Below are 72,089 nucleotides of genomic sequence, written 5' to 3' on the forward strand. Positions count from 1 at the left end.
GACAGCGACGTGTGTCGGCACCATGCACCTTCTTGGAGGGATCGTTGTTCGAGGGCCTACAACATGTTCTCTCGCACTCCAAGGGAAACCCTTGTTCCATGTTCCTCGAGCGGATGGTGGTGGCGCATCGGTGTCGCGTTCCTTCTTGTAAGCATCATTCTGGAGTGGTGTTGGCTGCTACCTATTGAGCTTGCATTGGTTTTTCTCTTGAAGAGGAAAGGGTGATGCAGCACAGTAGCAGTAAGTATTTCCCTCAGTTTGAGAACCAAGGTATCAATCCAGTAGGAGTATCAAGGCAAGCCTCCAAAGTACCTGCACAAAAACAGCAAACTTGCACCCAACGCTACAAAGGGGTTGTCAATCCCTTCACGATTGATTGCAAGGTGAGATCTGAAGGCGGAAAGTGCAACAAAGTAAAAGTGTAGGGCTGAAAATATGATGTGAAGTAGACCCGGGGGCCATAGTGTTCACTAGAGGCTTCTCTCATGATAGCAAATATTACGGTGGGTGAACGAATTACTGTCGAGCAATTGATAGAACCGCGGAAAGTCATGACGATATCTAAGGCAATGATCATACATATAGGCATCACGTCCGAGACAAGTAGACCGATACTTTCTGCATCTACTACTATTACTCCACACATCGACCACTATCCAGCATGCATCTAGTATATTGAGTTCATAACAAACAGAGTAACGCCTTAAGCAAGATGACATGATGTAGAGGGATAAATTCATGCAATAGATATAAACCCCATCTTTTTGCCCTTGATGGCAACAACACAATGCGTGCCTCCCTACCCCTTCTATCACTGGGTGAGGTCACCGCACGGTATGAACCCAAAACTAAGCACTTCTCCCGTTGCAAGAATTGCAATTATAGATCAAGTTTGCCAAACAAAACCCACAACACGAAGAGAATTACAAGAATATGAAATCATGCATATAAGAGATCAGAAGAAACTCAAATAAGATTCATAGATAATCTGATCGTAAATCCACAATTCATCGGATCTCGACAAACACACCGCAAAAGAGGATTACATCAGATAGATCTCCATGAAGATCATGGAGAACTTTGTATTGAAGATCCAAGAGAGAGAGAAAGCCATCTAGCTACTAGCTATGGACCCGAAGGTCTGTGGTGAACTACTCATGCATCATCGGAGAGGCAATGGTGTTGATGAAGAAGCCCTCCGTGTCCGAATCCCCCTCTGGCAGGGCACCAGAACTTGCCCCAGATGAGATCTTGCGGAGACAGAAGCTTGCGGCGGCGGAAAAGTATTTCCGTGGCTCTCTCCCGTGGTTTCATATTTTTTGGGGATTTATAGGCGGAAGAAGTAGGGAAAAGGAGCCACGGGGGGTCCACAAGCCTGCTAGCCCCCCCCCCCCCCCCGGCCGCGGCTAGGGGGGTTGTGGCCTCCCCCGGGACCCTTTGCCTTGTTTCTCAAGCTCCTTGCGTATCTTCTGTTCCGGAAAAAATCTTTTCGGAGGTTTTATTCCGTTTGGACTCCGTTTGATATTCTCGTGTGAAAAAGGTCAAAAACACGGAAAAACAGGAACTGGCACTTGGCACTGAGTTAATAAGTTAGTCCCAAAAAGATATAAAATGCATACAAAACATCCAAAGTTTACAAGATAATAGCATGGAACCATCAAAAATTATAGATACGTTAGAGATGTATCAAGCATCCCCAAGCTTAACTCCTACTCGTCCTCAATTAGGGAAGTGATAAAGACTGAATTTTTGATGTGGAAAGCTACCTAGCATATATGTCCTTTGTAACTTCTTTCATGTGACATGAATGTTCAGATCCGTAAGATTCAAAACAATAGTTTGCTATTGACATGAAAACAATAATACTTCAAGCAAACTAGCAAGGTAATCATGAACTTTTGGAATAACAAGGCCAAAGAAAGTTATCCCTACAAAATCATATAGTATGGCTATGCTCCATCATCCCCACACAACGAATTTAAATCATGCACAACCCCGGTATTGGCCAAGTAATTGTTTTCGCACTCTTACTTTCTCAAACCTTTTCAACTCTCACGCAATACATGAGCGTGAGCCATGGATATAGCACTATAGGTGAAATAGAGTGTGGTAGAGGTTGTGAGTCAAAAAGGAGGAGATGGTCACATCGACTAGGCATATCAAAGGGCTATGGAGATGCCCATCAATAGATATCAAAGTGAATGAGTAGGGATTACCATGCAACGGATGCACTTAGAGCTATAAGTGTGTGAAAGCTCAAAAGGAGAACTAGTGGGTGTGCATCCAACTTGCTTGCTCACGAAGACCTTGGGCAATTTTGAGGAAGCCCATCATTGGAATATACAAGCCAAGTTATATAATGAAGATTCCCACTAGTATATGGTGGTGACAAAACAAGAGACTCTCAATCATGAATAACATGGTGCTATTATGAAGCACTAGTGTGGAAAAAGATAGTAGCATTGTCCCTTCTCTCTTTTTCTCTCTTTTTTGGGCTCTTTGACCTCTCTTTTTTTCATTATTTTTTTTTGGTGGGCAACTTTGGCCTCTTTTCATTTTTCCTCACATGGGACAATGCTCTAATAATGATGATCATCACACTTTTATTTACTCACAGCTCAAGGCTTAGAACAATGATGACTCTATAGGAAATGCCTCCGGCACTGTACCGGGATGTGCAACGATCTAGCTTAGCATATGACGTTGAAACATCTCGCTAGCTATCTTATGATCATGCAATGGCAATGTGAAAGTAACGGCACAAGCCATGAGACGGAACGGTGGGAGTTGCATGGCAATATATCTTGGAGTGGCTATGAAAAGGCCATGATAGGTAGGTATGGTGGTTGTTTTGAGGAAGGACTATGGTGGTTTTGTGTACCGGCGAAAGTTGCGCGGCACTAGAGAGGCTAGCAATGGTGGAAGGTGAAAGTGCATCTATACCATGGACTCACATTAGTCATGAAGAACTCACATACTTATTGCGAAAGTTTTTATTAGTAATCGAAACAAAGTGCTAAACGCGTACTCCTAGGGGAAGGGTTGGTAGGTGTTAACCATCGCGTGATCTCGACCACAACACAAAGGATGACAATCAATAAATCAATTATGCTCCGACTTCCTAACATAGCGGTTCACCATACGTGCATGTTACGGGAATCACTAACTTCAACACAAGTATTTCTAGATTCACAACACCCTACGAACATGACTCTTAATATTACTAAATCCATGTCTCAAAACTAATTGATAGGAATCAAACTTCTCTTTCTAATCAATGCACATAAATATGGAAGTTTTATTATATCCTCTTTGGATGCCTATCATCTTTAGGACTACTTTCATAGCACAAGCCAATTACCCAGCTACTCAAAGAGAGCACTCTCAAAAGGATATAAGTGAAGATCGAGAGTTCTTATTTCTCCAAAATATGACACCGTCGTGCTCTAAAAAGATCTAAGTGAAGCACTTAGAGCAAAGTTATCTAGCTCAAAAGATATAAGTGAAGCACATGTGAGCTAAATTGCCTAACTCAAAAGATATAAGCGAAGCTCAATGAGTGTTCTAGCAAATTCACGATGAGTGAATGTCTCTCTCAAAAGGTATGCAGCAAGGATGATTGTGACACAACAAAAAGAAAAGACTCCTATAATACACGACGCTCCAAGCAAAACACATATCATGTGGTGAATAAAAATATAGCTCCAAGTAATGTTACCGATGGATTGAAGACGAAAGAGGGGATGCCTTCCCGGGTCATCCCCAAGCTTAGGCTTTTTGGTGTCCTTGGATTTGGCTTGGGATGCCTTGGGCAACCCCAAGATTGAGCTCTTTCCACTCTTTATCCCATTGTCCATGAGAACATCACCCAAAACTTGAAAACTTCACAACACAAAACTTAAACAGAAACTCGTAATATCATTAGCACAAGAAAACAAACTACCACCTCTTTAGATACTGCAGAAAACTTGATTTCAATTTATATTGGTGTTATATTACTGTATACTCACTTTTCCATGGCTAGTACCCCCTGATACTATCCATAATTTCATCAAAATAAGCAATCAACACAACAAAAACACAATTTGTCAAAAACAGACCAGCCTGTAGCAATCTGTATACTTCGTATACTTCTGGTATCTCAAACATTCTGAAACATTATGACAATTTGGGAAATTGGCATATCAACCAGAAGAAAAAAGAATCAACTCAAAAGCTCTTTCTAGATAAAAATGAAAAATAATTTCGTGAGCGAAAAGTTTCTGTCTTTTTCAGCACGATCAAACAACCATCACCAAACAAGTCACAAAGGTTTTACTTGGCACAAACACAAAAAGAAACACAAAAACACAATCATAACAGAATTATGATGGTGTGGACGCAACAAAACAGAAATCAAAAAGCAAAGATAAATTCATTGGGTTGCCTCCCAACAAGCGCTATTGTTTAACGCCCTTATCTAGGCATAAGGCGATAGAATCACGTATCGTCGTCTTTGGTACTCAAACCATAAGTAGCCCTCATCATGGATTCATAAGGCAATATTATTTTATTTCTAGGAAAATGTTCCATGCCCTTCTTTAATGGAAATTGAAATCTAATATTCCCTTCCTTCATATCGATGACAGCACCAATAGTCCTTAGGAAAGGTCTACCAAGAATGATAGGACATGTTGGATTGCAATCAATATCAAGCACAATGAAATCTACGGGTACATAGTTCCTATTTGCAATAATAAGAACATCATTGATCCTTCCCATAGGTTTCTTAACAGTAGAATCCGCAAGATGCAAATTAAGAGAGCACTCATCAATCTCATTGAAGCCAAGAACATCACATAAAGACTTTGGTATCGCGGAAACACTAGCACCCAAATCGCACAAAGCATTGCATTCATAGTTTTTGATCTTGATTGTGATAGTAGGTTCCCACTCATCATGAAGTTTTCTAGGAATAGAAACTTCCAATTCAAGTTTTGGCTATAAGCGTGTGGAGAGTTTAGCATGGATTGCATCAAGGAAATGCATTCAATCAAAGAGCAACTATCATAATTGAATTCCTTGAAATCCAAAGTAGTAGTTTCATTACTACTCAAAGTTTTGATATTCTCTACTCCACTTTCAATGCTTTTAGCATCAAGATAGATAGACTCCAAATCATTGGGGCGTTTTTCAACCAAAGTGGATTCATATCCATCCTCATCATCATTAGGTTTGACACTAGAAAATAAGGATTCAATGGGAGGCACACCAAGCACTTTAAGATCTTCGTGATTCTCATCACGAGAACAACCTTTTTAAGCCATTCATGTCTAGCACGAATTTGGACGGTTCTTTCTTTACTCTCATTCATGGAAACACGCATAACTTTCAAAGTTTCATCCATATTGATCTTGGGAGGAGCACATCTCAATTTCAAAGCATCAATATCAAGAGACATTCTATCAACGCTCCTAGCCAAATCATCAATTTTGAGCAGTTTTCTTCTATGGATGCATTGAAAATCTTTTGCAAGTTGATAAACTCTTTAATATGACTCTCTAGATCAGAGGGTAATTTATTGTAATTTCCATGAGCATTGTTGTAGGAATTTCCAAATTTATTAAAGGGATTACTAGGAAAAGGCCTAGGAATATAGTTTCCTCTAAAAGCATTGTTGTTGCCAAAATTATTCCTACCAACAAAATTAACATCCAAGCTCTCATTGCTACTCTCAATCAAGGAAGACAATGGCATATCATTTGGATCTAAAGGATCACCTTTACTAACAAACAATTTCATTAACTCATCCATCTTAGCACTCAAAGGGTTAATTTCTTCTACAGCGTGCACTTTTTTACTAGTAGGTGACCTTTCAGTGTGCCACTGAGAATAGTTTGTCATGATATTGTCTAGGAGTTTTGTAGCTTCTCCTAATGTGATTTCCATGAAAGTTCCACCGGAGGCGGAGTCCAAGATATTTCTAGAAGCAAAATTCAAACCAGCATAGAAGATTTGTATAATCATCCAAAGACTCAAGCCATGAGCGGGACAATTTATAATCATCAATTTCATTCTCTCCTAAGATTGTGCAACATGTTCATGATATCATTACGGAGATAGATAATCTTAGCCGGTGGAAAATACTTGGATATATAAGCATCTTTGCACTTGTTCCAAGAATCAATACTATTTTTGGGCAAAGATGAAAACCAAGTTTTTACTCAATCTCGCAATGAGAACGGAAATAGCTTCAATTTAATCACATCACTATCCACATCTTTATTCTTTTCATATCGCATAACTCAAAGAAGGTATTAAGATGGGATGCAGCATCTTCACTAGGAAGGCCGGAAAATTGCTCTTTCATAACAAGATTCAGCAAAGCAGCATTGATTTCATATGATTCTGCACTAGTGGCGGGAGTAATCGGAGTACTAATAAAATCATTATTATTAGTACTCGAGAAGTCACAAAGTTTGGTGTTTTCAGTCATGGTGACTTCAGCAAGCAGACAAGCACACAAGCGAACAGAAAGCAAGCGAAAGAAAAGGGAGAACGAAAAAGGCAAATATTTTTGTACATTTTTGTTTTTCACAAGTGGGGGAGAGGAAAACGAGAGGCAAAAAAAGTAAATGCAAGAGATGAGTTTGCGACAGTTACTTGGATAAGCTTCACTTAGAATAATCCCCGGTGCTAGAAATTGACACGTTGGAGGAAGACTATTCTTGACTTGATGCTCCCCGGCAACAGCGCCAGAAATTCTTCTTGCTACCTCTTGAGCTTGCGTTGGTTTTTCCCTTGAAGAGGAAAGGGTGATGCAACACAGTAGCAGTAAGTATTTTCCTCAGTTTGAGAACCAAGGTATCAATCCAGTAGGAGTATCAAGGCAAGTCTCCAAAGTACGTGCGCAAAAACAGCAAACTTGCACCCAACGCTATAAAGGGGGTGTCAATCCCTTCACGATTGATTGCAAGGTGAGATCTGAAGGCGGAAAGTGCAACAAAGTAAAAGTGTAGGGCTGAAAGTATGATGTGAAGTAGACCCGGGGGCCATAGTGTTCACTAGAGGCTTCTCTCATGATAGCAAATATTACGGTGGATGAACCAATTACTGTCGAGCAATTCATAGAACCGCGCAAAGTCATGACGATATCTAAGGCAATGATCATACATATAGGCATCACGTCCGAGACAAGTAGACCGATACTTTCTCCATCTACTACTATTACTCCACACATCAACCGCTATCCAGCATGCATCTAGTGTATTGAGTTCATAACAAACAGAGTAACGCCTTAAGCAAGATGACATGATGTAGAGGGATAAATTCATGCAATAGATATAAACCCCATCTTTTTACCCTTGATGGCAACAACATGATGCGTGCCTCGCTACCCCTTCTCACACTGGGTGAGGTCACCACACGGTATGAACCCAAAACCAAGCATTTCTCCCATTGCAAGAATTATAGATCAAGTTGGCCAAATGAAACCCACAACTCAAAGAGAATTACAAGGATATGAAATCATGCATATAAGAGATCAGAAGAAACTCAAATAAGATTCATAGATAATCTGATCATAAATCCACAATTCATCAGATCTCGACAAACACACCGGAAAAGAGGATTACATCGGATAGATCTCCATGAAGATCATGGAGAACTTTGTATTGAAGATCCAAGAGAGAGAAGAAGCCATCTAGCTACTAGCTATGGACCCGAAGGTCTGTGGTGAACTACTCACGCATCATCGGAGAGGCAATGGTGTTGATGAAGAAGCCCTCCGTGTCCAAATCCCCCCTCCGGCAGGGCACCAGAACGTGCCCCAGATGGGATCTTGCGGAGACAGAAGCTTGCGGCGGCGGAAAAGTATTTTCGTGGCTCTCTCCCGTGGTTTCAGATTTTTCGGGGATTTATAGGAGGAAGAAGTAGGACAAAGGAGCCATGGGGGTCCCACAAGCCTGCTAGGCACCCCCCCCCCCGGTCGCGGCTAGGGGGCTTGTGGCCTCCCCCGGGACCCTTTGCCTTGGTTCTCAAGCTCCCTGCGTATCTTATGTTCCGGAAAAAAATCGGAGGTTTTACTCCGTTTGATATTCTCCTCTGAAAAATGTCAAAAACACGGAAAAATAGGAACTGGCACTTGGCACTGAGTTAATAAGTTAGTCCCAAAAAAGATATCAAATGCATACACAACATCCAAAGTTTGACAAGATAATAGCATGGAACCATCAAAAATTATAGATACGTTGGTGACGTATCATTGGCCTGGGTGAGTCATTGGCTCGGGTGGTGCGCGGCCTCGGGACCGACATGCAAGTAAGAGCGACGGCTCCGGATTTCGTTGTCATGGATGGCGGTCACATGGGTAGCAGTGTCATTGGCCAGCGTGGTCCGCGGCCTCAGGGTTGGTGTGTTTGGTTTCCGTACGTATGTCGGAGCGGTGGCTCCGGAGATGGTTGTCGGGTGTCGACTCAGGTTGCTCGGGCGGCAGAGCAAGCGGCTCGCCTGGTGCGCGGCCTCAAGAATGATCCCTTCGTGATGCTCCACTTTAACTTGCACACCGCAATCTTCCATGGGTTGAATGAGATCTTTCTCTTGACGCAAGCCCTTGGAAACACACCTAACCCCACATAGAACTCTCACGAAGACCATGGGTTAGTACACAAAGCGTATTGGACAATGCTTACCATATCATGGGATCGCTTGATCCCTCTCGGTACATCTTGTACGCTTTGTGTGCTGATCAACTTGATTCACTCTTTAACTAAGCCTTGATCAACCTTGTGTCTTTATGACCAATCTTTGGGTAAAACCTTGAATACCACGACCAATCTTTGGGTAAAACCTTGAATACCACCTTGCTCATCATATTAACTCCTTGAAACCAATAGATAGACTTCAAGAAGTGTCCATGCACAAATCCTTTGAATATAACTCAAGGCAACCATTAGTCCATAGGGATCGTCGTCAATTACCAAAACCACATATGGAGAAATATGCTCTAACACTTGCCCTAGCCTTGGTCTGGGACGACGACAGCGACGTGTGTCGGCACCACGCACCTTCTTGGAGGCATCGTTCTTTGAGGGCCTACAACCTGTTCTCTCACACTCCAAGGGAAACCCTTGTTCCATGTTCCTGGAGCGGATGATGGTGGCACATCGGTGTCGCGTTCCTTCCTGGAAGCATCGTTCTGGAATGGTGTTGGCCTCGGTGAGTCATCCGCTCGGGTGGTGCGCAGCCTCGGGGCCGACATGCAAGTCAGAGCGACGACACTGGTCACATGGGTGGTGGTGTCATTGGCTAGCCTGGTGCACGGCCTCGGGGTTGGTGTGTTTGGTTTCCGTATGTATGTCGGAGCGGTGGCTCCGGAGATGGTTGTCGGGTGTCGACTCAGGTTGCTCGGGCGGCAGAGCAAGCGGCTCGCCTGGTGCATAGCTTTGGGTCGGCGTAGATGTGGGAGCGTCGGGTCAGTGTGTGTTGATGGTCCCCTTTTGGGGACGTGTTGTAACGGCTTTCGCCCGTGTTTCCGTTAGTTAATGGGTGCAACTCTCTTCTACCTTTTTGAATTGGGTCCTAAGGGACCGCGTTTAAAAAAATACAAGTTACGTAAGGATCGACATGACAAAACTGAAAAGAGAGCAGAACGTCTTTGAGTTTGGCACCAAAGTCCGTCACCTTCCTCTCGCATCATCACAAGAGTCATCGAAAAAAAGAATGTCCGGGCTAGACCGGGGCAACACCCGATACACGCCATCTAACTCCACATTTGGCCCCCATCACGACTAAGACACCAAATAAGGAAATCATACCTTTCATCTAGAAACCACCAACCCATACACGTTCCGTCTTTGATTTGACCCAATGAATCCAAACCACCCAAAAGTATATACACCCTATGTTCATAAATATATGACTTTCTCACAGTTTAAAGATAGTATATGATAATTTTATTAATTTTAGAATTTTCTATTGTTGGTCACGTGCTAGCTATCCCAATTATTATCTTTCTTTTATCAAAATCATTTTTCACTGTAAATATCCATTTCATTTTACACATTGCATTGTTGCGTGCGCCGAACTCTAGTCGCCTTCTATGCCCACGTGTACACATTTCACATGGTATATACTCCTTTAGGTTGTATATGCCTATATATGTTTTATGTATGCATATTATGTAAAATTGTGTGTAACAACACATATACAATCGCAAGTAATTACGAATGTCACATGGCTAATATAGATCCTCTGGGTTTAACCATCTGCCATGCGTGGGGATGTGTCCAAATCTGATCATATACGGGTGTTTAAAATTAACTGATGCATCATAGACCATTGAATATGGTCTAAACAACATAATTAACCCAACAAAATGCACCATTGGATAGTTGAATTGAGGTAGAGATGCTCAACTTTTTTATAGGAGGTTTCATGGCACCCATGGTCCATGGAACACTCCTATATGTGTTTGTAATTGTCGGTGGTGAAGATAGTGACTCATCAAGTAAATTCATGGTGTCTATGGACGAGGAGTGGTGATTGTGGCATGATTGACAAAATACAAATATAGATCTAGCAACCATTCATGGTGTCTATGGACGAGGAGTTTTGTTATATAGCCACAAAGTAGTTGACAACATCCTATTCTACCAAACAATTATTGTTTTAGAAACTTCACCATTTTAGTCTGATTTCTTGTTGTATTGTGTTGTGTTGAATTGCTCCTATATTTTATTGCTTAAAAGTGTGGATATGAAAAAATGATTAGCCAGATGACAAAAAAAGACAAACGGAATCATCATGTCCATTGCAATATAAAATTCAACTAGCATCTTAGAAGACGCTTTGGTGCTAAGAGCATCTCCAGTCGTTAGGTGCCCACAAGTAGGGGTGGGCATTATAAAACCGAAAACCGAAAAATCAAACCGAACCGAACCGTATTAACCGATTTGTCGGTTTATTTGGTGGTTTGATTTTTGGTTCGGTGGAAAATTTTAAGGTCGTTCGGTGTTTTGTTTTTGTTTGATTTTTGATGCCCAGAAACCGAATAGACCGAACAAACCGATATGTGGGATACCCCGTGTAATATCTTGTTTCCGAAAGTGCAGCAGTATGGAGGCATCAAACATTTCTCTGTACATAATACATTTCACGTTTCATGTGCTTTTTCTACTTAATTATGGTTACTAGTTTGTTTGACCGAATAAACCATAGAATAATATTAAGGTTGCTAGAACTTGTGGTTATCTTTTTACATATTATACAATCTAAATCAATGCTCTTGAGTCATTACACTTATACTGACAAGTGCATGAATTTGGAATTTTCGGTTAACCAAACAAACCGAACCAATATATTATGGTTAATAAGGTCCGGTTTCTAAATTTTGAACGATTATTTCGATTTCTATTCCTCCAAAACCGAAATTATATAGAATCAAATAAACCGAACCGTATTAACCATATAAACCGAACGCCCAACCCTACCCACAAAGGCTGAAATAGCGTCGCCTCGAGGCTAATCGGAAAAAAAATGACTTGGGAGGGTTCGGGTTTCCAGCCGCGTCCCCACACCAGCCGACCAGTGAGGAGAGAGATAGAGAGAGGGGATATATTCTTTTTTGCATGCATGTGGCGGGTCTAGCAAAAAAAAAGGAGGAGAGAGAGGCTGACCGATGGGATTTATGCATACAAAAATAGCGTCGGACGTCCCCAACCGCTCCTCGAAAGGGTTGGGTTCGGCCTGAAACCGTCGAGGCTAGTTTGGTCAAATCCGACGCAAGACGACGTCTTGGGGATGCGACTAGGCGATTTTTTTTCAATGCCAGTGATTAAAAAGGTTCGTGGGGAGCACGGCTGGAGATGCCCCGTATTTCTCATATGACTCTTCACTTGCATTAGTTCTCGACTTATAGAAGCAATTTTCCTATTGTTTTGTACCTCAACTTTTATTCATGGAATTTGATGAGTCTAGGCTAGAAATGAATACTCTTTTGCCACACTTCTTTTATTCAACAGTGTTTATCAAGGGAATCCCCTAACCTTTTTTTAATGTTAATGTTGCCGCTTTATTTAACTAGCTAACAAAGGTAAGAATATCATCTGAAATTACATCCAACACAAAATCCAAGGGAACCCCCAACCAAACCTTACAAAGTTCATCACCTACTCCTGCTTTCGCAAATTTATGCGTGGGCAACATTAGCTGATCGACGAACCCAATCCACTTTGAAATCTGATAAAGAACTCATCAAAAACTTTATCTCTTGAATCCAGGGTTGGTGCTAATGTTCAAGGATCAACAGAATTCCCCTAACGCTTTGATCCAAGAGATGTTGGTGCTAATGTTCAAGGATCAACAGAATTCCCCTAACGTTTTGAGATCAAAACGTTATGGGGATTCTGTTGATCCTATGCAAGGCCATTTTGCTTGCATCTCCTGTGGACTGGTCACACCGCCAGCATTGACAAACCAACACGGGTAAAACACTTTGGTTGACACGGACACCGTTTCTCTACAGACAAGGGAACCAGAGAGGAACATGACACGCAGCAAAAGCAAGGCTACGGTCCAGTCGTATATGGCAACTGATGGTGTCAAATACGCATATCAAATACAAATACAAGATCAAAAGGTAAAATACGTCAGGGACAGCATGCACAAAATTTTCTTTTAACTATTGCAATCTTTATTTCGATCACACCGCAGTTAAATCAGACAAATAGAGAGCAAACCCCAACATTGGCAGCCTTGCAGGTCTCAATATGCGTGGCCTTTCGTTTCAGTTGTGCATTATTCAGTTTGCTTCAATTTACTGGTTCCTTTTTAATTCATTTGCCAACAACTAGCTAATTGATTGATGGGCATTTATACATTTGCAGAAAAGAACATCCCCTTGGAGAAAAGATGAGGACCCGTATAAATTCTCAGGAGAAAAGAACCATGGCATTTGATTCATCTCAGCTCTTCGCATTTACGCAGCACAAGCCGTAGCTTCAGGCCTCGCTGTTTCCTCGCGTCTGCTGAGCACAAAAGCTGTGGTTAGTAACTGATCAAATAAACAAACAAAATGCGATGAAGAAATGAGGATGAGTTGTGTCAAAATAGACTCAAGTGCCAGAACTAGTAAGACACAAGTTTGTATTCCCATTTCCATAAAAAAACGACACCTGAAGAAAATTGAATCTAGTTTTGTGATGGATGGAAGATAGACCATCAGTTAATGTATTCTGTATACTGTTAATGACACTGAGGTCAGTATGCATAACAAAAGAGATTAATGGAGCAAAAACACTGCAGAACCCAACAACAAAGCCTATAAATAAACTAGCTGTTAGAGATGTCAGTTGACACACATTGTACCTCTCAATTCCTTCTCCAACTTCCAGTCTGATAAAATTGCCAATTGTTACTTTAGAACCAACCTCCTTTGACAAATCACTCAGCAGAGTCTGAAAAGAATGATACCAACAAGCAAAGCTATTAGAGATCACAATTCACAGCCATAAATCATCGAAGGAAAAGGTTTGCCAACTTACCTTAATGTTTGTGCTATCATTAACAACGTATTTTTGCTCCAAAAGCACAACATCTTCAAAATACTTCTTCAATCGGCCTTCCACCATTTTCTCTATGGCCATTTGGGGTTTACCTGAACTCTCGGCCTAACATGTCACAAAACAGTATGTCATGTCATTTCTGAAGTAACTTGGCATGCACAGCTCACCCTCATATTAAGGATCCATGTCATAAAACATATTTATTCAACTCATGGAAATAAACAGTGTAAATGCTGCCCACTTCTAAAATCAAACCAAACAGCTGTCCTGAAATTACTCAAAAATCACCATATTATGATATGACAAGGCTGCTTCCATTTGTGTGATCTTTCTCATCTCTGCAACCCATGTTTCTTCTTTCTTTTAATCCAAAAAAATCTTATGGCGATGCATGCATCGGCTTATCCTTAGCCATTCCCTTCTTTGCAAAATTGTTTTGTTTGTTCTATCAAGATGAAAACCTAAGAACCGGCTGATCAGTATATTCATCACACAAGTGCATGTCCATTTCTTGTATAATAGTGAATGGATGCCAACTACTCAGCCAAGTGAGTATATGACTGTAAATCATTCTAGGCACTGTCAGAATAAGGTCACCTGAGTTCGGAACACGTCACGTTCATTTTCCACAGCTGCAGCAGAAACCAGTTCTTTTGATAAGAATAATGGTTTTGCTGCAACAATATGCATTGCGATAGACGACCCAACTCTCTTGAGAGCATCAAGGGAAGCACTGCTATCTTCTGCTTCTAATGTAATCAATCCAGCAATGCGGCCCAAACCTGGAGAAAGAAAATGCATCAACTAAGTGAACGGGCAAATGTGCCATTTATCCAAAGCGAGGTTAAAATGAAAAAAATGAGCGATGACAGGAACAATTGCATAACACTGAGTTTGGCCATCTTAGGAAAGAGATTATTAGTAGGATTAATCTAACGTGTTAATTTATATTAGGAGTACAGAAACAAGGCTTCCCTGTTTTAGGTCAAGTGTCAATTGTGTCATTTTAACACCGTCTATGTTGTCTCAATATAGCCGGTCCCAAGCCCGGGTGAAGGAGGAGGGTTGTGATAGGCTTGGCGAGCTAATGCCAAAACTCAGCTACCCTTATGGAGATGAAACCCGGTAGAAAATCATTGGGGCGTGACCCTCTTAAAAACGCGCCCTATCAGAATCTGGGTGTGATGTTAAATGGGCAAGGGCTGGGACGTCACCCCCTTGGTGGCGCACCGTATCTTGATCTGGATACGGTTATATGTGAGCAAGGATCGGGTCATCGCATCCTTAGTGGCGTGCTACATGGACGCTCAGGTGTAGTGAAAAATGGAAGGGTCTTCGTATTTGACTCGACGAATCTGGGTGTGATGTTAAATGGGCAAGGGCTGGGACGTCACCCCCTTGGTGGCGCACCGTATCTTGATCTGGATACGGTTATATGTGAGCAAGGATCGGGTCATCGCATCCTTAGTGGCGTGCTACATGGACGCTCAGGTGTAGTGAAAAATGAAAGGGTCTTCGTATTTGACTCGACAAGTGTGAAGAGTAAGGAAGCTAGTCGAGCCTAGTAGGACCCGCTTAGGTAGCTGGAATGTAGGGTCCCTGACACATAAGTTGTGGGTGCTAGTTGATACAACGGTGAGGAGAGGTGTTGATATCCTATGCGTCCAAGAAACTAAGGGACAAAAGGTGAAGGAGGTGAAGGATATCGACTTCAAGTTGTGGTGCACGGGGGCAACTACAAACAGAAATGGAGTAGGCATCCATATCAACAAAAGCACATCTAACACATGTTTTGAAGGGATGCATGGGGCTTTGGCTATGGCAGCAGGAATCAAGGAGAGGTGTCTTAAGCTTCGCGAGCCTACAACATGATCGTCGCTAACACCCTCTTTAAAAAGAGAGAATCTCACCTATTGACTTTTAGTAGTGGTCAACACGAGCCTGATTGATTTCATCCTCTCAAGAAGAGAAGACAGGTATGCTTGCCTAGATTGTAAGGTGATACCTAGAGAGAGTGTTTGTCCCTCAACATAAGCTTGTGGTGGCTGACTTCCGCTTCAGATTCGTGTCCAGCGGCATAAGCGTGCCAAAGTTGCTAGAACGAAGTGGTGGAAGCTCAATGGGGAGGCAGCTCCGTCTTTCAAGGGGAGGGTTATTAAGAAGGGCGACTTGCGTTCGTAAGGTGGCTTTAGCAGAGTTTGGAGTGAACAGTGGAAGTAAAAGCGAAGCTAAAGATACCTGGTGGTGAAACGATGAGGTCCATAAGGCTATTAAGAAGAAAGACTATTTCAGACGCTTACACCTAGATAGGGAGTGCGGACAACGTAGAGAAGTACAAGGTGGCAAAGAAGACCACAAAGTGAGCTGTGAGTGAAGCAATGGGTCCGGCATATGAGGACCTCTACCAACGTTTAAATACGAAGGAAGGCGAAAGGGACATATATAAGATGGCCAAGGTCCAAGTGAAGAAGACAAGGGATGTCAACCAAGTCAAATGCATCAAGGACGGAGCAGATAGACTTCTGGTGAAGGATGACAAGATCAAGCATAGATGGCGAGAATACTTCGACAAGCTCTTCAATAGAGAGGATGAGAGCTCTACCATTGAGCTAGATGACTCATTTAATGATACCAACAGGCGTTTTCTATGACAAATCCATGAGTCTTTGAGGTCAAAGAGGAGGCTTTAAAAAGAATGAAAGGGACCTGATTGTATCCCCATTGAGATGTGGAAAGGCCTCAAAGACAAAACAATAGCTAAGCTTTTCAGTCTCATTTTTCGGGCAAACAAGATACCCAAACAATGGAGGCGGAGTATATTAGTACCAATCCTCAAGAAGGAGGATGTTCAAAGTTGTACTAATTACCATGAAATTAAGTTGATGAGCCATACAAAAAAAATCGAAGTGGAGGCAAAAGATTTGCCTCATCGATTAATTAAGCAGGAGAGAATTGACTAGTTAACTAACGGAAAACCAGACGAAAACCAATACAAACCGACCACATGTGACTATTCACAAGGTATGCAACTCCATAAGCGCAAGATCACCTTACGAACGACCACCAACACCCACACTGCTACATCGCAAAGAACCCCCAACGAGAGTACCTCGACCTAAACCACGGGCACCACCAAATCCATGAAGACAAGCCACATAAGGACAACACAAGACACTTATGACCAGCCATCAAGCAACTGCAAACTCCTTTCCCATGGCGTCATTCTTCTGTCTTTTGCTCCTAAGAGCCTCCTCTACAATCCTCTTGCCGGATCCAGGGCTAGCCGCCTCCAAACACGCGAGCAACCTGCAAAGCTCAATTTGGAAGAGAATCCCATCGACCTTGTAAGACTCCACCTGCCCAATGGTCATGTGCGAGTAGGTCACCGTAACGTCGAAACCTCCACGGTCCACAAAAGCGGGAAACTTGAGCTCCAAAGGATCAGGCGCCAATATATCGACCGCCTCAACATCACCAGACACAATGGGATCAGGCGCCACCAGTTGCTCACATGAGACATGACAAAGGTGAATCATGTCCATTACACGAGATCGCCGGTGAGTCGACCTCCATATGCTCCATAGACAGAGGCAAAGCAAGTCTCACACGTAGTTGTTGAACCTGATCCACAAAAGTGAGCGGCTGGCTGGACTCCACCGGCAGTGATGAGCGTGTCGAGGGCATCACCAAGGCCCCTAGCGAGGCCATCTTCTTAGGAAGCATCATCGAAAGAGGCGAAGAGGGCTCCCCACATAACTCTTGCAACTCGGGCATAATTTGCAACACTGGAGCCACGACCTCGGCAATGACTACACTCCCAGATGTGGTCAACACCACAGGCAGCGACAACGGGCAGGATGTAGCACGAGGAGATAAATCTCCATAGAGGCAAGCATCCCGTGCATCGACAGAACCAATCTGGAGCTTAGGATGCAAAGACACAACCGACACAATCTCGAGGTTGGTGAGAGCGGTCTCCGCTCTCGCCAAAACACTCCCAACTCACGCAAGGCAGTTGTGAAGCTCAGTTCGAAGCCACCGGTCTGCTCCCCGAGGGCGGGTTGTAGTAGCGCGACACCTGGTGTAGGCTATGGAGCAGCACGTCGTAGTCTGATCAATGTGATGCCGAGCAGATCAAAAATAGACTAGCTAAAATGAAGGCAACCCGAGCACCGGATTGGGTCCCTACAGTCGCAAGCACGATGACCCTGGGAGAGGCATGGAAGCAGGACAACAGACGGCCGTGAAGGGCCGCGAGCGGCGCCCCATAACAAGGTGCAAACCACCCAGAGGAACCGCAGAAGCCGCAAACGACGCCCCTTGGAAGCATCCATGCCAATCACCCCAACCTGGACGCGCGAGAGGCATGTCGTCCCCCGCAATGATGGCACGCGTGAGACCTACAGAGAAGGTCAACCGTTGCCGAAGGAGGTTGTTCGTGAGGCTGGCATTGGGGGGCAGGTGGTTGCGACAGCAGGGGCGACGCATCGGGCACTAGAACCAGAAGTTGCAATGACCTCCATCACTACATCTGCAAGCACGAAACAACGACCCGCCGGAGGCAGCGATAGAGGGAGAGGAAGCCGGGACGCTGTAGCTGCCACGCCATTGGGAGTCACTGTTGGGGACAAGCCGAATGCGGCGCCGAGAGGCAGAGTGGGACCGGTTGAGGTCGGAGTTATCGTCGTCACAACCTTGAAGTTCACCATCCAGCCACAAACGACTGGGCCAGACCTGCGATAGGCGAGCACTGCAGCAGGAGACAAGGCAGCGAGCAACGGTGGCGGAGTGGCCTCCATTGCGAGAGCTTGGAGCTTGTGGGATCCTATCTTGAGCATCACATGGATGCGGCACAACAGGGGAGATGTGAGGCCGCACGACATAGATGCTTGATTTGGAGTCGCCGGACACGGAGCTGGCAGCAACGAGATCAAGGTGGCAACTGCCACGCCAAGAACAGGTGCGGTCGTAAGAGCCATGGTCACAGGTCGTTCTGCCGAAGTGTGGCAATTTGATGAGCCACAATGAAGCTATGGGAGAGAGCCATTTAGCACCACTTAAGAAGAATGACAAGTGTGACCAAAAATCAATTTGTTCATGCCTGGGAGGTCGATGAAAACCATCTTCTTGGCACGACAACTTATGGAGAGATATAAGGAGCAAAAGAAGGACTACATATGGTGTTCATTGACTTGGAGAAGGCCTACTATACGATACCACAAAATGTCATGTGATGGCCTTGGGAGAAACAAAAAGTACATTACCCTCATCAAGGACATGTACGATAATGTTGGGACAAGTGATACCGACACTGATAACTTCCCGGTTAAAATAGGAGTACACCAAGGGTCAGGTTTTAGCCCTTAATTTTTTTTGCTTTGGCGATGGGTGAGGTCACAAGGGATATACAAGGAGATATCCCATGGTGTTTGCTCTTTGCACATGATGTGGTGCTAGTCTAACAGGGGTTAATCGAAAGTTAAGAGCAGTGGAGACAGGCCTTGGAATCGAAAGGTTTGACTTAGTATAACTAAACCTGAGTACATGAGGTGTTGTTTCAGTACTACTAGGCACAAGGAGGACACGTGGTATTACAATATTTGGGGTCAATGGTGTAGGAGGATGATGATATCGAAGAAGATGTGAGTCATCGAATCAAAGCTGAATGGATTAAGTAGCGCCAAGTTTCTAGCGTCCTCTGTGACAAGAGAGTACCACAAAAGCTAAAAGGTGGGTTTTATAGGACGGTGATTCAACATGTGATGTTGTATGGCGATGAATGTTGGCCAACTAAAAGGCGAGATGTCCAACAGTTAGGTGTGGTAGAGATGCGCATGTTGAGATGGATATGTGGCCACACAAGAAAGGACCGGGTTCGAAATGAGGATACAAGTGAGAGAGTTGGGGTAGCACCGACCGAAGAGAAGCTTGCCCAACATCGTCTGAGATGGTTTGGACACATACGACACATGCCTCCAGAAGCACCAATGCACAGCGGACGGTTAAAGCTCACCAATAATACCAAGAGAGGTCAGGGTAGACCAAACTTAGCATGGGAGGAGTCTGTGAAGAGAGATCTGAAGGGGTGTGGCAGAGTTACCTATCCACGTGCCAGAACCATGAGTTGTTTTCAAGATCTTATGGGTTTCAACTCTAGCCTACCCCAACTTGTTTGGGACTAAAAGGCTTTTTTGTAGTTGTTGTTGTTGTTGTCAATTGTGTCGCTTTCTTAATGGTGTACTGCTAGTACAAAATTCAATAGTAGTTGTTGAAATTAAAATTTATTCGTAGTATGGCTAAACAGCTATGTTTCTGCCAACAGTTTTGCAAAAGTAAACTAAGACTCGTCTCCTGCTACCAATACAATAGATTATAATAAAACTGAGAAGGTGGAGCAAGAGCACACTGTATGATATCCGGTTGCCTACAAAGGATGAAACGGTGATAAAAATAAACGGAACAAGCATGCTCTGGTTGAAAACTATTGTTCGTAGTGTTTAACAATCAAACTTAGCTAATGAAAATGAAGGAACAGAAATCTGAAGAATGACGGGCATATGGTCTTGATATAACTTGAGAAACTGAAATAACATCGTCTGTGCACCTGGCTGAGGACAGGTATGCAGATAAGATGAAACGACGCCATGTGCAGTCGTGGACAACATGAAACCTCTTCTGAGTTTTACATTCTCCCCAACCATGGCAGCAACTTCTGTAACAGCATTTCGAACAGTTGTTTCACCACTGAGTTTAGGATGGTCTAGATTAATAGTCATGTCCTGCAAAGATTGGGAGCAATGTAGTTGTTTCTCACGCATGAAAAAGACATAACAAAAAGAGGATTAACATATAATAAGCTCAGCTGTATTGCAGACACTTCAATTTATATAGATCATCAGACATTATTAGGCTAAAAAAATTAGCAAGACAAAATTTCCTGTCCACCTTGCTAAGCACCGCAAGGCACTACAACTGAGAAACAGATACTTAATTATTCCAAAAGTAATGTAACAGAAGCAAAATAGGAAATCCAGCCAAAAAATCCTGAAGTAATTTCATTCCGTTTCAGATGCTTGATGCTTGTCACCAATCATCGCCTTTATAATTGAATATTATGACCCTCAAAAGCATTACCACCCATTCATCCATGCCATTCCTCACCAATCACAGACCAAATATATGACAAACTAGTCTCAAACATACATTCACGAAGTCAACGGCACATAACATAAATATTCTTACTTGCAGTGCTAAGGCTGCATCACCTTCATTACAGTAACTTATTTTCGTGTTGCAAACCCCTTTATTTTTACTATGATCTTTTTTTCACTCATGTTGAATCAGGGGTGCGTGGAAGCTAGCTATCCATGTGCCGGAACCATGAGTTGGTCGCGAGATCTTATGGATTTCAGCTCTAGCCAAACCCAACTTGTTTGGGACTAAAGGCTTTGTTGTTAGGTCGCAGCATAACACTATAACGCAATCTCCATTTCTTGATCAAGGTTATTTTGGTACTTTCTAGCAATTCACCAAACCGACTCCATATGTGATGAAAAGCTGATGCCCATAAGGCTTAGATCGTATTAGGTCGCGACATAATACAATACACAAATTTGATCACAAAGCCAGTTCAAATGGAATACTAAATCAATATGGAACTCCCGTCTAATTAAAATCCAATAATTTGGAGTTCGTAATGACGAGTCTACAGATATCATTGGTAGATATAAGCAATGATGCAATATGTCATGTACTGGAACTGCTCAGCGGGGAAGATGATAAAAGCAATAGTTGTTCAATAAATTAACCAACAGGTAATTACACACCTCCAAATATGCAGGAGCAAAAGGGAAAACCAATTTGCCAGGAGCCTGTGCTGACAAAGCCATCTTCGCCAAGGATGAAGCCTGCATGGCAAATGAAATTTGAAAAGAAAAGTTATCAACATTGAACTCATATGAGAGCACAGATAATCAATAGGCACATTTAATTAAGTACACTCTGATGCTGTGTTCAATATGATATCAGAAGTTATTAATATCGTAGTATCCTAGAATGTAAAAATGACGTGAACAGAGTACTTCAAGGATACAAGTATAACAGAGTTTGAAGTTGGAGTTTATCAGATAAAAATAAGAAAGCTGATTATCCATGGTTAGAAAATTCTTATTCATGTTTGATATAACATAAGGTCGAACACAACATAGTTGGTGGTGGTGGTACATCGTCCATACTCCCCCCTCCCCCCCCCCCCCCCCCCCCCCGCCCATGTACAAGACATGTGGGCCTGATTTTCTAATAATCAGCTGCCAATCCATACAATATCGGCTTGATATTCTACCATCCAAAAGACAATGGGCTGCCGATTTAAAAATCAATCACCTACAATCTTAAAATCGACCGTCTTGCCATTTTTTCCAAAATTAAAATGATACTGTTCGAGTCATGAAGAAATGATTTCCACTTATGACAACTAGCAATAAAATCATTTTCTAATTTCCATATACTTATGTTAAGGATATGGACCTAAAAGGATGCCTCTGCCACACTAAGACGGTTCAGCATAATTATAAGATAAAATAAATTACAAAACATGTCGCCGAGGGTGATACCGACCAGATACTGGAACACGTCATTTCTTGCAACAAAGTCGGTCTCGCAGTTTAGCTCAACCACAACAGCCCTTGTCTCATCTTGTGCCATAGCTAGCAAACCTTCGGCGGCAGTCCTTGAAGACTTTTTGGCAGCAGATATCACCCCTCTTTTCCTTAGATCCTTCTGTGCATCCTCTGAAAGAAATCAACAAACTGGGATAAGAATAGAGGGAATATACACATTTTCAACAAAGCTGCGCTAAAGCAAGAAAAAAGAAGAGCTAACCAATATCCCAGTTGCAAGTAACTAGCGAAGCCTTGACATCTTTGATCGGAGCACAAGTTCTTTCTCGTAGTTGTCTAATAAGATTCATTTGCTCCGAAGCAGGCACCTCGGAGCTAAATCTCCTACGGATCATGCCATTTTGTGCAAAATGATTGCTCGACAGATGAGTTTCGAACGTCGCAGAAGTATACCCTCGAGCAGCTTGTCGTTGAGCACGAGACAGAAGCCCTAGTATGGGCCTTCTAGCAGCCTGACCCCAAGCCATTCTCAGATCGCTCTGCACCAAGAGCGGACAGACGCAATTCTTCAGAAAACTACACAGGCAACGCACATCACAGCAGCCAAATTCAGTTGCGCATAAAAGGCGATTAGGCGCCGCCGCTGCCAGATGTAGAGAGCAGCGAGGGCGTCAACCGCAGGTATAAAGAGAGGAATGGAGCCCCACCTGCAGATCCGACAGTGCCAGCCGCCGTTCAACCGCCGCCGCCGAACGCCAGAGGGTGGGAGACTGGGAGCCGGGAGGAGGGTGCGCGCAGTAGGGTTTCGTAAGGGGTTGAGCCAGGAGCAGAAAAAGAAAAACGAAAAATAACTTTTTCTTTACTGGATGGAGGATGGATGGAAAAATGGAAAACCTTGGCGAGCACCGATGAGGCTGGATGCTCTCGTTGCTGTGTCACCGAGACAAAATAACTCGTAAATGTTTTGATCCGTAAAATAATTATTAAAATATGAATTCACGTAAAAAAAATCCAATCATACACTACATACTGTAAACGCGTCGAATCTGTAAAAATATTTGAGGAACACGTTAAAATCCCACCTTCAATCCGCGAAAACACAACTTTTTTCTCAATCTGACGATGCCCTCTATCCGAGAAAAACGGTTGGCGGGAGGGACAGTTCAACCTGCACACGTTCTCCACCCCTTTCCGCAGCCGCCTGCCATTGGTTTCGCCCGTTCGACGCCGACGATTCCGGCCATATATGTGGACGGAATCACCCCGCCGGGGCGCCCCTCAGCCGGTTTCACCTAGCCGCTTCACCGCTGAACCGAGCCGCCCCGGGATCGACCGCCACACAGCAACGCCCCGAGCCATTAGTGAGTACTTGTGCTTGTGCTTTCGGATGTAATATGCATAGTTAGTTCATGCGGCGTTCGTGTTTGTAATTTTAGATGGAATTGAGACCTCGCGAGAGGTTTTGCTCGATGATTCGTCCGAGTCGGACGACTCATATGTTGAGACGCTGCTTGAGAACCATCGGCAACAGATGTTGGTGATGGGCCTCGCTGTGAATAATTATTTAGTTTTCTTTGGTGATTTCAATAATTATTGTAATTTGGATGATTGATGTATTGTAATATTGAAATTTTATCTTATATTGAATTAATAATTCTGAATATATGGCATATGTGTCAAAGTCATATAAAAAACCATCTGATTTGCGGGTTGACGCGGATTGCGGCCAAGCATACCCCACATAGCGGAACTATAAAATGGAATATCTGTGAATATTCCATTCTTACAATTCCGCTACACGAGGTGTGCTCGATCGTCGCCCGCGCCGGCCCGTAAAACTGTTTTTCCATAAACTGTAAACGAGTTTTACCTGTCGGCGACATAGGGGGCCTGTTAGAGATGCTCTAAGTAATCACATGTCATCATATAATGGTAAAGGCATCTCCAACGCCGGTTCTTTAACCGCCCGCAACATATCACTCGACCATCCTGATCTATATCGATATGACGAGCGGTTCGGACATGTTTTCTTCCCAAACAAAAGACAATCGTTGAGACTTTGTGGGCAATCGGATCGTTGCCACACTCGCATCTGACCGTCCTGGCCCACTCAACAACTCCATTCGCTTTTTCCGCGCTTTTCGTTACTGGATGGAGGATGGATGGAAAAATGGAAAACCTTGGCGAGCACCTATGAGGCTGGATGCTCTGGTGGTGTGTCACCGAGACAAAATAACTCATATAATATTTCAATCCGTAAAATAATTGATAAAATATAGGTTCATGTAAAAAAAGTTCAATCACATACTATACATTGTAAATGTGTCAGACCTGTAAAAAAAATTAAAAGACACGTTAAAATCCCACTTTCAACCCGTGAAAACACAGGTTTTTTCCTTGACCCGACGATGTCCTTTATCTTAAAAAACGGTTGGCGGGAGAGACATTTTAGTCTTAGCGCGTTCCCCACCCCCTTCCACAGCCGTCTGCCATCGGTTCCGCTCGCCCGCCGTCGACGATTCCGGCCATATATGCGGACGGAATCACCCCGCCGGGGTGCCCCTCACCCAATTCCACCTAGACGCTTCACCGGCTCCCCGGACCCGTCGAACCGAGCTTCCCGAAGTCGTTGTCGGCGGCCCAGGATCAACCGCCACAGAGCAACCGCCTCGAGCCGCCGATGAGTACTTGTGCTTTCCCATGGGATATGCATAGTTGGTTCATGCGTTCGTGTTTGTGATTTTAGATGGAATTGAGACCTCGCGAGAGGCTTTTGCTCGATGATTCGTCCAATTCGAACGACTCAGATGTTGAGACGATACTTGAGAACCATCGACGGCAGATGTTGGTGATGGCCCTTGCTGTGAATAATTATTTAGTTTGCTTTGATGATTTCAATAACTAGATGATGTCTCGCGCGTTGCTGCGAAAACCGTGACAAAATATATGCATAAATAGATGCTAAAAATATTAAAATGGTACATATATATATATATGCTCTAAGGGTCCAATGTACAAATATATGTAGGGTCATGATATAAAAATGCGTAGCATCATAGTCTATGTCTACACAAAAAAATACTAAAACGAATTGACATGCATGATTAATGAGGTTGCATGGTTGCATGGATAGATTAGTGCATAAAATATAACTTATGACCACATGGATGACTTAATGATGTGGTATGCTTGCATGAAAAGGAAAAATACATAGTGTTACAACTATTTAAAAATAGAAGATTATTATAATTTCAATGATTGATGTATTGTAAAAATGACATTTAATTTTATATTGAATTAATAATTCTGAATATGTGGCATATGTGTCAAATTCAGATAAAAACACATCTGATTTGCGGGTTGGCGCGGGTCCCGGCCGAGCAGACCCCACATAGCGACACTATAAAACGAAATATCCGCAAATATTCCATTTTTACAATTTCGCTATGTGGGGTGTGCTCGGCCGCCGTCCACGTCGGCCCGCAAAATTGTTTTCCCGTGAACTGTAAACGAGTTTTGTGGGTCGGTGATATATGCACTACTCGAAAACAGTATTTTGCCATCTGCCAAATCTTTGCCGTCTGCTAGCTGATGGCAAAGAGTGTCTTTGCCGTCAGCTGCCAGAAAGCAGACGGCAAAGAACTGGCTGATGGCATAGAGTGTCTTTGCCATCAGTCACATCGTTGCCGTCCGCTAGCAGACGGCAAAGAGTCGCACAACAGACGGCAAACATGTAGATGGGCCCACCTGACCGCGGGGACGTTTGGTCAAACTGGAGTCCCTTCTTTGTCGTCTGCTAGCGGACGGCAAAGAGTCCGGAGGCAGACGGCAAAGCGCTAACTCCGTGTGTAACGGCTCCACCCCGCCCCTCTCTCTCTCACCCACTGTAACGGCTCGCTCCACACCCCGCCCCTCTCTCTCTCTCACCCACTGTAACGGCTCGCTCTACACCCCGCCCCTCTCTCTCTCTCCCACTCCTCTCCCCGAAGCCCACCGCCGCCACCATCGTCGTGTCGCCGCCCCTGTCGCCCCCGGCGCCGCCCTGGTGCCTCACAGCCCCGCCGTCGCCGCCCCACCGCCCTCGTTGCTGCCCTGGTGCCCCACATACCCCTGGCGCCGCTGCCCTACCTCTCCCCGACGCCCACCTGAGCCACCACCATCGCGCCGCCGCCCCTGGCGCCCCCGGCGCCACCCCGCCACCCCCGGCCCCGCCACCGCCCCTCCCGATGAGTCCCCACCCCCCCCCCCCCCCCCCCCGCACCCGCATGATTTTTTGGAATTAGATTATAACTACCGACATGATTTTTTATTGTTGTTGTAGTTGTTGATCTTGTTATTGTAGTTGTTGTAGTTGTTGATCTTGTTATTGTAGTTGTTGTAGTTGTTGTTGTTATTGTAGTTGTTGTGGCATATATAGTTTAGTTGGTAGGTTTGATAATTAGTAGTTTTAGTGGTAGATTTAGTTAGTTGGTAGATTTAGTAGGTAGTTTAGTGGTAGATTTTGTTTTGTTAATTAGTGGTAGCTAGATTCTTTTTTAGTTACTTAGTGATAGATTCTGTTTTTGTTATTTTTTTGTTGTTTAGTGCTATATAGGTTTAGCGATAGGTTTAGTTAGCTTGGTTAGTTAGGTTAGTTAGTTAGTTAGCTTAATAGAAAGAATGGGAAGAAGAAGAAGAGGAGGAGGAGGAGAAGAGGAGGAGGAGGAGAAGAAGAAGAAGAAGAAGAAGAGAAGACAAAAATAAGAAGGAGAAGAAGAAAAGAAGAAGAAAAGAAGAAGAGAAGAAGAATACCTTCTCCTCCTTCTCCTCCTTCTCCTCCTTCTTCTCCTCCTCCTCCTTCTCCTTCTTCTTGATTTCTTCTTCTTCTCCTCCTCCTCCAATTTCTTCTCCTCTATCTTATTCTCCTTACCTTATTTTCCCCAACAATGAAATAATTAGCCCATTTAGCTACAAAATGGCATAAAAACCTTGGTTAGCTCATGAATATTATATTCTTAACTTGTTTTCCTCGAAAATGACATAATTAGAATATTTGTGTTGATCGGGTGGATTTACATGTGATAGTTGTCTCGTCACTGTGAGGTCTGCTGTGCGAAGACCTCCCGTGCGTTCTACGAGCTCCGCCCCTGCATTCGTGGGTCGATACAAATTTCATCTCCTCCTCGCCCCTTCATTTACTGTGGCTCGGTTTCCGAATGAAACTTTCTAGATTTAGGTAATTAAATTAATTTATCAGTATGCGTGACCAGTATGCGTCTCTCGTTCGAAAGGGTGACATCTATAAATATGCATGTCTTTGCATATTTATAACCGCCATCCTTTCGAATTGTCCAACATTATCCATGGACAGCCCGACTATGTGTAGATTGGGTTCGTTTTCCCGTATGTTGTGCTCTGGATCCGATGCGGAATTTCGTCAGTGCCTCCCTGTTGTTCTCCGGATGCACATCCTCTCTGTTTATTACGGAGATGTGTATCAAGAGAACAACGGGGAGGTGCTGCCGAAATTTTGCGTTGGATCCGGAGCAGAGCATGGGAAAACGAACCCAATCTACACATACTCGGGTGGGATTAGGACCTATCTTTACCTATTAGCGTGTAGGTTGCCTGGACGTAATAAAAATGACGAACCTGATTAACCGATGAATATAAATGCTAAATTATATATAAATATATTTCTTCTGTCTTTAGTAGCTAGGCAAGATGAGTGATCGTGCGTGGATGTATATCGATCACCCTAGTCAGAAAGAGATGACGAAAGAATGGTTTGTAAAAACAAAGGAATTTGTGAAAGCCGCATTCGCAAATGGCCAGGAAAGAAACTATTGCCCCTGTCCTGGATGCGACAACTATAAAAAGACGACAGAGGCTGTAATGATTAAACACATGCAGAGGAGGGGTTTTAAGCCTAATTATACGATGTGGACATTTCATGGTGAGTCTATACAACGCACAAGAACTGAGGTGGTCCGTCGTCGCACCGACGAGCATGGTACCGGGATCAAAGACATGGTGCAAGACTTTGATGATGCTCGGGATTCGAAAGATGAGATGGAGGAATCTGCAAAGGCCTTTTATGAAATGTTGGAGTCTTCAAAACGTCCTCTCCATGAGCACACTAAGCTTTGTCAGTTGGATGCAATTGCACAAGTAATGGCTCTGAAGGCTCAGTTCAACTTGGGAATAGAATGCTACGACGCGATGATGACACTATTTGGACGCTTCCTACCCAAAGGCCATGTCATGCCTGCAAAGCTGTACCAGTCGGACAAAATACTTCATGTACTTAAGATGCCATATGAGAAGATAGATGCATGTGAGAAAGGATGTGTCTTATTTAGGAAGGAGTATGCACACTTGGACTATTGTCCCAATTGCGAGTCTTGGAGGTATCTTGTGGTAGACAACGGTATGGGTGAGAAGAGGCAGACCAAAATCGCAGTTAGTGTTCTTCGGTATATGCCAATCGTACCAAGACTTCAACGTCTTTTCATGGTCGAAGAGACAGCCAGACAGATGACATGGCACAAATTGGGCAACAGAACCGAACTAGATGCGGATGGGAATAAGATGGTGGTACACACATCGGATGGGGAAGCGTGGAAACATTTCGATGGATTGCATGAGGATAAAGCAGCAGATCCAAGGAATCCTCGAGTCTACATGGCCACGGATGGTTTTAATCCCTTCGGCATGATGGCAAACAAATATAGTTGTTGGCCCGTATTTGTCATTCCACTCAATCTCCCCCCCCCGGACAGATTATGCAAAGAAAGAACATATTTCTGACGTTGATAATTCCAGGGCCCAATTATCCGGGGAAGAATATGAATGTGTACCTGCAACCGCTTAAGGATGAATTGGAAGACGCTTGGGATAATGGGGTCAAGACATACGATGCCGCTAGAAAACAAAACTTCAAAATGCATGTGTGGTACATGTACTCTATGCATGACTTGCCGGCGTATGCACTATTCTCTGGATGGTGTGTGCATGGAAGGTTCTCGTGCCCCCAATGCAAGGCAGCTCTTTAGTTTCATTGGTTGCAGGAGGGTCGGAAGTATTCTTGCTTTGACTTGCATAGACAGTTCCTGGATCCTGACCATCAGTTCAGAAAAGACAAGAAGAACTTTACCAAAGTTAAAGTTGTCAAAAACTTGGCACCACCTGCGTTGACAGGCCAACAGATCCTGGATCAGTTAAATGCCCTCGAGCCTGATCCAGAGCGTCTAGGGTATTTCAAGGGGTATAATTCAAAACACACCTGGACTCACAAGCCATGCTTCTGAGATCTGCCTTACTTCAAAGACCTCCTTCTTCCACACAATATCGACATGATGCACACTGAAAAGAATATCGGAGAGGCTATTTTTGGTACATTGTTCGACGTAGATGGGAAGACAAAGGATAATACTAAGGCTAGAGTCGATCAAGAGACACTATGTCATAGACCGTTACAAAACATGCGAGAAGGCAAAGAAAGCAGAAGTGGTCGAAGCCAAAGGCTTGGTTCAATCTTGGAAGGCCAGCTATGAGAGAAATTATCTTGTGGGTCAAAATGCACTTGATGTTCCCAGATGGGTATGCAGCGAATCTAAAGAGGGGAGCGAGTCTTGAAAAATTAAATATCTTTGGTCTCAAGAGTCATGATTGGCACATATGGCTAGAGCGGGTAATGTCGGTGATGTTACGTGGCTTTATTCCTGAGGATGAATGGCTAGTACTAGCAGAGCTGAGCTATTTCTTCCGTATTCTTTGTGCGAAAGAATTGTCGCCTGGCGTGGTAGAAGACATGGAGGAGTTTGCACCGGAGTTGTTGTGCAAGTTAGGGAAGATCTTTCCACCCGGCTTCTTTAACTAATGCAGCATTTTATTTTACATCTACCAACCGAGGCAAGATTGGGTGGGCCCGTGCAAGATCGTTGGTGCTATGCAACTGAGAGGATGCAGAAGACCCTTTGAGCTAAATGTAAAAATAAGCGTAGAATTGAAGCATCGATGGCTGTGGCATTCATTACTGAGGAGGTGGCAAACTTTGTGACAGCACACTACGAAGCCAAAAATCATCATTTGCATAATCTGAAGCCTCGGCACAATGATGCAGACCCTAAAAAAGGTGGGTCCAACCTCAGCCTATTCAAAGGGAAGCTCGCACCAGCCGATGCTTCGAAACCAATAACGTTGGATGTCGAAGAATGGCGGAACATTTCGTTGTATATCTTCAACAACCTAACAGAAGTGCGGCCGTACATCGAGTGAGTTCTCGGCACATTTTCCCGTAACTTCTAATTCCTTTGAACTGCTCTTATTCCCGGATATTTCAAACAGCCGTTACGTTGCCAAATTCTCGGATGGAGCGGTGATCGAAAATGATTTTGTCAAAGAGTATGAGCTTCTGTCAAAGACAGGAGGCGGCTATCCCGGTTTCATCTCTTGGTTCAAACAAATGGTAATTATCAATAATGGACCATTTCATTTCTTGGTCTAACTTGCGGCTAATGCAACAATCGTTTCGTATTAAACTTGTAGGCTAATTCAGAGTCTATGGACGCCGAATTGAGACAAGTCGCTAATGGTTTTGACTATAAGGTCCGTTCATTTGAGAAATACAACATCAACGGGTATCTCTTTCGTACCTTTGGCAAAGAGCTATCTATGCCCGACCGAAAATCTACAAATTGTGGTGTCTATGCTATCGGCGAAGGTGTTATCGAGTATTATGGAAGAGTTGAAGCAATTTATGAACTTCAATTCTATGGTGAAAACCCACCGAACGTCGTAGTCTTTAAATGTTATTGGTTCCAGCCGAAGGAGACTAGGACTCATGAACATATAGGACTAGTAAAAATCAATCCAAACACCCATTTAGATGTTCCCGATGTCTATATTACGGCTCAACAGGCGACCCAAGTTTTCTATCTACCGTGGACATGCCAAACGGATAAGAATCTGGAAGGTTGGTATGTTGTTTATGAAGTGCCGCCGCATGTCAGACCACCTCTCCCAAATGAACAGGATTATGAACCTCACATTAACCCAAACACATATGATGGAGAATTCTTCCAAGAAACACGTCTTTCCAAGAAACATTTCAAGAACCGCCGTACTTCACCCAAGAACATGGAAGTAGACAGTGACAATGAATCCGACTCCACCCCTGAGCCGGAACCAGAAGACCTGGAACTCGTAGAGGTTACTGATGCGGATGACCTGTCAATGCTTCAGCGATTAAAGAAAGGCCTTTCACAACTTCACGCCGTTGAACCCGACGAGCATGTCATTCATGAAGACATGCGTGATAGTGATGATGATGATGCATTTATTGATGATGATTATTAGTTTGTAAGATTCACAACTTAAATTATATATTTTAATCTTTATTGTTCATGTACATATTATTATTCATGTCAGTTATTCAAATTTTTTATGTTGTACTAATTTATTTTAATCTTTATCATGGCAGGTCACCAGGTGTTGAAAGATGGTGGGCACTGGTCCCGAGCGCTCGACGGGTTCTTCCCAGCCGCCCCGCACGAGGGGTGTTACTTGTTGGGTAATGTAGCATAAATTCAAAAAAAATCCTACGCATATTCAGATCTTCCTATGGAGAGACCAACAACGAGAGAGGGGTGAGTGCATCTTCATACCTTTGAAGATCGCTAAGCGGAAGCGTTGCTAGAACGCGGTTGATGGAGTCGTACTCGCGACGATTCAGATCGCGGTGTGATTCCGATCTAGTGCCGAACTACGGCACCTCCGCGTTCAACACACGTGCAGCCCAGTGACGTCTCCCGCACCTTGATCCAGCAAGGAGGAGGGAGAGGTTGGGGAAGATCTCCGGCAGCACGACGGCGTGGTGTCGATGGAGAGACGAGGTCTCCCGGCAGGGCTTCGCCAAGCACGGGCAGATAGGAGGAGAAAGAAGAGCAGGGCTGCGCCGAGGGAGAGGGAAAACTATGTCTCCAAAAGCCCCAAAGTGCCCACTATATATAGGAGGAGGGGAGGGGGTGCCACCCCTAGGGTTCCCACCCTAGGTGGTGTGGCAGCCCCCCCAGATGGGAGGTGCGGCGGCCAGGGCAGGGGGGAGGGGTGGCGAACCCCTAGGTGGGCTTTAGGCCCACCAGCGCCTAGGGTTTCCCCCCTCTCCACCTCTTGCGCATTGGGCTGAGTGTGGGGAGTGCACCAGCCCACCTAGGGGCTAGTTCCCTCCCGCACTTGGCCCATCTAGCCTCCCGGGGTCGTTGCCCCCTTCCGGTGGACCCCCGGTGGTCTCGGTACGTTACCGGTGACGCCCGAAACACTTCCGGTGTCCGAAACCATCCGTCCTATATATCAATCTTTACCTCCGGACCATTCCGGAGCTCCTCGTGACGTCCGGGATCTCATCTGGGACTCCGAACAACTTTCGATATCCTCGTATAACAATTCCCTATAACCCTAGCGGCATCGAACCTTAAGTGTGTAGACCCTACGGGTTCGGGAGACAGGTAGACATGACCGAGACACCTCTCCGGCCAATAACCATCAGCGGGGTCTGGATACCCATGGTGGCTCCCACTTGCTCCACGATGCTCTCATCGGATGAACCACAATGTCAAGGATTCAATCAATCCCGTATACAATTCCCTTTGTCTGTCGGTATAGAACTTGCCCGAGATTCGATCGTCGGTATACCTATACCTTGTTCAATCTCGTTACCAGTAAGTCTCTTTACTCGTTCCGTAGCACGTCATCGTGTGACTAACTCCTTAGTCACATTGAGCTCATGATGATGTTCTATCGAGTGGGCCCGGAGATACCTCTCCGTCACGCGGAGTGACAAATCCCGATCTCGATTCGTACCAACCCAACAGACACTTTCAGAAGTACCCGTAGTGCACCTTTCACTACAAGGAATACGGTCTATAGCAACAAAATTTATTTCTACAACAATCTTTCGTGGCAATAAAATGCTATATTACCACAAACTTTCAGTTCGTGGTAATATGCCCTACATATTGCCACTTTTCACTTTTGTTGCTCTAAGTACTCCGTTTTGTTGCAATAGAAATCGTGTATTGCCACAAACTGGATCACCGTTGTAATATGGCAGTGATATTACAACAAATAAGTTTCGTTGCGGGAATTAGTCGTTTTGTTGCAATAGAGGCTTAGGTAATGCAACAAAGTAAATCTTTGTGGTAATATTCTGGCGCATATTGCAACAATTTCGAAGTGAGGCACTAGACATAGACATTGTTGCAAACAAATGGCGTTGTATTGCGACAAAACATGTATTGGTTGTAATAGGACGATGTTTTGCCTCACCTTCATTGTGTTGCAATAACTATTATATATTGCGACAAATTGTGCAATCATGGTAATATCTACAACATGTTGCAACAATCCCTAGTGATGCAAAAAAGGAGCAATAGAACATCTCTGCATTTTCGTCTTAATAATAGACATATAATTAATATTCGGATTTATAGATATTAAGTGAAGTTTTTTGCAAGTTTTAAGTAGGAATTAAAGTATTTATTAATTGCATAAATTTTAATTAAACAAACAATGAACAAAGTTTACAAATGGATATAACACAATTTCTGCTAAAAGTATCAATTTTATTTTTCTGATAGGAATGCATATCTATCTATTATATTATTATTAAAACGATAGAAAAGTAACGATGGAGATTAACCAGTCAGCTCAAGAGTATATGTGTACAAGGAGATGGAATTTATTTTTTTCTACACGGACAGTTTAGTTTTTTTTCCTAATCGCTGTCTAGGCGCGATATAGCGCAATGCCCACACTCTCTCCGCACTCCACTTCACTTCCCATTACCCATTCCCCTCCCTCACTCTCTCCGCCAAATCCCTAGCAGCAGAGTCCATCGCCGACGGAAGAGCCCACCACCGACAGGAGAGCCCACCGCCGATGGGAGGGAGCGGGATTGGGGGTGCGCAACAAGTGCATCGGCGTGGGAGACCCCGCGCCGCGCTCGACCGGGGGGGGGGGGGGCGAGGAAGGTTGCTCTGCACGCGGGGGCTGTGGGCCGACGGAGATCCAAGTCGTCTCCGTCGCATCCACGGAAACCACATGTCAGCTTTTCTCCGGCGACCTAACGCTAGCCATTCCCCCCTCCCTCCTACATGTTTCTCTGGCATACGAGCACGACGGGGAGGTGGATTCGGTTTGGGAGCAAATTGGAACAAAATCGAGGGAAAATCGAGAGTGGGGAGGTGAAATCGCAGTCATAGTTGCTACCAATGGGTTCATGGAGGGGAGTGGGAGGGGGGAGAAGGACCTACGGCTCGATTCGATTTTTCTGTAGGCAACTGAATTTTCGTCTTGTATGTTTTGTAGGCAAATCAGTTAGGTAACCGAAATATAAACGCAGGCCACTTAATTGTTCCCATGGATTCTGTAGGCAAAAATGTCCCCCATGGATTTCGTAGGCATCCTACACAGAGATAAGTGGACATTTCCCTTGTAAGTCAGGTTGTAAGTGGGACGGGATGCAGCCGTTCCGCATCCCGCAATCTTGAACGCGAGGCGCCACATGGGATGGGCGATTTCCTGTACACCGGATACGCGGGTAGCCGCGACGCCGCAAGCCAGCAAGGACGCAAGCAGAAAGTGTCCATCTAGTGTGACCACCTTTGCTAACTACCTCTATCTCGTTGGTTGAAGGTGTGGAGTTTAGTCCTGTTCTGCTGCAAGGAAAGCATGACCTCCACATAGGTGATGCAAGCGGAAACAAGCTAGACTCACAGCGTCTGTTTTCACGCATCTTCTCCAACAAATATTACCCTCCTAAGGTTGTTAGTATTATATCAGTATACTTCTTCGGCCTTTCCATGTGCTGGTCCGAATATTTAAACAAGGAAGCATCCTAAGTTGCTCATCCACCTACTATTGCTGCCAAGAAGTAGCCAGAAGCCCATAGAAGACATCTGCATTGGTCAACGAAAAATGAAGTATTGAATTTCTGGGACGTTGTTAGCATTGTCATCCTAATCTGGTTCCCACATATTCAAGATGTTGGTTATAATTTAACTGCAAATAGGTTTTTCTGTCAAAAAATGGCACGGATTTCTGATTACATTGTGGTGATATTTTTTCTTGTAGGGAGATAAGGAGTGTCATTTTCATCGTTGGCATGCTTATTATCAGTGTTGTCTATATTTTTGCCGATTTTCAAGTTTGTATCAGACCATCAGCTACTTAATGTTGTCTTTTGGTTGACAAATTTTGTACTTGAAGGAAGTGTAGCCACACCCTTTGAAGGTAAATATGATGCATATTTGAAACTACTATCTTCTATGTACTATCCTATGCCAGACAATATCTTACTGTATAACTTGATATTTAACAGTCTTTTTGCACTTGTTTTTCCCCGTGAAGGTGGATATTACTATGGGATGCTTAAATTTCCTTCTGATTACCCTTTTAAGCCTCCAAGTATTAGGTACTGAAACATTAGAGCATTGGTTGTGCTTTTTTAATGACAATTCCTTGTTATTTGGATGTTTAAAGGGAAAGCAATTAGATAAAATGTTGTATCGAATTAATAAATTAAATTTTCTTAGATTTGTACTTACAATTTGTCTTTGTTCAGCATGACAACCCCCAGCGGCAGGTTTGCCCCTCACAAAGGATATGCCTATCAATGAGTGATTGTAAGCATCATACTGTAATAAGATAATATTTTACTTTTTTCTGCTCGCGATTGAAATGATTCTCATATTGCTTTGCTTTTGCAGTTCATCCTGAATCTTGGAATCCCATGTGGTGTGTAGCAAGGTACGCACATAATGATATCTCTACCTTAGGCCTGGGGAATATTTTTTTCATTGACATTAAAAATTTTTGTGGGTAACTATACCAATCATACTTTCAGCTCTATGTTTGAACATAGGTGTGTCCCCATAAGATGTTTCCCCTTTAAATTTCAGCTACTTGAGTTTATGGTCTTCAGTTACTTGCGCTCAAATTAAATGCTCAACCGCAATTTTCTTATTCTAACATTGTCAATCTGTGAATACATTTTGCTGTATGGTATTCTTGTATTTTTCTCTTCACTGGTCTCACATACGCTTTTGTGCTGCAGCACTCTAACAGGGCTCCTCTCATTTATGGTAAGTTGTTACTTTCTCATCATCTACGAGTTAGCAAAAATACTTCAATTCCATTCTTAATTGTTGACACATAGTATATGGAGATGAACTATTATTGAAGTCTAGCAATTTGTATTATAGATACTTGTTAAGCACTACTGAGAGCAATTCTTTTGAGTGTTTTTACACAACCAATGTTGGTATTTCACTTGCAAGGACAGAGTACTGTTGGTCAAATGTTTCAGTTCTTCTGATAATCTTAATTTTCATGCTAGCCAACTAAATCTCGTATTCCGGTGCTTAAAGTGCAAAAGATATGCTTGTACAGCTTGTTTTTTTTATACCCTTACAACCATCTTGTTCACCAAAGAACATAATTATTTTCAGCTTCTTGCCTTCTGATGTAAACTGTACAATTGTTCTTGTATTTGTAGATGGATGATGCTCTTACAACTGGAAGCATCAGAAGTACAGATGGAGAGAAGAACCGTCTGGCAAAGGCTTCGCTTGCTTATAACTGTGAGAGGTAAATGCATTTCACTGTAAGATAATTTTAGCTCTTTCCGGTGTGACCGAGAAAAATGTTGATCCTTCAGGAGACGAAATTGGCAGAAGCTTTCACTTACAGTTCAGTAAACACGCTTCCATAATTGATATCTTAGTTTTTGTTTTTAGGGGATCCTATATCTCATTCAGTAAGCCCTGTGTCCCAAATGCAACGAGCTCATTTTCTGTTAAATCGTTCAGTAAGATATGCAGCCGCCGGAGCACGAGGAGGAAGGCGTTCGTGGCGGCCGGCGCCGGAGCAGCACCCGATACGTCTTCGCCTGCTCCGTCTTCGCCTCCCTCAACTCAGTGCTCCTCGGATACGGTACGTCCTTCTCCCAATCTCCGGCCGCCGTCGTCCCCGATGCAGATTTAATTTCGCTTCAGCCATAAAAATTTCTTGGCGGTCGTAACAGGGCATGGCAACTTGATTGCTTCTTGTTGAATCAATCGCGTACTATAAGTCCCTACCACAAGACCTACTGTAAGATATGTGAGAAATTTAGATAGCTTTTGATATGACATGACATGGCAAATCAGATAAGAGTAAAGTGCTACTAATCTGAAGTAGATGTGGAGATTTTGGTGCCGGAAATATTAAGGACCGGGATCTTCAGAAATGCGCGTCGAATTCTGACCCATGATGCTTATTTCTGCGAGTTGGGGGCCATTATAGATTTATTTCTGCCAGTTGATCTAACATTGTCTATAGAAGCTGACTAGCTAAACTTATTTATATGTTTGGTACATAGATTTATTTCTATGTTTGTTTCATAAGTGTTTTGCATTCCCTATAGAAGCTGACTGGCTAAACTTATGTTTCGTACACCATCATAGTTTCTTGAGTACCACTCGTAGGTAACCATAAAAAAAGTTCAAGAATTCATATTCATGGCTTAAACATGTGAAAAGCACCTTACCAAGAGATTTAAGTCTACACAAAGAACCCCTCGTCATCATCCAATTCTTCTTCTCCCAAAGGAGCAATGTGGCCATCATTTACATAAGCCTCATCATCATCTGTATCATCATCAGATTCGAATTGAACATCTTCAAACTCAACAAGTTTTATATTTGTTATGACTGAAACATCAACGCTTGATCCTTCGTCATCATTTCTACTCCAACTAGTGATCTCTTCAGGTAGTGTAATCTTGCACTGTAATTTCTGCATCTATGACATCCATTACATCCGCCTCACCACCTTCATCGTCTTCAACAGCTTCATCAAGGCCTACACCATTTAAAACAGAAGGAGCAAACAAATTGCGTGGATTCATTTTAATAACAGCTGCCCAATCAGGGTTCTTCACATCTCTCACATAGAAAACCTGTTGAGCTTGGAGGCCTAGAATGTAAGGGTCCCCCTTGAATCTGTCTAGAGTAGTGTCGAGTTCAATAATTCCATATTTGGTGTCCTTCTTATACCCCTTACTCTCAGTTCTATTGGAAGGAGGCACATCAAACCAATCACACTGGAATAGAACAACCTCCTTATCAGGAGGAAAGTCAAGAGATATGATTTTCTTGATCACCCCGTAATAATCAATATTGCCCGTGGTTGCATCGCCCTTAACTATGATGCCACTATTTTGGGTACTCAAATCCTTCTCTATATAGGAATTCCGAAAAAAATATCCATTCAAAATTGTACGGTTGTATACACGAGCTAGGTGATCAGGTCCTTTAGCTAGTGCATAAATAAGACTGCTGACCTTGCCATCATTGTGGAGTTCTATGATCTGTTTCATCGAATAGAATATGTGTGAGTGTAATGTACAGAGTTGATCCATTATTATGAGGAACACTAGTAAAAATACGAAAGAAACTTACCCGTCTCTCAAACCATCCAACAAACTCTTCCTTGTGTTGTTTCTGAGGATTAGGAGAATTGTTACTTGTGAGCTCCTCAAGATGTTCACTTGAAAGAGAAATGATTTTTAGTTCAAAAGCAAATTATTAATGCATATCACGATGTGAAATAAATACACAAGTATGCTTACTCCATCCATGGCGCAGTTTCCTCACAATTTGTTATTATGAAATGCCTCATTCTATTAATCTCAGTCAAAGAGAATGATTCACAAACAAAACCTTTCTTGGAGTAATCAACTGTACTCATTATGCTAATCCCTGTTGGTGGTTGATTTGTACCTCTTCATGACGTTCGGACTGACTTAGCTTGGTAGGCATTCCATCAAGGAATCGACTGCAAAAAGTCATGCACTCTTCAAGTATGTACCCCTCTGCAATAGAACCTTCTGGTTGAGCCTTGTTACACACATATCCTTTCAGCGTACGCAAGTATCGCTCAATTGGATACATCCATCTATACAAGACGGGCCCTCCCAACCGGGCCTCTTCAGCAAGATGAATTGGAAGATGCATCATAATATCAAAGAATGCTGGTGGAAAGATCATCTCGAGCTGACATAGAGTTTCTGGAATTTTTTGGCTTAACTTCTCCAAATCTTCATCCCTTAACTCTTTCGAGCATAAATCAGAAAATAATTTACTCAGCTGAAGCAATGGGTTAACAACATTCTCTGGCAAAAGCTTGCGCAACGCAATAGGAAGAAGTTTCTGAAATATAACATGGCAGTCATGAGTTTTGAGTCCACTAATTTTGCACTTATCGAGGACCACACATCGCTTAATGTGTGAAGCATAGCCATCAGGCATCTTAATGCTCTGCAGAAACTTGAGGAGCATTATCTTCTCTTCCTTATTTAAAGTGTAGCAACCTTTCTTTATTTCATACTTATGCTTACCGGGCTTTGGGTGTTGGTCCTTCCTAATTTTCAAGTCCTCCAAATCAAGACGAGCCTTCACACCATCCTTTGATTTCTTATCCATCTCAAGCAAAGTCCCCAGAATGCTTTCACAAATGTTCTTCTCGATGTGCATAACATCCAAATTGTGCCTAACGAGCAAGTGCTTCCAATATGGGAGCTGGAAAAATACACTTTTCTTCCGCCAGTTATGCTAGCTATTAGTTTCCGGTCGTTTTCTCTTATTTGACCGTCCAAACGGTGCATGCTGAATGCTATCAAGCTCCCGCACAACTTGTTCACCAGTAAGTGCCACTAGAGCTTCTCTATTATCTGTCTTGTTGTTGAACAAGCACTTGTTTCGATGCCATTTGTGGGTCCTCAGCAGAAAACGTCGGTGTCCCATGTAGCAATGCTTTCGACCATACTTTAGCCATAAAAAATATGTATGTTTGTGGCAATACGGGCATGCTAGCTTCCCTTTTGTGCTCCAACCACTCAGCATTGCATAAGCTGGGTAGTCATTGATGGTCCATAACAAGCATGCATACATCTGGAAATTTCTTTTAGTTGCAGCATCATATGTGTAAGCACCATTCTTCCATAGAATATTCAGTTCATCAATCAAGGGCTGCAAGTATACATCTATGTTATTTCCTGCTGACTTTGGTCCTGGAATAATCATTGTCATAATCCAATTTTGTTGCTTCATGCACATCCAAGGTGGCAAGTTATATGGGATAAGAATGACATGCCATGTAGTGTGTGATAAACTCATGAGCCCAAAAGGGTTGAATCCATCTGAAGCAAGGCCAAGTCGAACACTGCGAGCATCTTTTGAGAATTTCTTAGACTATTTCTTATCAAAATGCTTCCAGGCCTTTGAATCTGCAGGATGCCTCACTACGCCATCATCCACCCGGCCCTCCTTATGCCATTTCATATGTGATGACATAACTTCTGTCATGTACAACCTTTGCAGTCTTGGAATGAGTGGGAAATACCTTATAACTTTATGTGGCACCGGCTTCCTTGATTTACGACTTGATGCATTGTCTTCATCACTGGTAGGAGTAGATTTCCATCGAGACGCGTGACAGACAGGGCATTCTTCGGCATCAGCATGATCATTACGGAATAACACACAATCATTAACGCACGCGTGTATCTTCTTGTAATCCAACCCAAGATCTCGGATCACCTTCCTTACTTTTGCGAGATTAGTAGGAATGCACTGACCCTTTGGCAGCACCTGCGCGAACATCTGCAAAACTAAATCACATGCTCTGTTGGTCATCCCAGACACGCACTTGATTTGGTAAAGCTTCACAATGAAAGATAGCTTTGTGACATCCTCGCAACCTGGGTACAACTCTTTTTTTGCCTCTTTCAATAGTTCGAAGAACACCTTGGCTGTTGCATTTGGCTCCTGGTTTCTTCCATCACCGCTGGAATCATCCACATGAATGTCTCTTGTACCTTCATCATGATGTGCATTACTTTCCATGACCGTGCCCCTTATGAGAGTATGGAGCATGTCACACATTCCAGCACCATCATCTACATCATCTTCATTATCAGAATCTTGAGACATGATGCCCTCATCAAGTTGTTCACCATTGTATATCCAGTGAGTGTAGCTTTGATCCATCCCATAGTACAACAAGTGAGTATGAACCTCCTTTTTATTTCTCTGAGCATTATTCAGACATTTCCTACATGGACATGGTACAGCTGATTTTGGATGAGGACCATCGAAAGCAAAATTCAAGAAATTCTTCATGCCAGTTTGCCACTCAACAGAATCTCTTTCCTTATCCATCCAGCTCTTATCTCGTGTCATTTTGCCTTGTCTCCGTAAAGCCTGTCCTGTTAAAAAAACATAGCAGTTGCATTAGTACCTGCACTACAATCAATAGAATCACTAGCTGCATCACAAGACAAGACAACAAGGATACATACGGGATACCACACACAACCTTAATTGTTTTCTGTTATCTTCAATGACTCACACAAGACAATAACATTATAGCCTGCTTAAAATCACAAGTGTTGAAGCCTGAATCACAAGTGTAGAAGCCTGAATCACAAGTGTTGAAGCCTGAATCTAAATTTGCTGCACTTTGCTTACTCTGAATTTGCTGCACTTTGCTGCTCTCACGAGAGGGACGGCTGACTAGGGGAGAGCTTCTGCAGGGCGTTCCACTCATGCGCATGAGAGTCCCGGGCAGCCGACCAGGATGGCGGAAGAGCCGGAGCAGAGCCGGTTGGCGTCGGACTTCATACGTCAGGCGATCCAACCATGCGCACACTGGCAGGATCGAGCAGGAGAGATCCAGGGAAGAGAAGGCCGAAGGGCAGAAGGCGCCGAGCGAAGGGTGCCGGATCAAGGTTAGAGGGAGAGGGGAGCTTCAGGGAGGTACCAGCCCGAGCTGCTTCGTCGCGCCGCCATGGTGTGGCTGCTGGATGCGGCAAGCGCTCGGATCGGGTCGTACGGCGGCGAAGCAGGGGATTTGGGGTAGTACTTTTGAGGATCTGGGATAGTATTCTTTTGTGTGTATTTCCTTTTGAGGATCCGTGGTTTGTCCCAGCCCATTTGTTAATCCGTGTAGGGCCACGGTGCAAACTGGACCCATCCAGTTTGCAACATATGGAAGTGGAGTCCTGCATGCGTGTATTTTTTGAATTCAGATTAAAGGCAGTAGTAATATATGCTTTCCTTCCTTGTTGCATGTACGTGTTATGGGAGGTTACCATGTAAAAATAGTGGCTAATAAAGCTGGCTAGATTAATCGTATGGGATGTGGAGTCCGCATGTGTGTATTTCTTTCTAACAAATCTTGTTCGTTCTTTTCCTCTCTCTATTTACTACTTAATCCAAGCCGTTCGTTTTCTATCGTTTTAATAATATAATAGATAGATTGAAGGCGCCAATGAAGCATCCATGTTGGCTGAGTATAATAATGTGCCTCGCTCGATCCCACAGGCACGCCTGTTCGTCATTTTCCCGACAATTCAATAAAATCATTTTTCTCATTTCCCTTCTAAAATCCAAAAAGGAAAGAAGTAGAGGGAGTCTTCTCCTCCCGATCTAGTAGCAATTTTTCGACTATGAAGAATGATATCCCCGCGTCGTGGAGATTGGGCACCATGCGAGTGATGGTCACTGATGTTTACTTTGTCTCTAGTATATTTCAAGGTTAAATATTATAAAATCGATGGATCATGCATGATTGCTAATCCATTTTAAAATGTTAAGGGCGTGGACTAGAAATTTGAACAAAAAAGGATGAAAAACCAAGGAACACTATCTAGTGAGAGAGGGATAAGTGTATTTATAGCCAAATTGCCGCTTTTCAATATTTGAAGGCAAATTGCCACGTTTCACCTTCCATACTCTAGATTTTTCTATTAGTTATTACTAAGGTACACATCCGTACATTAAGATATTTATTTATGAATACATACATTAGACCAATATATTATAGATTTAAATAGACACAAGCATATGATTATGGTACGCCTAAGTAGTGCAAAATATTCCTAAATGAGTGTGGAATTAATATCTTTGATGTTCCCTATAATTAAATGAATTTTGGTTCAATCACATGTAGAAAATTCGGCGAGTATGGGGGTGGCCAGCGGTGGTGCCCGCGCCGCCTGCGACTAGGGCCGCGATGCCGGGGCCGCTGCGCACCTTGGCGACCACCACACCACCGTTGCCCACCCCCATGGAGGCCCCGGACCGCCCCGAGACCTCCTCCACTCCGGTGCGGGTGATCCTCGCCCGCTCCGTCGAGATGGAGGAAACGGAAGGCGTCCTACGCCGAGCCATGGTGGCAACCATCACCGGGACGCGGCCCGCCGTCTCCACGGAAGAAGTGTCCGAGCTGCTGTGCGCATCCCTCGACATGCACCCCGGCGACGTGATCCTCTTCTGCCACCCCTCGCACAGCGACATCGAGGCGATAAAGAGCATGCTGCAACTTTTCGGCCGCGCCTCGGAACTCCAGGTCAACTTCCTGAAGAGCACGGCCACGCTGATCCGCTGCGACCCCGCCACAGCCACGCCTGTCGTCGACCTACTGGGGGTGCCCCATCGTGGATCTTCCCATCACCTACTTGGGCATCCCGCTGACGCTGCGGCGCCCAACTACTGCCCAGCTACAGCCCGTCGTCGACAGAACCACCGACATGCTCCCGTGCTGGAAGGCACACCTCATGAACAAGGTCGGTCGCGTCGCATTCGTCAAAGCCATCCTGAGTGCGATCCCCATCCACCAGCTCCTCGTGCTGGCTCCACTGAAGAAGACAATCCAAGCGCTGGTAAAGCTCTAGCGAGGATTCCTGTGGGCGGGGCGCGCCAATGCCCAGGGAGGTAACTGCCAATGCGCTAAACACAGAAATGGATGCGTGTTTGACAATGAACAACCCTCGACCACGAGCTTGATTGCGAAGATCAAGGAGGAAGCGGCGCTTTGGGCTAGGGCAGGCGCGCTCGGCCTCAAAGCCGCGATCCCACAGACTTGGGATGTTCACTAATTTTCTTTTCCTGACCCTGTAACCACCTCCTAGGAGGATTGTAACATAAACCCTATCTTTTCAATACAATGAAACGCAAAAGTCTTTTGCGTTTTCTCAAAAAAGAAAATACAAATGATGAAGAGTCCTCAAATCTTCATTGTGTATCCAAGTCTCTAGTGTCCTCCAAAGTCACCTATTGATCAAGTCACAATAGGCTTGGCAGCGGAGGAACCCTGCACGTAGTGTCCGATAAGATGAAACATGTTGAGATCACCCCATCTCAACATCAAAATGCGTGATCGACCCATCCCATCTGTACTTATGTTTCAAGGCAAGAGTATAACCTAGTAGTTGTAAAGTGAGAGTCGCATGAGTTTTGTGCGAGCGATAATTCAAAACTGATCAAATTTATGCTCTTTTGACGAACAATGCAACAAAACACAAATATTTGACATATACTAAGTTAAAAAATGGTACCTAGGGAGTAAACAAATATACATAATTATAGATCCATGATGAAAAAATGGTACCTAGGGAGTAAACAAATAGAGGGTCGCATGGACTATTTTTTTGGCGCCAAAACAATTTAGCCTCCCGCTAAAAGTTCCTGAATTAGTGCTTTCGTTCCCTAAAAAAAAGTATATTTAACCCCGATTATTATTCTAAACCGTGTCTTTTCAGGCGATTGGATCTGAGCTCTCCTCCCGACGGCGTCATGACGGCGTCAACAACACAGGGAACGACATCGGCGTCAACACACTGAACCGCGTCTGAGGTTGTTCTTTCCCCCGATCTCCTCCTCCGCCTGCGCCACCGCACACACCTCTGTCTCCGCCTGCGCCACCGCACGCACCTATCCTCCTCCGCCTGCGCCACCGCATGTACCTCTGTCTCCGCCTCCGCCACCGCGTGAGAGAGAGATCAGAAATCCCCCAAATTCCCCATCTCCTCCTCCCCACGGGCACGGAGTAGCAACAGTCTATGAATGGATAGCTATGGCCGATAGTACAGAAATCCATCAATCCATCAATCCTCCTCCCCGCTATTTCCTCCGCAGCAAAGAAATCCATCAATCCAATTGCCGGCAATTGCATTGGATTGGAGGAGTAGCTATGGCCGGCAATATGTTTGCTCCCTTAAAAATCCACCCCGCAGCTCCGGCCAGAGAGGCCTCGCGTCCTTGGCCATGTCTGGATTCCTCCACCGGCCACTGGTTGTGTGTGTTGTGGTGTGCGCCACCGCACGCAGTGGGCTCCCTCGCCTTGGCACTCCAGGGTCATCGCCCTCCCTCTCCTCCGCGCCCGCCGACGCGAACTGTGTCTCCGTGTCCTTATCCATGCTGCCGGCGGCAGCGATGCGGTCTGGCGTCGGTGCCGGCGTAGTTTTGGTGTTCTCCCCTGCATCGCGAGCGCACTACCGGCCTGCCCACGTCAAGGTTGCTCGCTGCATCCCTGAACCTCCGAGTTTGGTCTCACACTGCAGCATTGTAGAACAGAGAAGAAGCAGAGCAAGGTTCATCGGTTCTGAACCTCCATAGCCAGCCATGTACATTAGTCTTATTCTTTTTGGTATTCCCTATTCCCTACATTAGTCTTCTCCAGAGCAAGATGGTTTGTGTGGTATTTTTTTGCTAAAAAAATCTGTATTTGTCAATGCATCGGTTTACATGACACTATTTTAAATTTGACATCGCAGACTTCAATTGGTAGGTTCAGTGAGATGTTATCCCTGAATCATTGGATTTATCTTTGCCACCACTGAATGGATACTTATGTTCTCTTGTCATACTCATACCTTTGCTCCAGTCTACTGTTTTTTTCCCGTGAGACTTTTTCTCGTGTGTGTTAATGTGTTCAAGTCATGCACGTCCTCACACTGTAGTCACCGTAGGTGGTGATGCTTTGTGAAAAGTTTAGCAACCACACAGGATCAAAAGAAGACCATCATAGATATTTTTTCCGGTCATTTTTTATGCCTACTTTAAGTATTGTGTTTCTTTTGATATTTTTTTAAATTATGATATTACCTACATAATGGCACAATGATGAATTCAACACAAGATCCTGCTGGTAGGAGACCGAGTACAATACAACGACAACTTGGTAATAACATTTATGTTCACTTCAATTTATGCCATATAAGAGTAGGTAATTAACATGCAGTTAGGGATGCGTCCGGTAATGTTCACCATTCAGAGGAAAGAGATGATGCACATGACTCCTTCCTACAAGGTACACGACGTCCTTAATTCTTAATCACTTATATGAATGTGCACATTGATAATGCTAAGTCCCTTAATTTTTTTTGTGTCTAGTAAAGAAAGGATCTGTTCTGGTAACAAGGATGGAAAGCATAACAACTTACAAAAACCAACATCGACAACCGAGATCTGGTAAAAACTTTATGACATTTAGGCCCTGTTTGGTAGCTCAACATTTTTAACGTATTCTGAGAATACTGCAGTTTTTCAGATTATCATAGTTTTGATTACAAGGAGGTGTTTGGTTGTATTAGCTAAACTGTAGTTTTTTCTTTGCATAGTATACTGAAGCTAGCTAGCCATCTAGCTTCACTTGTTATGCATTCAGATGATAACAGATAGCCTGCTAACCAACTATAAAATGCAACAAAAATGTATTCAAACTGCCAGCCAACTGCGTGTGCTAGCAAGTGCACGTGGGCTACGCAAACCATTGTATCTCATACCAATAGAAAAAATACTGCAGTTTTTGAGACTTTGGTTTGTATAATAGTTTGCTATCAAACACAATCTTAATCTATCTCTAACATTTCCTATAATGCAGAAAAATCTGAATTGCTTAATCTTGAAAACTATTAAACATTATACAGGAACTCAAGACCAATCTAACACTCCGGTATCTGCTAATGACATGTGTGCACTGGATGAATGGCCATCCCATGCTCGCCGCAACCGCGCACAACTACAGGATGGTACTTTCTTTTGTTTATATTTGTGTCATCATTTCTTACAATCTAATACCTAGTAATACAATAGTTCTTGTATGATGTGGGCTGTAGAAGCTGGTGGACAGAAGAAGAAAGGGCGAGGTGTTCTAAAAGGTTTCAAAGCATCTAAGAAGCGTTTTGCCAATGGATCTGCAAAGCTAAATATTGCATTCTCTGAAACATTGGGTGGTACAGTTGGAATGAACTATCGTTCATTCAAGGATGACGTGGTAGTCATAATGAAAAGAAAGTTACCACTCATTGGAGTAAGGAGGTGGTGGGCATTCACCCTACCATCCATCGACTCATTGTTGCAGATATTATAGTGCGTACAATCTTTTCTACATGTGTTATCTTACTTTACTATCGATAATGCAGTGCATATGTATGTTCATTTGCTCTATGCTTTACAGGATAGACGGGACCTGGAGGATACACCAGACACAGAAGAAAAGGTACTCAAAATCGCGAAAGAGCGATACAGAGGCTGGCGATCAACTCTAAGCTCCACTTACAAGGCATACAAAACAGATACAGCTAGATTGGCTAATCTACCGGAAGATTTACAACCAAAAGAGTGGGAATGGATGATTGAGTACTTTGGCAATGATTCAAAATTCCAGGTCATCTCTAAGACCACGGTTTGTCTACTATGTGTTGAGATGAAATGCCTTGTTTGATTGGTTATATTTGGTTTTTAATGAATTGATAGGAACATAGCCAAAAGAACACCGATAACCGTAAGAAACAGAAGACAAAACACAGAATTGGATCAAAATCTTACTCACAAGTTAGTTTTGAGAAGGTATGAGTCTAACTAATTATTTATGCCTCGCTGCTAAACATGGTTTCATGTTTCAATCTTCTCATTGTTATATCACTTGCAGAGAAACCCGGAAACTGGAGAAGAGCCAGATTGTATTACTTTGTGGGAACTCACCCACACGAAGAATGGAATATGGTCTAACCAGAGAGTCACAGGATGTTTATGTGAGTACACTGACTTTTGATATTCTATAGTTATTCAATGATGTGCATTCGACATGCTTCATCATCAGCTGGGGTTATTCATGCGTTGGATCGTGTTATTCTTGTTTCATCTTTTATAGTGTCAAAATAATGCCATATTTATAATTGTTCTTTCCATTTTCAGGACAAAGCATGTGAAGAGGTTAAAAACAAAGAGACTGAAACTCAAGGTCCACTTTCAGATGAGCAAAGACACAATATTTTCCAGACCACATACAAAGGCACTCTGCAATGCAACTCATCGCAGCCTCGTGGGTACGGATACATGGCCAAACCGTCAACTGGTTCTGAAAGGATTCATATCCAGATTGAAGAGCAAGCTCGTGCTACAGCAGCCTTCCAGCAGCGAAACTCTGAGCTCAGCCACCAGGTCAATGATTTACAAGATCAACTACAAGCTGAGCGTGCAAACACACAAGAGATTATTAACTTGGAGCGCGCTGAGAGAGAACAACTTGAGGGGAAGTTAAAACAAGAGCATGCTGAAAGGGAAAGATTGTTGGAAGCGGAGCGAACATCAAGATTGAAATTTGAAAAAAACATGATGGCAAAGTTTGCAGAATTCAGCAAACAGATGGGAACCCAACAGGTGATTACATGCATATGCTTCAAACATCTTAAGATTTATGTTGGTTACTTGCATTGTTAAAAGTGCACTTCTATTTACAGGTGTTTACGAACAGGATTGACAAAGAAAATAGTAATCCAAACTTCCAAAAAACTCTTTTACAGAGACCTAGTCCTAATAAGGCTACAGGTGCAAGGCCAACTGTTATTTATTCAAATGCGCTCATACATGCTTCAACAAGAAATTCTCGAATGTTTAAAGCAATTGTAAGTCACAACTTTGCTTTCTCTTCATTTTCACCTACAACGTTATCTATCTATTATATTATTAAGACAATAGAAAAGGAACGGTGAAGATTGAACAATGAAAGCCATAGATATTTTAACGATGGATATTAATTAGGATACCTACTTTAAAAATTACCTTTTAAAGCCCGCATGATGGTCCTGATATGTATGGGTGCATGCATATATTCTTTTGGACATGCACGTCTGTCACGTTTGTTTGTACAATGAAAATTTGCAATCAGGTTTGTGTATAGGAGAAGGACACGTGTAAACTATAAACTAGGGATGCTCAGTTTTCTTTTTTAGGGGAACAAGGGACGTTGTAGTTTTTTTTAAAAGGGTTTGTTTTCCGAAGGGATTGACGTGCAGCTGGTTCTGATTGGAATTCCAATACTAGGAAAGAAAATAATAACATAGCTGGCCATGTTAGCTGGGACAACAAGCCCAAAAATATTTGTGTGAAGACTATTATCCCAGCTTTTTCCCATCAAGAATATCAGTCCATCAGATTGCATAAGAAAAAATTAATTACCATCAGATTCAAAAGCATGTGGAGATTCAAAGCTATAATGGTTTGCTTTCCTTTATTAACATGTCTTAGCAAGTATTCTGCGTAAATGTGAAATGTGAGCATTCACAATATCCCCATGCGGCATATCAGTGATCACTTTCTATCTAGGTTGTTCTAAAAAAAGTTAATGTAAAATCATGGTATGCCATTCGGTAAAGATAAGAATTATACATACACCTTTGCATAATCACTAATTTCTACCCGACATCCCACCTATCCATAAACTCATGTGGCATGTAGGTGGCAATTGTCAAAGTAAGCAAACGTGCATGGGTGAATTTTAGGTGTCCTTTCCTATTGGGACTAGGTCTCTGTAAAAGAGTTTTTTAGATTATTGCAGTACCATCGATATGATTTTTTAGGTATGTTATACTAGGCTCATTAACTGGATTTTTTTTTGATTTCTTGATTGCAGGATCCAAATAACTAGCTCGACTGGACTCGAGATGATGGAGGATCCGAAAAACTACCTGGACTAGACTCGAGACCACACACAATTTAGTCTATGACTGGGTCAGTTTCATTTGATGGTTTGCTATGAGAATTATGAGTTTTATGAATCTATTATATGTACGGTTTTGAATAGTGTAATTGAATGCCATATTTTTTTATGGTTGCAATAGGCTATTACCACGACCCCCTTTTGGTTGCCACATGTTTGCACAACGAAAATTATAGTGTTGCAATAGAGCACTTTATATTGTCGCAATAGCTTTGGCACCACAATTTTTCCCCATGATGCAATAACTGTGTGGCGTGACAAAAGCAAGTTTTGTTGAAATAGAGTATCACCACGAAAAGTTTACATTGTCGCGGTAGCTTCTCGCTACAGACATGTTGACGTTGCGATAACTATTTGGTGCCACCAAACTAAGTTTTGTTGAAATACAGTATCACCACGAAATGTGTAAATTGTCGCAATAGTTTCTCGTTGCAAACATTTCATCCGCTGCGATACCTTTTTATCACCACCAACATGATTTTGTTGCAATTTCTTGCTACGACGAATGGAATATTTGTTGGGATACGTTAATGCCACAAGTGTAGTGGTTCGTGGCAAAATTCCTAATGCCACGAAAATAAGGATTGTTGCCATAGTTTGTTGCCACAATTTACTATTGCCACGAAAGAGTATGCGCCACGAAATGATCGTCGTTGTTATAGGTTCTTGCCACAAATGTCTATCACCACGAACTATCAGGCGCGACGATTTGTGGCACGTTCCATTAAAGATATCTCCACAAATCAAATTGTGGCATTAGGTGAGTATTGCGATGGGGGAACATGTGGCAACTTCCCGCAATGGATGTTGCAATAGATCACTTTATTGCCACGATTGATTTTTTGTGGCAATAACCTATTACCATGCGTCCAGTCGCAACGGCTACCAACGAATGTTGTTTTATGGCAATAGGTACTTATCGCCACAAATCGTCATGTATTGCGACGAACGATTTCGTTGCAATAGACCGAAATCCTTGTAGTGTTTATAGTCACCCAGTTACGTTGTGACGTTTGATACACCCAAAGCACTCCTACGGTATCCGGGAGTTGCACAATCTCACGGTTGAAGGAAAAGACACTTGACATTAGAAAAGCTTTAGCATACGAACAATACGATCTAGTGCTACGCTTAGGATTGGGTCTTGTCCATCACATCATTCTCCCAATGATGTGATCCCGTTATCAATGACATCTAATGCCCATGACCAGGAAACCATGATCATCTATTGACTAACGAGTTAGCCAACTAGAGGCTTGCTAGGGACACATTGTGATCTATTTATTCACACATGTATTACTTTTTCCTGTTAATACAATTGTAGCATGAACAATAGACGATTATCATGAACAAGGAAATATGATAATAACCATTTTATTATTGCCTCTAGGGCATATTTCCAACAGTACTTCCCTTCCACCCCTATCTCTCCGTAGAGCCTTGGCAGACAGTCTGTCGACACCACCCGTGGGTTCTTCTTCGTCGGCGGCATTTCCCACTGGGAGAGGTGCTGGTTGGTTAGGGAAGAAGGGGAAGGGTACAGGGAGAGGTGGTGGCCGCGGAAGATCCAGGAGGACTGTTGAGCCGTCCTCGCCACCACCACCAGCTCATTAACCCAAGCATAGGACTACTATGGTCGACCCGTTTGCGGAGGAGGCTACGGGGACTCCAGTCCAGGAGCGTGGTGTTGACGGGCATTCGTCCCATGAGACTCCGGTCCAGGATCAGCCTCGGGTCGAGGTGCATTCGGCCCACGAGACTATGGTTCCGGAGGCTTCACCCGACGTGGAGAGGCCCGGATGGGATACCTGGCCGGGTCGGACCGAGTTGCCGGATTGGACCGAGGGTCCGGGTGGCTCAGGTGGCGGGTATGAGTTTACGGATAGCGAGGGCGACGTGCAGGTGGACGGGGCCATCGTGTACAAGCGTGGTAGTACACGTCTCCCGGTCGTGCTGGCTACCCGCGAGCAGAAGCCGGTGATTAAACCTGAAGGAGATAGGTAAGTACATTTACTCTTTTTTTAGCTTTTCCCTTCAAGTTTGTTCAAATATCTAATGTGTTGACCTTATCATACTGCAGGGGATGGGCACACCCTCGTGGAGTCCGCAGGCCGAACTCCATCCTTGGTGTGCTTTGCCGGACAAATTTCCCGGGGTTTGTCACGTTGCATGGTGAGGGTCAGGTTCCTACACTAGGATTTTCCTGGGAGCACTACCAGGCTGCACAGGCCCCGCCGGAGGAGATTATAGATGGTGTCTTGTGCCACACGAGGGCTGATATGGTGATCAAGAGCTTTTGGGTAAATTATCCTTTTACACAATCTAAAATTAACAATATAGCTAATTATTGTACTAATCGGTGTTTTCACGTTTGATTGCAGACCTTCTATAGGTGTGAGGATGGATATGAGGAGGAGGCGGACAAGGTTCTCGAGGGCGGGTGTAGGCGGTTACTACAAAACTTACGCCACGAGGCTCGGCCGCAGGCTATTCGAGACTACTACGCCACGCGTGGTATTAAGAAGCAAAAGAAGGATTGCCGCGGAAAGTTTCTGAAGAAGGAGCAATACATGAAGGTAATTACCTATTCTTAAGTCCTTCTACATAGTTTTCTTGATTTCATTCATAGGCGTAGCGCTCAAAATTCTTTCTAATAACTTACAGGTGCCCCCGAGATGGTGTGCAGATAAGATGGATTGTTGGGAGGCGTTGGTTGATGAGTGGTGCACAGGCAGCTGGCGAGCCGTCCACGAGAATGCGAAGGATCGGTGTAGCCAAATGGTTGGTGTGCCACACCATCAAGGCAGCGCCAACTTACTTCAGTTCGGACGAAACTGGGTATGTGATTTGCTTCATGATTCATGCAATTCATTCTTCATGCTAATATTTTGTTCCTCTCTTTTAGGCGCATCACAATAAGACGGAGATGCCACACTTGTACGACCTTTATGGCATGGCCCATACTGCCTCATACAAGAAGGCGAAGGCATTCTCTGAGTCTGACGTGGATGATCCAAATAACTTCACCAACATATCATCCCACCACAAGCTCGTGACATACAGGGACACGGGGAAGGCTACGAAAGGGGATGACTTTAACCCTAGCCAGGAACCTTTGGATCTAGAGCTGGTGATGATATCTGGTGGCGGGAGGCCCCATGGCTCGATAGCCATTGGAGATGGGATAATACGTTGTCCACTCACTCTCCCGGAGATCAAGGTGCGCCAGTCGAGCAGCTGTCCTGAGATAACGGGTCGTCCACGGCTAGTCGATCTTGCCATCGAGGTTAGTTGTACGGACTAAGAAAACTTTCATTACTGTGGTAACGAGGAATGGTGTTTCAGGCTGCTCTTTAGAAAGAAAGAGCGGCAAACCAGGCTGCTCTTGAGAAAGAGAGCTTGGCAAGCCAGGCTGCTCTTCAGGCTGCTCTTGATGAGAGGGACCAGACCACAACACGATTGATTGAGGAGGAGAGGGCGCGGAATGAGGCGGGTCAACGGGCCCTGTACGAGTTTTTTGTGGTAAGTTTTTTTTCACATTAGCCAAATCATGTGTGTAATGTTTGTTACATTACTAACTAATACGACCCACACTTCACGGTCTGTGCAAGAAGAGCGGTCAAGTCCCTCCGTCGATGCCCGTCTTCTCTTCGATTGACACGGTGAGTTTCATTATAAACTAGTATTAATAATTGAGTGTCATCATGCTAACTGAGACATTGCAGAGACCGCAAAACATAAATGCAGAGCACCTTCAAAGACCAAGGGATGACTGAACATTGTAATTCATGGCAAAGAAGATCCAGTCACAATCATACTCATTAACAATTAAAAGCAAAGCATAAAAATGATGGAGGTGCTCTCTAATTAGTGCCTTTATAAGGAGAGGATGACTCAACAGAAACATAAATAGATAGGCCCTTCGCAGAGGGAAGCATTGATTTGCAAAGGTGCCAGAGCTCAAGCTTTGAAAAGAGAGATAAATAATTTTGGGTGGCATGCTTTCATTGTCAACGCGATGACCAAGAGTTTTCACCAACTTCCATGCTATACATATTATAGGCGGTTCCCAAACAGAAAAGTAAAGTTTTGACTGCCCCACCACCGATCAATCACACTCCACGACTAGCCGAATACTCGGGTGCCGTCCATGCCAACAACAATCCAGGGGGAGTTTTGTTTGCAATTATATTTTCGATTTGAGCATGGAACTGGGCATTCCAATTACCGGCCCCTTTCACGTGAATGATAGTGAATAAACCCGTATCGAGGATAACACGCCTAGCATGGAAGATACCGACCGCCCCTTGTCACCACATGAGCGGTTCGGGCATACAAAATAGATTATTTCTTGAAGATTTAGAGAGTGGCACATGCAAATTTACTTGGAACGGTAGGTAGATACCGCATATAGGTAGGTATGGTGGACTCATATGGAACAACTTTGGGTTTATGGAAGTGGATGCACAAGCTGTATTCCCGCTTAGTACAAGTGAAGGCTAGCAAAAGACTGGGAAGCGACCAACTAGAGAGAGACAACAGTCATCGATATGCATTGAAATTAACCAACATTGAGTGTAAGCATGAGTAGGATATAAATCACCATAAACATGAATATCATAGAGGCTATGTTGATTTTGTTTCAACTACATGCGTAAACATGCGCCAAGTCAAGCCACTTGAATCATTCAAAGGAGGATACCATCCTATCATACTACATCAGAATCATCTTGAAATTCATGTTGGCATCCAAGACAAACCATTATAAGCTCCTAGCTAATTAAGCATGGCATCAGAAACTATGATCTCTAAGTTGTCATTGCAAACATGTTTCTCTCATAACAATGCTAAATTAGGAACGATGAGCTAGTCATATTTACAAAAACAAAATAGATCGAGTTCATATCAGCTTTTCCAGGCTCAGTCACTTCATCATATATCGTCATTATTGCCTTTCACTTGCACGATTGAATGATGTGAATAATAATGAGAGTGTTCGTGCATTGGACTAAGCTGGAATCTGCAAGGAAACACATAGGAGAAGACAAAGTAATATGGCTCTTTGACGGATAAACAGATATGCATGTGAGAGCCACTAAACATTTTAACCATGGTCTTCTACCTTGACCCAAAGAAAAAGAAAACTATTTACACAGGAAAGCTCCCAACAAGCAAAAGAGGAACGGGAAATCTTTTTGGGTTTTCTCAATCTAAACAAACACACGAGAAGAAAGTGAGAAAAAGAAATAAACTAGCATGGATGATACAGTGGAAAGGTGTGAACACCGACTAACAAAGTGAAAGTGTGAACATGAATATAAATTCGGTGAGAAACACGTACTCCCCCAAGCTTAGGCTTTTGGCCTAAGTTGGTCTACTCCCATGGCTAGTCCGGGCGATATCCAAAATCATAATGGGGGTTGTACGGGAGCGCGGTAGCCACTGCCTGAATAGCTGCCTCACGGAGGTGAGGAGCCTTTGTCTCCCTCTCATACTCCTCTACCTCTTCTCTGGTTATATAAAATCTCCGTTTTACCTGAAAGTCAAAGAAGGCAGGAGCAGGAAGGGTAATATGGAAAACATGTTGTCGGTTAAATATTAACCGGTATAGGAGGGATTCATTATCCCTCCCAAGGAACTGATAACGTGTCATAGCGGCGCGATCAAGGAAAGCTGTATGGAGCGGGGGATCTCCTTCGCGGATGGGTGGTCCAAGAAAATTTGCTATGCTAGTAGCATAGATCCCACCAAAGAAATCCCGTTCATTAGCATTATTACTTAGCCTCCTCGCGATTATAACTCCTATGTTGAAACTTCTATCACACGTTACTACGCTCTTAAGAATACTAAGGTCAGGTGCGCAGAGGTGACAATGCTCAGTCTTGCCGTTAATGCATCTACCTATGAAGAGGGCAAAATAATGCAAGGCAGGAAAATGAATGCTCCCCATGGTAGCCTGCGTAATATCTCTAGTTTCTCCGATAGTTATACTAGAGATAAAATCTCTAACTGAAGACTTAGGAGGATCATTGAGATTACCCCAATCAGGTATCTTGCAAATTCTATTGAAGTCCTCTAAATCCATGGCATACGATTTGTCATAGAGATCGAACAGTATGGATGTGTCACGGCCAACTGAAAATTTAAATCTACGAACAAAATAGGCAGTGAGAGTAGTATACTGTTCACATTTATCGGAGATGAATTCCTCGAGCCCGGCGTTGTGAACAAATGTATCAAACTCGTCTTTGAAACCTGCATCAATCATGAATTCATCAGAAGGCCATTCACATGGTTGTACCTGTGCGTTCCTCGGTTGGTAAGGATCGGGCTCCCGGATCGCGAGACGGGGACCCCTCTTGCTTGAAGAACCACCATGATAGTTTTTCCTGAACATCTTCTTTTTCTGAAATTTTTAGTGACTCAAAAGAAAAGTGAACAAGGCTCAACGAAACTCATAGCAACTAATCCTCCAAGTGCCTAGAGGCCATATCATGCATCAAAACTACTTGGGACCAACTAAAATTAACATGCAAAGCTCAAGAACATGGTCACCAAGACAACAAAAATACACAACAAATAAGGCACTAGAGCAAAAACTAATTGGACCAATGGAGGAGTCACATACCAAGGAACAATCCCCCCAAAACAGTTTGGTGAATGGGGCTTTGCACAAGGAGATCGAAAAACGCAGCAAGAAGAGCAAGAACATGGGTTTGAGGTGTGGAATGATTTTTTCTAGAGGTAGGAGAAGGAGATGAGAGCTGGAATAAGTGGAGGGGGCCACGTGGGCCCCACAATCCTGGTAGGCGCGGCCAGGGGGGTGCCCACACCTCCTGGGCTTGTGACCCACTGGTGCATCCCCCTGACTAGCTCTTTGTCTCAGAATTTTCCAAAAATTCCAGAAAAATCATACTTGATTTTCAGGGCAGTTGAATACTTTTATTTTCGTGACACTTTTCTAAGGGACGCAAAAAGCAGAAAACAGGAAACACTAAAGCTAAATTTACCATTTTTCTTCTAAATAACGGAAAGTAAATGTTGGGGGCAGAAGGTTGTGACTTTCAGATTCATCCATCCCATGGTCATCAAAAGAAATCCTTCAATGAGGTTGATCAAGTCTCCTTGACAAACTTTTTCCGACTCGCATAAAACCGGAGAATTTTCGAATAGCCACTAGGTTACCTCAATGGGGATGTGCATATCCCCAACAAGCAAATCATACTTCATCTTAACAGTAGGTATAGGGCATTCAAAGCTCCCAATAAGAATCAATGTAGTTTTTTCAATAGCATTGATGCAATGTACTCAATATTGTTTGTTTGGAAAGTGCACCGTATGCTCATTACCATTGATATGGAAAGTGACATTGCCTTTGTTGCAATCAATAACAACCCCTGCAGTGTTTAAAAAGGGTCTTCCAAGGATGACCGCCATGGCATCATCCTCAGGAATATCCAGGATAACAAAGTCCGTTAAGATAGTAACATTAGCAACCACAACAGGCACATCCTCGTAAATTCCGATAGGAAAAGCAGTTGATTTGTCGGCCATTTGCAAAGACATTTCAATGGGTGTCAACTTTTCCAATTCAAGTCTACGATAAAGAGAGAGAGGCATAACACTAACACCGATTCCAAGATCACATAAAGCAGTTCTAACGTGGTTTCCTTTAACGGAGCAAGGTATAGTGGGCACTCCGGGATCACCTAGTTTCTTAGGAGTTCCACCCTTCAAGGTGTAATTAGCGAGCATGGTGGAAAACTCAACCTCAGGTATCCTCCTTTTATTGGTCACCATATCTTTCATGTACTTAGCATAAGGAGACATTTTGAGCATATCTGTCAAACGCATTTGCAGAAAGACAGGTCTAATCATTTCAAGAAAGCACTCAAAATCCTCATCATCCTTTTTCTTGGATGGTTTGGGACGAAAGGGCATGGGTTTCTGAACCCATGGTTCCCTTTCTTTACCATGCTTCCTAGCGATAAATTCGTTCTTATCATATCTCCTATTCTTAGGCTGTGGGTTATCAAGATCAACACTAGGTTCAATCTCCACATCCTTATCATTGCTAGGTTGAGCATCATCATGAACACCACTATCGATATCATCACTAGGCTCATGCTCATCACCAGATTGTGTTTCGACATCAGAAACAGAGATATCGTTTGGATTCTCGGGTGTAAGAGCAACATGGTTGCTAGCATGCAAGTTCCTATCATCTTTCTTTCTCTTCCTAGGATGATTAGGTGCCTTGGTGCTAACTCCTTGAGAATCTTGTTCAATTCTCTTAGGATGACCCTCAGGATACAAAGGTTCCTGGGTCATTCTACCGCCTCTAGTGACGACTCTGACAGAATTGTCATTCAACTCATTGAGCAAGTCATTTTGAGCCTTAAGTACTTGTTCTACTTGAGTAGTGACCATAGAGGCAAGTTTACTCAAAAGCTTAAGATCATTGACGTTTCTATCCACACAAGCACTTAAATGACTAAGCATACGAGCATTCTGTTCCAATTGTCTGCTAACATAATCATTGAAACTTTGTTGTTTGGCAACAAAGTTATCAAATTCATCTAAGCATAAGCTAGCAGGTTTATCAAAAGTAATATCACTCTCATTCAATCTACGAAGAGAATTTACCTCTACTACCTGTGTTGGGTTATGAAGACCATGTATTTCTTCGATAGGTGGTAGATTCTTGACATCTTCAGATTTAATGCCCTTCACTTTCATAGATTTCTTGGCTTCTTGCATATCTTCAGGACCGAGGAATAGGATACCTCTTTTCTTTGGAGTTGGCTTCGGAGGTGGTTCAGGAATAGTCCAAGCATTCTCATTGCACAAGATATTATTCAATAGAATCTCAGCTTGTTCCACAGTTCGTTCCCTGAAAACACAACCAGCACAACTATCTAGGTGGTCCCTAGAAGCATCGGTTAGTCCATTATAGAAGATATCAAGTATTCCATTTTTCTCAAGAGGGTGATCAGGCAAAGCATTAAGTAGCTGGACGAGCCTCCCCCAAGCTTGTGGGAGACTCTCTTCTTCAATTTGCACAAAGTTATATATATCCTGCAAGGCAGCTTGTTTCTTATGGGCAGGAAAATATTTCTCAGAGAAGTAATAAATCATATCCTGGGGACTATGCACACAACCAGGAGCAAGAGAAGTGAACCAAGTCTTAGCATCACTCTTTAACGAGAAAGGAAACAACTTAAGGATGTAGTAGTGGCGGATCTTTTCCTCACTCGTGAATAAGGTGGCTATATCGTGCAGTTTGGTAAGATGTGCTACAACTGTTTCAGACTCATAACCATGAAAAGGATCAGATTCGACCAAAGTGATTAACTGAGGGTCGACAAACAATTCATAATCCTTATCGGTCACAAGGATAGGCGAAGTAGCAAACTTAGGATCGTATTTCATTATAGCTTTTAGAGATTTTTCATTCCACTTGCACAATAAGTTCTCAATATCATAGCTATCCTTACAAGCAAGAAAGTCCTCAGCTACCTCTCCCTCCATAACATAACCCTCAGGTATATCAGGCAATTCATACCTAGGAGAGCTAGTTCTAACAGGTGAAGCAGCAGGTTCTACTTCAATAATTTCAGCAGTTTCAGAAGTATCATCACATTCAGCAGCAACTCTAGCAATTTGTGCATCAAGGAATGCACCTAGTGGAAAAGAGGTATCAAGCAAAGCATCATCATAAGCATCATGGATAGCACAAGTAGCATCATCAAGCACAGGCGACATATCAGAATTTCTAGCAGGAGGTGGTGTCGCAAACTTACTCATAACTGAAGGTGAATCAAGTGCAGAGCTAGATGGCAGTTCCTTACCTGTCCTCCTAGTTGAGGGCAAGACTTTAGTTTTTGGATCTCTCAGATTCCTCATAGTGATCAACAAACATAAATCCCAAGTGACTCAGAGAATAGAGCTATGCCTCCCCGGCAACGGCGCCAGAAAATAGTCTTGATAACCCACAAGTATAGGGGGGCGCATCAGTTTTTGAGGGTAGAGTATTCAACCCAAATTTGTTGATTCGACACAAGGGGAAGCCAAAGAATATTCTCGAGTATTAGCAGTTGAGTTATCAATTCAACCACACCTGAAAGACTTAGTATCTGCAGCAAAGTTTCAGTAGCAAAGTAGTGTGATAGCAACAGTAGCAACGGTAACAGTAGCAACAGTGACAGCAGTAGCGGCAAAGCAACATAGCAAGGACCAATAGGAAAAGCTCATAGGCATTGGATCGGTGATGGATACTTATGCCGGATGACATTCATCATGTGACAGTTATAACATGGGGTGATTTGTAACTAGCTCCAGTTCGTCAATGTAATGTAGGCATGCATTCCGTATTTAGTCATACATGCTTAAGGAAAAGAACTTGCATGACATCTATTTTCCATCCCTCCCGTGGCAGCGGGGTCCTAATGGAAACTAAGGGATATTAAGGTTCTCCTTTTAATAGAGAATCGGAACAAAGCATTAGCACTTAGTGAATACATGAACTCCTCATACTATGGTCATCTCCGGGAGTGGTTCCGGCTATTGTCACTCCGGGGTTGCCGGGTCATAACACATAGTAGGTGACTACAACTTGCAAGATAGGATCAAGAACACACATATATTGATGAGCACATAATAGGTTCAGATCTGAAATCATGGCACTCGGGCCCTAGTGACAAGCATTAAGCATAGCAAAGTAGTAGCAACATCAATCTCAGAACATAGTGGATACTAGGGATCAAACCCCATCAAAACTAACTCGATTACATGATAGATCTCATCCAACCCATCACCGTCCAACAAGCCTACGATGAGATTACTCACGAACGATGAAGAGCATCATGGAATTGGCGATGAAGGATGGTTGGTGATGACGAAGGCGTCGATTCCCCCTCTCCGGAGCCCAGAACGGACTCCAGATCTGCCCTCCAGAGGGAGAACAGGAGGTGGCGGCGGCTCTGTATCGTAAAACGCGATGAACTCTTCTCTCTCATTTTTTTTGGGCGAGAGAAACTAAATAGAGCTGGAGTTGGAGGCGGCGGAGCCACGAGGGCTCCACAAGCCTGCTAGGCGCGACTAGGGGGGCCCGGGCCTCCTAGGCTTGTGGGCTCCTCGCTCCGTCCCTCCAGGTAATTCTTGCGCCAGTATTTTTTATATATTCCACAAAAAATCCTCGTAAATTTCTAGGTCATTCCGAGAACTTTTATTTCTGCGCAAAAACAACACCATGGCAATTCTGCTAAAAACGGCGTTTGTCCGGGTTAGTTCCATTCAAATCATGCAAATTAGAGTCCAATACAAGGGCAAAAGAGTTTGGAAAAGTAGATACGATGGAGACGTATCATACGGTAATCCTGTGTCAGAGGTCATGTTGTTGGACAATAATGAACCTACGATCTATGAAGAAGCGATGGTGGGCCTGGATTCCAACAAATGGGTGGGGGCCATGGAATCCGAGATAGGATCCATGTATGAAGACAAATTATGGACTTTGGAAGAACTAATTGATGGTCATAAGGCTATTAAGTATAAATGGATCTTTAAAAGGAAGACATACAATGATGGTGAATGTCACCATGTAGAAAGCTCGACTTGTCGCAACGAGGTTTCCGACAATTCAAAGAGTTGACTATGATGAGACTTTCTCACTCGTAGTGATGCTAAAAGTCTATTGGAATTATGTTAGCAGTTGCTGCATTTTTTATTATGAAATCTTGCTGATGGATATAAAAACATTGTTTCCTCGACAGTTTCCTTGTGGAAAGGTTGTATGTGATACAACCAGAAGGTTTTATCGATCCTAAGGATGCTAACAAATATGTAATCTCTAGCGATCCTTCTATGCACTGGAGCAAGCATCTCGGAGTTGGAATATGCGCTTTGATGAGATGATCAAAGCTTTTGGGTTTATACAAAGTTTATGAGGAACTTGTATTTTCCAAGAAAGTGAGTGGGAGCACTATAGAATTTCTGATAACTATATGTAGTTGACATATTATTAATCGGAAATGATGTAGAATTTCTGGAAAACATATAGGGTTGTTTGAAAGGTGTTTTTCAAAGGAAAACCAGGTGTAAGCTACTTGAACATTGAGCATCAATATCTATGGAGATAGATCAAGATGCTTGATAAAACTTTCAATAAAGACATGCATTGACAACTTTTTTGAAGGAGTTCAAAATGGATTAGTCAAAGAAGGAGTTCTTGACTATATTGTAAGGTGTGGATTTGAGTAAAGACTCAAAGATTGACCACGACAGAAGAAAGAGAAAGGACAATGGTTGTCCCCTATGCCTTAGTCGTAGGCTCTATAGTATGCTATGTTGTGTACTGCACGTGATGTGTGCCTTTCCATGAATTTGTCAAGGGGTACAAGACTGATCCAGGAATGGACTAATGGACAATGGTCAAAATTATCCTTAGTAACTTGAGGACTAAGGAAATATTTCTCGATTATGTAGGTGATAAAAGAGTTTTTCGTAAAGGTTACGTCGATGCAAGCTTTGACACCAATTCGGATGTTTGTGAGTAGCAAACCGGATTCATATAGTGGAGCAGTCATTTGGAATAGTTCCAAGTGGAGCATGGTAAAAGCATCTACAATATGACATAGAGATTTTTAAAGCACACACGGATCTCAAAGTTTCAGACTCGTTGACTAAAACCTCTCTCACAAGCAAAACATGATAAACCCCATAACTCATTGGGTGTGAATCACATAGTGATGTGAACTAGATTATTGACTCTAGTGTAGGTGGGAGACTGTTGGAAATATGCCCTAGAGGCAATAATAAATAAGTTATTATTATATTTCCTTGTTCATGATAACCGTTTATTATCCATGCTATAATTGTATTGATTGGAAATTAAAATACTTGTGTGAGTACATAAACAACACACCGTCCCTAGTGAGCCTCTAAGGACTAGCTCGTTGATCAAAGATGGTCAAGGTTTGCTGGCCATATACATGAGTTGTCATTTGATAACGAGATCACATCATTAGGAGAATGATGTGATGGACAAGACCCAAACTATGAACGTAGCATGTGACCGTGTCAGTTTATTGCTACCGTTTTCTGCATGTCAAGTATCTGTTTCTATGACCATGAGATCATGCAACTCCCGGGCACCGAAGGAGTGCTTTGTGTGTATCAAACGTCACCACGTGACTGGGTGACTATAAAGGTACTCTATAGGTATCTCCAAAGGTGTCTGTTGGGTTGGCATGAATCGATACTGGGATTTGTCACTCCGTATGACGGAGAGGTATCTCTAGGGCCCACTCGGTAATACAATATCACAATGAGCTTGCAAGCAATGTGACTAAGGAGTTAGTCATTGGATCTTGTATTACGGAACGAATAAAGAAACTTGCCGGTAATGCGATTGAACTAGGTATAGAGATACCGGCGATCGAATCTCAGGCAAGTAACATATCAATGGACAAAGGGAACAATATACGAGATTGATTGAATCCTTGACATCGTGGTTCGACCGGTAAAGATCTTCATAGAATATGTAGGAGCCAATATGGGCATCCACGTCCCGCAATTGGTTATTGGCCCGAGAGTGTCTCGGTCATGTCTGCATGGTTCTCGAACCCGCATGGTCTGCACACTTAATGTTCGGTGATGATTTGGTATTAATGAGTTATGTGTGATGGTAACCAAAAGTTGTTCAGAGTCCCGGATGAGATCCCGGACGTCAGGAGAAGCTGCGGAGGTAAATATCTATATATGGGAAGTCATATTTTGGCTACCTGAAAAGTTTCGGGTTTTCCGGTATTGTGTCGGGAAGCTTCTACAAGGTTCCAAAAACTTCTAGAGGAGTCCAAAAGTCCACCAAGAGTTCTACCACGTCCAAGGGTTTGCATGGGCTGAGGGGAGACATCATCGCCTTATTGGGCCAAGTGCACAAGTCCCTCAAGGCCCATGTAGTTGGGAAAGGTGGAAAATCCACCTTTGTATGGAAGGGAAGGAAGGGGACTAGGATTTCACCTCGTCCCCCCTTGGTTGCGCCCCAGGGCTTGGAGGGGTTGTTCCCCATGCCCCTCCACCTATATATATATATAGAGGGGAGGGGCGCACCAAGAGGACACACGAAGCCTCTGGCTCCCCACTCTCTCCCTAGATCGTTTTCTCCTTCGTTCGCGGTTTCGGTACCGCTAGGCGTAGCCCTGCCGGGACCGCAACACCATCAACACCGTCACGCTGTCGCACTGCCGAATAACTCATCAACCTCCCCGTCCTCGCTTGCTGGATCAAGGAGGCGGGGAACATCATCGAGCTGTACGTGTGCTGAATGTGGAGGTGATGTCCGTTCGGCACTAGATCGGGGCGAATTGTGATGGGATCGCGGGATGGATTTTGATTTGGATCGCGAAGACGTTTGACTACATCAACCGTGTTATATAGGATTCCACTTAGCGATCTATAAGGGTATGTAGATACAATCTCTCCTCTCGTAGATGGTCATCACCATGGATAGATATTGTGTGTGCATAGGAAAAGTTTTGTTTCCCATGCGACGTTCCCCAACAGTGTTGAGGCATGGCCTTGTAACCCTGTTTATTAGTTGGAGGGATCGATAAAATGACTTTAAACTAATGTCTCGTATATGTAAATAAAATTGCATCTTAGTTGTCTCTTGTCTCTTTCATGTTCTTTGGCCCTGCAGGTGCCCGGGATCACGAAGTTCGTGTTAGAAATATGCCCTAAAGGCAATAATAAAGATTGTATTATAATATTTCCTTGTTTGTGATAAATGTCTATTATCCATGCTAGAATTGTATTGATCAAAAACTAAATACATGTGTGGATACATAAACGAATATCGTGTTCCCAGTGAGCCTCTACTATATTAGCACATTGATCAAAGATGGTTAAGGTTTCTTAACCATATACATGAGTTGTCATTTGATAAGGGATCACATCATTTGGAGAATGATGTGATGGACAGACCAACCGTAAGCTTAGCACATGATAGTGTTACTTAGTTCAATTCCTACAACTTTCTTCATGTCAAGTCTGTATTCCTTAGACCATGATGTCGTGCAACTCCCCGACACCAGAATAATACTTTGTGTGTATATAAACGTCACTTCATAACTGGGTGATCATAAAGGTGCTCTACAGGTATCACAGGCAGATATCTTTGGGTCCTCTCGGTAACACGATATTCAAAGTAGCTTGCAATTGTGTGACTAATGAGTTTAGTCATCGGTATATTCTATTACCAAACAATTAAAGAGACTTGCCGGTAACAAGATTGAACTAGGTATGGTGATACTGACGATTGAATCTGGGGCAAGTAACATATCGTCGCACAAAAGGAATTGTATACGGGATTAACTTAACCCTCAACATAGTGCTTGAAATCGATAAAGTTCTTTGTTGAATATGTAGGGATCAATATGGACATCCCGGTTCCGCTATTGGTCATTCATCGGAGGGGAGTCTTGGTCATGTCTACATGTTCTTGAACCCGTAGGGTCACACACTTAATGTTTGGTAACACTGGGGTAGTATTGAGATATTGATATTGACATGAACCAAATATTGTTTAGAGTCTCAAATGAGACCCTGGACGTCACGAGGAGTTCCGTAATGGTATGGAGGTAAAGAATTATATATGGAAATTCATTTTTGGGATTAGAGAAAAAGTTCAGTTTTTTCCAGTATTGTACCAGGAAGCTTCGAGAAGGTTACGGAGGCTTCAAGAAGTCCACAAAGGGTTACACCACATCCCAATGACTAGAATGGGATGGGGGGGGGGCTGGCCTTAATGGGCTAGGTGCACCAACACCACAAGGCCCATGTCCCTAAAGGGGTGGGAAACCCTAAGGGGAGGGGCGTCACTTGCCTTGGAGGGCAGGTTCCCTCCCCCTGACCGCCTCCCCTCCTTGGAGGATAGGTTAGGGTCGACACCCCCTCCCCCTCACCCCTATATAATATGGAGGCGTGAGAGGGCAGACCCATCCTTTCACCATGGCGGCTGCCCCCTCCCTCTCCCTCCACCACCTTGTTACGTCGGCGCATGGCGAAGCCTTGCCGACATTTTGTTGCCACCATCTCCACCATGCCGCCATGTTGGTACCGATCTCATCTACCTCTCCTCTCTCGCTTGCTGGATTGAGAAGGAGGGGATGTCACCGAGTTGTACGCGTGCTAAACTCGGAGGTGCCTCTCATGATGTGCTTGGATCGGATTGGATCACGACATGGGTAGGACCATGCCAACCACAATCTATAGATCATTAATGATTTAGGCCTACAAGGGTATGTAGACACCTATCCCTCTCATTGCTTGCATCTCCATATAATATATCATCGTGTTTTGTAGGGAAAAAAATGTTTTCCATGCAACATTACCCAACAATGGTATCGTGAGCTAGGTTTATGTGTAGATATTATTTGCACGAGTATAACAGAAATTGGTGGTGGGTGTTGATGTTCAGGTTGCTTACCTCCTTTGTCTTATTTGGATTTTGCAGTATTGTGGGATGAAGCGCCGGTACAACCTTACTTGTCCTTCCACAAGGGACCGGGTCCCCAATTAACATGCAAGTTGTATTGCATATGTGGGTGGCGGGTGTCTGTTTCTCCCATTGTAGTTGAATCTGATTTTACAACGGCTATCCTTGTAGAAGGTTAAAAGGCAACTTGTATATCACTATTGTGGCTTTGCGTACGTAAGAACGGATCTAATTTTTCAGGTTTTAGGAGTTACACAAAAATGGTATAAGTGCTAATCACTACAGATTGTTCTGTTTTAGACAGATTATGTTTTTACTTATTTTGATGATGCTATAGATTCTATCGGGATTGTATAAGTCATGCAGAAGTTAGAATACAATACCTTGTGCAATAATAAAATATTAATTAATTTATAACAGTACCTAAAGTTTATGGTCCACCTATTGTACTAACAGATGTCACGAATTTTTTGCCCAGTTTTGGGTGTGATCATGATGGATGGAGGAATAAGGAGCGGCAAAGAGCCTAAGCTTGGGGATTCCCAAGGCACCCAAGGTAAATTCTAGAAAGACTCTAGCATCTAAGCTTGGGGATGCCCCGGAAGGCATCCCCTCTTTCCTCTCAATCCATCGGTATATCACTTGGAGCTACATTTTTATTCATCACATGATATATGTTTTTCTTGGAGCATCGTGTATTATAGTCCTTTTTGTTTTAGTTTTACACACTCATTGTTTGATGGACACGCCCACTTGAGAGAGACACATGTTCACCATAATTTGTTAGAATACTCTATGTGCTTCACTTATATCTTTTGAGCTAAACAGTTGCTCTATTGCTTCACTTATATCTTGGAGAGCATGATGGCGTATAGATTTTATTGAAATAATTGCACTCTCGTTATTCACTTAATTTGTTTGAGAGTTTAATAAGTAGTGACGCTAGTTTGCATGGGTTATAATACTAGTCCAAAAATAATTGGTATTCAAGGAGTGCATAATCAAAACCTTCATGTAGCACATAAGAAAGAAATTGTCTGATGTGGTATTATGAAAGGGCATGAGTGCATGGTTGTTGGTTAGTAGAAATATCGATAGTTAAAGGGTGTTAACTTACTGTTCATCTAAATATTGGTTATGGCATGGTGATTATGTGTGATCATTCTTATTCCTTGTTAAATTCTAGTGTTGTTTAGGTCGGGGGCGCGCGAGGGTTAACTCCTACCAACCTCCTCCCTAGGGGCATGCGAGTAGTACTTTGCGTCAAGAGAGCTAATAAAGATTTGTAATAAGTATGTGAGTTCTTTATGACTAATGAGTATCCATGGATGTACGCGCCCTCACCTCCTCGTATTTGCTAGGCTCTTCGATACCATGCATTGCCCATTCCCACCTCGAGGATCGGTGCAAATTTTGTCGGTGCATACAAACCCCGCGACATGATACGCTCTGTTGCACATAACCCACCTTATATCTGATACGTCTGAAACGTATCTATAATTTCTTATGGTTTCACGCTGTTATCTTGTCAACTTTGGATGTTTTGTTTACCTTTTATATCTTTTTTGGGACTAACTTATTAACTCAGTGCCAAGTGTCAGTTCCTTTTTTTCTGTGTTTTTGACTCTTTTCAGATTTGATTTTGGAACGGAGTCCAAACGGAATAAAATCCCTGAAATAATTTTTCCAGAACGGAAGAAGATCGGGAGGCTTGAGGGCCAAGCAAGTGGGCCCACAGGGGGCCCACAAGCCATGTTGCCGCGGTCAGGGGGAGGCCGCGGCAACCAAGCTTGTGGCCCCCCTGGCGCTCCCCTGCCCTAGGTCTTTGGCCTATAAATTCCCTAAAAATCTAGAAAAAATCAGGGCATCCAGGAAAACACTTTTCCGCCGCCGCAAGCTTCCGTTTTTGCGAGATCTCATCTGGAGACCCTTCCCGGTACCCTGCCGGAGGGGACTTTGGAGTTGGAGGGCTTCTTCATCAACATCATCGCCCCTTCAATGACTCGTGAATAGTTCACTTCAGACCTACGGGTCCGCAGTTAGTAGCTAGATGGCTTCTTCTCTCTCTTGGATCTTCAATACAAAGTTCTCCATGATCTTCATGGAGATCTATCCGATGTAATCCTCTTTGGCGGTGTGTTTGTCGAGATCCGATGAATTGTGGATTTGTTATCAGATTATCTATGATTTATATTTGAGTCTTTGCTGATTTCTTATATGCATGATTTGATATCCTTGTAAGTCTCTCCGAGTCTTGGGTTTTGTTTGGCCAACTAGACCTATGATTCTTGCAATGGGAGAAGTGCTTAGTTTTGTGTTCATACCGTGTGGTGACCTTTCCCAGTGACAGAAGGGGCAGCAAGGCACGCTCATGTTGTTGCCATCAAGGGTAACAAGATGGGCTTTTATCGTAGATATGAGATTGTCCATCTACATCATGTCATCTTGCTTAAGGCGTTACTCTGTTCCTTTGGACTTAATACACTAGATGCATGCTGGATAGCGGTCGACGTGTGGAGTAATAGTAGTAGATGCAGAAAGTATCGGTCTACTTGTTTTGGACGTGATGCCTATAGATATAATCATTGCCATAGATAACGTCACGACTTTGGGCGGTTCTATCAATTGCTCGACAGTAATTTGTTCACCCACCGTCTACTTGCTTTCATGAGAGAAGCCACTATTGAACACTACGGCCCACGGGTCTATTCACACCTATCGTTTCCACTTTTGCTTTTACTTTGCTTTGTTTCTTTGTTGCTTTCAGTTCTCACTTGGCAAACAATCTATAAGGGATTGACAACCCCTTCATAGCATTGGGTGCAAGCTCTTTGTGTTTGTGCACGTACTTGTGATATTCCTTCACTGGATCGATACCTTGGTTCTCAAAACTGAGGGAAATACTTACCGCCGCTGTGCTACATCACCCTTTCCGCTTCGAGGGAACACCAACGCAAGGCTCCAAGGCCACGGGGAAATCCTTTGCATATTTGCCAAGGAAGTCCCTAAAGGCATAACCGTAGCAGAAGGATTCCTGGTGCCGTTGGTGAGGAGTATTGATACGTCTCAAACGTATCTATAATTTTTGATGGTTTCATGCTGTTATCTTGTCATCTTTGGATGTTTTATGTACCTTTGATATGTTTTTTGGGACTAACTTATTAATTCAGTGGAAAGTGCCAGTTCCTGTTTTTTCTGTGTTTTTGGCTCTTTTCAGATCTGATTTTGGAATGGAGTCCAAACGGAATAAAATCCCCAAAATGATTTTTCCCGAATGGAAGAAGATCACGGGGCTTTTGGGCCAAGCCAGGAGGGCTATGACTGGCACTCTTTGGCAATAGCTAGACGAGTGCTGATGACAACAGACCTTCCGCGGCAACGACACCAGAAGAATGCTGATTGCAATCCCCGGCAACCGAAACTAGAAGAATGTTGTTGACGGTCCACCAGCGCGTGGGATCGTAGCAGTTTTCGAGGGTAGAGTATTCGACCCAAATTTGTTGATTCGCACGACGGGAGGTGAGAGAATACTCTCAAGTATTAGCAGTTGAATTGTCAGATTCAACCACACCTGAAGGATTAGTATCTCTAAGCAAAGTAGTAACAGCAAAGTAGCGAGTAACGGCAGAGGCAAGGAACAGTGGTAGTGACAGTAGTAGCAAGTAGCAACAGTAGCAAGCGACAGTAGTAGCAACAGTAGCAGCAGAGCAAGACAAGTAACAACAGTAGCAACAGTAGTAGCAGCAGTAGTAGGACAAACTCGTAGGCAATGGGTCGGTGATTTGTTTGGATGATATTCATCATGCAACAGTTATAACACGGAGAGATATGTGGCTAGCTCCCGTTTGTCAATGTGATGTAGGCATGCATTCCGTGTGTCGTCATACGTGCTTAGGGAAAAGAACTTGCATGACATCTATTGTCCATCCCTCCCGTGGCAGCAGGGTCCAAAAGGAAACTACGGGATATTAAGGTTCTCCTTTTAATAAAGAACCGGACCAACGCATTAGCACTTGGTGAACACATGAACTCCTCAAACTATGGTCATCACCGGGAGTGGTTTCGGTTATTGTCACTCCGGGGTTGCCGGATCATAACACATAGTAGGTAATTACAACTTGCAAGATCGGATCTAAAACACACATATATTGGTGACAACATAATAATTTTAGATCTGAAATCATGGCAATCAGGCCCTAGTGACAAGCATTTAGCATGGCAAAGTAGTACCAACATCAATCTCAGTAGATAGTGGATACTAGGGATCAATCCCCATCAAAACTAACTCGATTACATGATAGATCTCATCCTACTCATCACCGCCCAGCGAGCCTACGAATAGATTACTCACGAACGACGAAGAGCTTCATGGAATTGGAGAGGGAAGAAGGTTGATGATGACGATGGCGACGATTTCCCCTCTCCGGAGCCCAAGACGGACTCCAGATCTGCCCTCCAGATGAAGAACAGGTGGTGGCGGCGCCTCCGTATCGTAAACGCGACGAAAACTTCTCTTTTTTATTTTTTCTGGGACGAAAGGGGACTTATAGACCTGAGGTTGAGGGCAGCAGAGCCGTGTGGGCCCCACAAGCCTGCCCACCACCACCAGGGGGGTGGTGGCGGAGCCAGGGCTTGTGGCCCACTGGCCCACCCCCTCAGGTGGAACTTGGCGCAGATATTTTTTATATTTTCCAAAACTGCTCCCCGTAAATTTTCGGGACGTTTGGAGAACTTTGATTTCTGCACCAAAATAACACTAAGGCAATTCTGCTGAAAACATCGTCAGTCCAGGTTAGATCCATTCAAATCATGCAAATTAGAGTCCAAAACAAGGGCAAAAGAGTTTGGAAAAGTAGATACGATGGAGACGTATCAACTCCCCCAAGCTTAAAACCTTGCTTGTCCTCAAGCAACTCAGTTGACAAACTGAGAGAGACAGAAAAACTTTGACAAACTCTGTTTGATCTTGTTGTTGCAACTATGTCTAACTCATAATCATAATTTCAGCAAAATCACAAGTTAACCACATAAGCAAATGACACAAAGGTCTCACAGTAAACTAATATCAATGGCATAATCAGCTAACGAGCAAATAATAATGAGTTTCAAATACCAGCACTTTAATCAAAACAAGCATGAAGCAATATGAATAGGTGATATCTCGCTAGCTCTTTCTGAGACCGCAAAACATAAATGCACAACACTTTCAAAGATCAAGGGCTGACTAAACATTGTAATTCATAGCAACGAAGATCCAGTCATAGTCATACTCAATATCAATCAAAAGCAAATCAAAAAAATGACAGAGGTCTCTCTAATTGGTGCTTATATAAGAAGAGGATGACTCAACAGGAAAATAAATAGACAGACCCTTCGCAGAGGGAAGCATTGATTTGCAGAGGTGTCAGAGCTCAAGCTTTGAAAACAGAGATAATAATTTTGGGTGGCATGCTTTCATTGTCAACGCAATGACCAAGAGTTCTCAATATCTTCCATGCTACTCATGCTATAGGCGGTTCCCAAGCAGAAAAGTAAAGTTTTAACTCCCCCACCACCAATCAATCA

General features: G+C 43.4%; 1 protein-coding gene and 1 pseudogene across 4 annotated transcripts; one reads left to right on the plus strand and one right to left on the minus strand.

Annotated features, from left to right (window-relative positions):
* Positions 1-12,647: 12,647 nt before the first annotated feature.
* On the minus strand, positions 12,648-23,114 carry LOC123407631 (elongation factor Ts, mitochondrial). Of its 4 annotated transcripts, none has more exons than XM_045100809.1 (9): positions 22,867-23,114; positions 22,422-22,735; positions 22,158-22,330; positions 21,368-21,448; positions 20,146-20,320; positions 14,139-14,323; positions 13,521-13,646; positions 13,345-13,433; positions 12,648-13,001 (listed from the first exon to the last, which is right to left on the minus strand). In XM_045100809.1, exons 2-9 carry the CDS (start codon positions 22,684-22,686, stop codon positions 12,956-12,958), a joined length of 1,140 nt encoding a protein of 379 aa, XP_044956744.1. In that variant the 5' UTR covers positions 22,687-22,735; positions 22,867-23,114; the 3' UTR covers positions 12,648-12,955. The 4 variants fall into 4 exon arrangements, with proteins under 4 accessions (XP_044956744.1, XP_044956742.1, XP_044956743.1 ...); XM_045100807.1 differs by having other exon boundaries at positions 12,648-13,004; XM_045100808.1 differs by having other exon boundaries at positions 22,422-22,698; positions 22,867-23,033.
* Positions 23,115-34,708: 11,594 nt separating this feature from the next.
* Positions 34,709-37,200, plus strand: LOC123409097 (annotated as a pseudogene).
* The last annotated feature ends 34,889 nt before the right edge of the window (positions 37,201-72,089 follow it).

The sequence above is a fragment of the Hordeum vulgare genome, chromosome 7H (assembly GCF_904849725.1).
Source record: "Hordeum vulgare subsp. vulgare chromosome 7H, MorexV3_pseudomolecules_assembly, whole genome shotgun sequence".
Classification (NCBI taxonomy): Eukaryota; Viridiplantae; Streptophyta; class Magnoliopsida; order Poales; family Poaceae; genus Hordeum; species Hordeum vulgare.

What these genes read in the sequence shown, in the direction of transcription:
- LOC123407631 (XM_045100807.1), bottom strand. Translation starts at nt 22,686, where the DNA reads ATGGCTTGGGGTCAGGCTGCTAGAAGGCCCATACTAGGGCTTCTGTCT. An exon ending in TTGCTCCTGCATATTTGGAG is followed by an intron (nt 20,321 to 21,367) that starts GTGTGTAATTAC and finishes CAATCTTTGCAG; the next exon opens with GACATGACTATTAATCTAGA. An exon ending in ATGATAGCACAAACATTAAG is followed by an intron (nt 13,434 to 13,520) that starts GTAAGTTGGCAA and finishes CATTCTTTTCAG; the next exon opens with ACTCTGCTGAGTGATTTGTC.